This window comes from Enoplosus armatus, chromosome 18 (genome assembly GCF_043641665.1).
Source record: "Enoplosus armatus isolate fEnoArm2 chromosome 18, fEnoArm2.hap1, whole genome shotgun sequence".
Taxonomy (NCBI): domain Eukaryota; kingdom Metazoa; phylum Chordata; class Actinopteri; order Centrarchiformes; family Enoplosidae; genus Enoplosus; species Enoplosus armatus.
The window spans coordinates 2,879,958-2,942,272 of NC_092197.1; the positions used below are offsets into that span (position 1 = coordinate 2,879,958).

At 43.2% G+C, this 62,315-nt stretch overlaps 3 protein-coding genes across 7 annotated transcripts; 1 reads left to right on the forward strand and 2 right to left on the reverse strand.

Moving 5' to 3' along the window:
• Window positions 1-1,075: 1,075 nt before the first annotated feature.
• Window positions 1,076-4,968, reverse strand: LOC139301165 (beta-1,3-galactosyl-O-glycosyl-glycoprotein beta-1,6-N-acetylglucosaminyltransferase 4-like). 2 transcript variants are annotated; one of them, XM_070924480.1, is made up of 3 exons: window positions 4,810-4,968; window positions 4,635-4,697; window positions 1,076-3,554 (listed from the first exon to the last, which is right to left on the reverse strand). In XM_070924480.1, the coding sequence occupies exon 3, from the start codon at window positions 3,551-3,553 to the stop codon at window positions 2,249-2,251; it is 1,305 nt and encodes a 434-aa protein (XP_070780581.1). In that variant the 5' UTR covers window position 3,554; window positions 4,635-4,697; window positions 4,810-4,968; the 3' UTR covers window positions 1,076-2,248. The 2 variants fall into 2 exon arrangements, with proteins under 2 accessions (XP_070780581.1, XP_070780580.1); XM_070924479.1 differs by having other exon boundaries at window positions 4,629-4,697.
• Window positions 4,969-7,856: 2,888 nt separating this feature from the next.
• LOC139300876 (3-hydroxy-3-methylglutaryl-coenzyme A reductase-like) lies at window positions 7,857-15,036 on the forward strand. Of its 2 annotated transcripts, none has more exons than XM_070924041.1 (20): window positions 7,857-7,961; window positions 8,439-8,642; window positions 8,749-8,860; window positions 9,005-9,092; window positions 9,786-9,870; window positions 9,994-10,099; window positions 10,183-10,289; window positions 10,387-10,506; window positions 10,655-10,788; window positions 10,885-11,171; window positions 11,283-11,437; window positions 11,554-11,748; window positions 11,882-12,049; window positions 12,127-12,284; window positions 12,394-12,499; window positions 12,595-12,765; window positions 12,870-13,010; window positions 13,160-13,318; window positions 13,713-13,867; window positions 13,964-15,036. In XM_070924041.1, exons 2-20 carry the CDS (start codon window positions 8,481-8,483, stop codon window positions 14,010-14,012), a joined length of 2,658 nt encoding a protein of 885 aa, XP_070780142.1. In that variant the 5' UTR covers window positions 7,857-7,961; window positions 8,439-8,480; the 3' UTR covers window positions 14,013-15,036. The 2 variants fall into 2 exon arrangements, with proteins under 2 accessions (XP_070780142.1, XP_070780143.1); XM_070924042.1 differs by having other exon boundaries at window positions 11,882-12,040.
• Window positions 15,037-15,117: 81 nt separating this feature from the next.
• Window positions 15,118-35,051, reverse strand: LOC139301112 (ceramide transfer protein-like). Of its 3 annotated transcripts, XM_070924410.1 has the most exons (19): window positions 34,382-35,051; window positions 32,717-32,851; window positions 25,008-25,124; window positions 24,782-24,847; window positions 22,189-22,296; window positions 21,916-22,054; window positions 20,803-20,886; window positions 20,319-20,476; window positions 19,935-20,027; window positions 19,756-19,842; window positions 19,553-19,645; window positions 19,287-19,358; window positions 18,353-18,448; window positions 17,989-18,121; window positions 17,825-17,895; window positions 17,606-17,734; window positions 17,373-17,502; window positions 17,079-17,215; window positions 15,118-16,966 (listed from the first exon to the last, which is right to left on the reverse strand). In XM_070924410.1, the coding sequence occupies exons 1-18, from the start codon at window positions 34,490-34,492 to the stop codon at window positions 17,088-17,090; spliced, it is 1,950 nt and encodes a 649-aa protein (XP_070780511.1). In that variant the 5' UTR covers window positions 34,493-35,051; the 3' UTR covers window positions 15,118-16,966; window positions 17,079-17,087. The 3 variants fall into 3 exon arrangements, with proteins under 3 accessions (XP_070780511.1, XP_070780513.1, XP_070780514.1); XM_070924412.1 differs by lacking the exon at window positions 24,782-24,847; XM_070924413.1 differs by lacking the exon at window positions 19,287-19,358.
• Window positions 35,052-62,315: the final 27,264 nt, after the last annotated feature.

Here is a 62,315-nt window from a genome sequence, read left to right on the forward strand (position 1 = left end):
AGCGTTCTCATGCCAGGTCATCCAGCTCACTCACACAAACTGGACCTTCCTCTAAATTAATAATTTACTGTAACCTAACAACCCCTCCATAAGAGCAGCGCCCCGTGTTCATTAACTACTGTGTAAACTAAAGACAAAGTTATGACAGACATTATGTGACAGGGAGGTGTCAACAAACACCCGAGTGTAAGCTAATAGTTACAGGTTGGGTAGATTTTCTCCTAATAGGGGACATGAACTGGCACCATCCATCATTCCTGAGGAGAATGAACTGCATGTATACTCAACAGTCACGTTTGACGTCTGTATTTTGTTTAGGACTTGAAATGGTCCTCATCCTCTCAACCTATTGATCATGTGTTCCTCTCAAGTGATGAAACAATGAATGTCGTGCAGTGAATGTTGTTCAGCACCAACCATCAGCCCTTTTCCTTTCTTTAATCAAAGGGGTTAGACGTCAAACGTTTAACCACATTTCCATTTCCCAGCATTGTTGTTGTTTTGTCCTCGATGTCAACAGTTTAATAATGCAGAGAGGGGCATTAAAAAGTTATAACTCTTCTTCTACTCTCCCTCACCATTGTTGAGTATTTCCAGCGAACGTCCTGCTTTCCTGCTAACATGCCAAATAACTGGTCACCACACAGTCACCACAATGACGCACTGAAATCAAGAAGAAAGTTGCTTCGAGAATAAATGATTAACGCTGTACCTTCATTTCCTTCCATGCACATCTTGTGCACTGACACACCTGCAGACATGCTCATGCAGAAAATGTAGGCTGTTTGTTTATCTGTCAACCAAACAGATGAGAAGACATGAGATCAATGGGGACGACGAAATGTTAGGTTACGTTATCAGTTTCAAGATCCCCATTCTTGGCGCTGATAATCTGGTGAACACAGAAATACTTGCTACCTGCATTTACCACCAGTGCATCTTTACATCTGCACAATGCAACTTATTTTAGCTTATAGTCGGTTCTGTTCTGTTCAGTATTTTCACATTCATCTGCCTTAAGTCTGTGTTGAAGACGTGGAGCCAATCATGGTCCAGTATGCAACTTACACAAGTTTTCAGTGAAGGAGACGTTTTGTGTCCAGTATTTTATTCACAGATTCTCAATGAGGAAGACGGAGTAGATGTCATTTTTGTGGAAAACCATATAAGATATATATGTCTGTGGGGTTCTGTAAGCTCCATAAAGCAGCTATTTTAGTACCGTCGATACAATTACAGGAAACAGTTTCTCTAAAATATCTTTCCCCCAAGAGATTTTTATACTTCCTGATGTCAAAATAAATATCACAATATGTCATTATGTAAAAAGACTGTGACAACCTGTGATTCACAAGTTATTTACAGGCAGAAATAATCCAGTTTGAATTTATGGTATGTATGCTTTGCTTTGTTGAGGCCATAGATGAACAACAGTTGTCCCCCCCCCCCCCCACCTATTTCTGAAATCAACAAAGCCTAAAACATACTTTGTGTACTGGGGAGTACTACATCATACCAAATCAAACAATACATTCATCTGTTTACTTTACGTTTGATGCAAATACACAGACATAGTCACGATTTATTAAATGTTCAGACGATTCAGGATTTTGAGGCCACGTCTGATGTCTCCTAATGAAAATCACAGAAGAACTGGAAATGTATGAGCGGGTCGGGGCACGTTATATCTTCTAATTTACCTGTCGAATATAAAACATGTCCTTATTAGCGCTATTTCTTCTGCAGAAAGTTGTGTAGATGAAAAGAGTTGCTGCGAGCTGTCTGGGTCGTCCTCAGTGGAAGAGACATTGTTTCTGTGAGCACCACATATTAAATTCCATTCACCTCCATTGAATGTTGGTGTGGGGACGTCTAATAGACAAACATTTCAAAACCTGGTCAAATAAAGCAAAAAATATGCAGCGGAGATAAGTGAGAATGGGTTTTATAGTAATGTGAGCGACAGGTATTTAGCCTCTGAAACTGACTGTCAATATTACATTTTGTTGTAGGGCTGCAAATAATTAATATTTTCACTATCCATGAATTGTTTGGTTTATAAAACAGCAGAAAAACTTCCCTCATTGATTGTTTAAAACCCAAGATGATGACATCAAATGTTTCATTCGACCAACAGCCCAAAATCCAAAGAGAATCAATTTCCTATGAAGTAAGCAACAGATTCTGTCTTTGAGGAAAAAACAGATTCATTTTCTGTTGATCGGCTAAATGCTGCTGCAGCTTCTGGTTAACCCTTTTGACAATTATAAGATGCCGCTGATTGGAATGACATTTGTTTTTCCTCCAGCTTCTCCTCGAGGCACTGGATGAGAATGGGGTCCACTTTGGGATCGAACTTGTTGGCGAACCAGTGGCCGTAGTTGAGCAACCAACGCATTTCCGCTGCACCGAAAATACAAACGCTGCGAATGTGCTCCCCCGAGCAGGGCGGGTACAGGTTCTCCTCCAGGTATTGCCACTTCACCAGCCTGGTCTTACTCATCAGGTCCGTGATGTCGGGCTGGGATCTGGGCACCGCCCCGGGAACCCCTGACAGTCGCACAAGTGTGGCCCAGAAGTGTTCATCTGGGGAGTAGGTGTCCTCTGACCAGGCCAGAAAATCTTTCACCACCGCCGAGGAGTCCACGTGCACGACAAAGTCCCGAGACAAGACAAAGTAGGCATTGCCGGAGAACATCTCGATGCCGTGTGGCGGCGGAGTCTTCATCTGCTCTGTTTTCACGGGCAGCTTTTGATATTCAAAGCTGGCGTCTCTCAGCTCGTGGTGAAACGTGAACCTCTGCTTCTTATGCTCAGAGGGTCGGCTCGTCTCCAGCATGTTCGCGCCGTTCAGCTTCTTAAGTTCGGACACCAGCTCGATGTTGGACCTGAGGGGGAAATCTTGGCCGCAGAGGTTGATGACATACTTCCACTTGACTTCTGACCCCAAAAGATCAGACAGACAGTTGAGATCGGCTTTCAGTCGGCTGATGCTCGCATAGAAGACGAACTCTCGCTTGGAGGCGATGAAGACGTTGGGCAAACAGCGGGCCAAACCCTCCATGGCTGAGGTGAACTCAGCTGAAGACTTCTGATCATAGTGGATGCAGTAGACATTACTGGGTGAGTACAGCGCCTTGATAAGTCTCTCTACCATCCATGCAGATTTATGCACAACCAGTGAGTAAGCAAGTGGAAAGTCTTTCTCCTCCTCTGAGACACACACGTCATCGTAACCTCTGGACTCGATGAATAACGGGCAGTTTGAGGTGAGGTTGACCAGACTTTCATCCTTGTCCTCCACAACTTGTTTCCTTCTGATGATCAACGATTTCCCCACCTCCACCGGGTCCATGTCATATATAGCCGAACAGTTAATGTTGTACTTGTGAAATGTCTGGGTGTCGTCTAAAACTCCTGGGGGAGGTAAAGATCCAGCGATGTAGCTGTACTTCACACTGACCAACAGCAGGACACACAGAGTCAGCAGCGACAGGAGTGAAGGGATGAACTGCTTTCTTCTTAGTCTCAGTAACAGACATCTTGTATTCATTCTGCGGTGAGAGGAAACAGAAACCAAAACTGTGGGTTTCAACAAACATCACGGTTCAACCCAGTGAGTGAGAAACTGACACGAGAACTTAAAACCAGATGTGTGGATTAGATGACAGCTCCAAAACCTACAGCGTGTTTCTTACTAATTTACAGTGTAATTATTCACCAGTACGTACCCATGCGCGCATGTAGGTACAAGAGACGTGAAGTTAGGGAATAAGGGGGGTCAAATTTGACCTACTGAGCAACAATCTGGGGGTCGCAGTTTGAACGTAGTAGTTCAACGTTGTTATTCTTTTAACCCAAACCATGATCTTTTCCTCAACCTAACCAAGAAGTTTTGTTGCCTCACACGCTCAACCTTTGTAGACCTGATTACAGTACTTCCTTTCTGGCAGAAGGGCTTCCTGAAGGTAAAGTCTTTGCTCCAGGAAGGTCTTTGTACTTTGTGTTTCATACACACACTCCTCATCCCCCACACAGACATCGCAAACATGCCGACCGGCTGACAGACACACACCCTGTTGTGTTGCTTACTACATTCACTAATTGTTTATTGTTTATGTTTGGTCTCGCCCTTTTGGGCCTTGTTGCGACATAATCTTAACTACCAGGCGGCCGTTCTTACATGAGCGTGACCATCCTCGAGGGCTACTTCCTGTAGAAGCCTCATCATAAGAATACCTTTCTACTTCCTGTACTCTATAACAACAATGAGCAGCACTCAGTGTAATAACAGAATCAATAGACACAAACCTGTGCTGCCTGTAGGCTTCTGAAGTCCCCTGTAAGTATCATAGACACATTCAGGCAGCAGGACTACAGTATGTTCCTGACAAACCTCTTTTCCTTGGACTTCTGTCTGTTTTAATCTTGTCACCGCACGTTCCTCTCCAGTGTTTGTGTCATTTAAAAATAAAAAACCCAGCAGATTTATAAAATGCATGATCCCATGTTCCTCCAGACTTCCAATGATTACACTGCAAATTGGGAAGAATAACTCTGTGCGTTGCGGGCTGTAATCTAATGTGTCACCCATTAATACACAGCTACTGTATAATTATTAAACGCACATGCACCTTGCTCCATAGGCGGGTACCGGTCTGCCGAACGCCTCGCAAACCGTCTCACCAAGTCACGGCCTTGAAGTTGTAAAAAGGAGGATACATTCAGATTTCAAACAAGAGTTTCTGAGCTTAGAGGCTCAGACATTAAACCTGTACGATAATTACGTTTCCTGGAGCAAACACTCACCGATGTTGGGAGAAAAAGGAAGAGTGGACATGTGTCTTCCGTGCCATTCCACTTTTTACGCACGACTGGCGCGACGTCTGCGGACAACTTGAACCAGCTCTCCCTTAATCGCATTCCTAGATTTAATTTGCCACATGGTTATGCAAAGCATGAAGAGGGTCATGAAGTCCAGCACGCTGTGTGTTGTCCCTCTCAGTCCCGGTGAGGACAGAACAGCGCTGCGCTCCGAGAAATTACCCAGAAAGAAGGAGGGGCTCAGGGAGGCGACTATCTGCACTAATTACAGATAAAGCAAACCTGTTGTTTGGCTTGTCATATGAAACCACAGCTGTTTATCAAAGACTACCATCACATGTAGCACATCGTATAAGAGTGAATAAAGAGCGTGGATTACAGATATCCCTGAATAGATATCCCTGCAGCTGACTAGAGGGAAATGAATGCAAACCTCGTGGCTGGAGTCATCTGAAGTCACTAAAAGAAGAGAGAGAGAGAAATGCAGAGGTTCAATGAAACCGTGGCACTCAGGAGAAACTCAAGGTTTGCACAGAAATTCAATTCAGCCTGTTAAGACTCAAAGGATGAAGACTTTCAGGAAAGAAGTCAGCAAAACATGTTCATATATTGTGCTTAAATCCTTTTCATCTAGTAGGGAAGAGGAAACATCCACACCCACCCAATCATTGTTAGTGCTTAAAATAACAAAGATCTGTGAGAGAGATTAAAAGAAACTAGAAGCTTTTGAAAAGACGCTGTAAACCGAAAGTTAAAGCAACAAGTTTTACTACTTCAAGAGTATTTAAAAACCAGCGCACTGTTGTTTACAGCCACGTGTTGCCAGCAGAGCACAGAAACATTAATAGTGTCTGTGAATGATTTCCATGCAGCCTCTCACATGAAGTTGTCACACCAACAGAAACAGAAAAGATGCAAATTCAGGCTGTTGTTTCTTGTTCTAAGTTCCTGTTTTCTTCATAATAAATTAAAGTGACAGCAGCTGCCACATGCTGTCACTGAGCCCTGAGTTATGTCCCCACCAAACACATTTAATGTGGACAAATAAATTAACCACACAATGCACATTTGCACATAGATTAATCTAATATTGTATTAACCCATAAATAACGTGGCAGCTATTTGCTGAGCATCACTACAGTTATTCTTAAATGCTCCTCATAGTTTCTGGTTCTCTTTCACTTATGTTAATCTGCTCAGGAAAATACTGCTCCATTACAGACTTAATATGACGATTAATCAGTTAATCAACCGCCCACCCATCATTGCAGTACTTTGCACTGATGATGACATAAACATCCGTCACTTGTATATGAATAAACATAAAATAAAAACATATCAAAATAAAGAAAAGCTTATAAAATTGCCTTCACCTCTTTTTTTTTTTTTCAATCTTTACTGAGAAAATATTCAAACGTTTAAACAATGCAGACACGTACTCAACATAATGGCATACAAAGAATTAAATAATGATAATAAACAGAATTGGGATACATAAACTTCATGATATAAAATTATGATAATAGATAAACAAAAAAACATGAATCTTCATGGTGTCATTTTAGTGGTTACAAGTTTGAGTCTTAATGTATTCACATTAAAATCCAGTGAAACAGAATCAGAAATACTTTATTGATCCCCGGGGGGAAATGGTACAGTACCGGTGCTCCCATTCAAGAGTAGAAAGCAGCATAAATTTAGAGCTAAAAGTATGTACAAAATATAAAAATAAGAAATAGAAAATAAAAATATACAGTATTTAAGTGAAAAATAAAAGTAAAAAAATATATACAATAACAATGTATATGTATGTGTATATGTGTGTATTGCACTGTTGTGTATGACTATATATAAACATTTAAAGAATAAATAATGAGTTAGTATATGGCAGGTGAAGTAGGTCCAGATTTCCAGTCTGACCCTCAGAGGGAGGAGTCGAACAGTCTGATGGAAGGATTTCCTGTGTCGCTCCGTTGGACATTTGAGAGGAACGAGTCTCCCACTGAAGCTGCTCTCGTGTCCGACCAGTACGTCATGGAGAGGATGTGAGACGTTGTCCAAGATGACCCGCAGCTTGGACAGCGTCCTCCTCTCTGACACCACCGTCAGAGAGTCCAGCTCCACCCCCAACAACGTCACAGGCCTTGCGGATCAGTTTGTTGAGTCTGTTGGAGTCCAGTTTATTGTCTATGTGAACTCCCAGGTACTTGTAGTCCTCTACAATGTCCACACTGACCCCCTGGATGGAAACAGGGGTCATCGGCACCTTGGTCCTCCTCAGATCAACAGTCAGCTCCTTTGTCTTTGTCACGTTGAGCTGCAGGTGGTTCTGCTCGCACCATGTGACAAAGTAGTCCACAGCAGCCCTGTACTCCTCTTCATCACCTTCACTGATACATCACAACTATTGCTGAGTCATTAGAAACCTTCTGAAGATGGCAGGTCTCAGTGCAGCAGCTGAAGTCCGTGGTGTAGACGGGGACAGTCCCCTGCGGGGGCCCCGGTGTTGCTGACCACTCTGTCTGAGACACAGTGTTGTGATACTGCGGTCTGCCAGTCAGTCACCTCACCAACATCCCTGAAGTGTCTCATACGCCTCCTCCGCCCACCTCCTCACTGTCCTCCTGGTTGCAGGCTGGCTCTTCACCAGAGGCACATAACAGGGGTTGAGGTGCACTAGGTTGTGGTCTGACCTACCCAGAGGGGGGAGGGGAATAATAACAGGAGCGACTATAACATACTGCATGCACGGTCGGCGCATGCGCTCTTAAGCACAGAAACTGAGGGTAACTTTTGTTATTTTGCATTTATGTGTGTGTGTGAGGTTTACCGTAAAGAGTCAGTGAGTTTATATTTAATTTAATGTTCAAAATAACATTTTCACACTCACATGCGATGTTATGATGAAGTTTACGCAATAAATTATCTTTAATTTGAGTCCTTCACCTCTGCCTCACCCCCCCCCCCCACGTGACGTCTTTTTAAGTGACGTTGACATGACGTCGTGATTTCCGCATCGCCATGTTACTGTCGTTACATCAGGATGCAGCAGCTAGCTAGCTAGCTAAGCGGTTTGTGGAAGGGACAATATCACTATGGAAAGCACTCTCTGACCACGGAGGAGCTTACATTTGGAAGTACGTGGATTTAATATGTTTTATTAAACTGAAATATAAACGTGTTCCAACGGGGAGGGACGAAATGACCTTGGTGTTAGTAAGTTAGACCGGGTGTGACAGCTAATGTGGCTAAAGCTAACAAACGCTAACTAATGCTAACCGACGTCAACGGTAACTGTCAGTATAACGTTACAGTCGTGCGCTACGAGTCCTAGCTATCGTCTTAAACGCAGACATCAGCCTTTGTAAATGCTACAGAGAAGAGTTTGAACTAAAAGGCTATCTTTTAGGAGAATTAGCCATCAAGAAGAAGCTAACTGTTAGCTGTGTTGAGGTCTTCAGAGCTGTCAGATAAACATGCAGACAGCCGTGAGGCTTTAGTTTGCCATTAACACATAATCCACAGCAGCTTCTACCTCACAGTCTTGCCAGTCAGCCGGATCACATCGTGTCGTGTTGATTGTGAATGGTGGGGGTGATGCTTTGTTAATACAGGCGAGGCTGCGACCTTCGGTAGCAGGAAGGCATCCTGAGACCATGTTGGCTCGTCTGTTCAGGCTCCATGGCCTGCTGGTGGCCTCTCACCCGTGGGAGGTAATAGTGGGCACCCTGGCTCTCAACGTCTGCCTCATGTCTATGAACAGCCTGGCCGCCAGCAGCCAGATGTGCAGCTGGAACGACTGCCCCAAAGTCGAGGAGGTGAGGCTGGTGTGGGTGTGGCAGGTCATCCTCAAATGTAAGCAAAGGGAAATGTAGTGTTAACAAGAAGGCGTGTGTGTGTGTGTGTGTGCATGTTTCCTTACAGAAAGTCCACAGCAGTGACATAATCATCCTGACAGTCACTCGCTGCATGGCCATCGTTTACATCTATTTCCAGTTCAAGAATCTGAGACAACTGGGATCCAAATATATACTGGGTCAGTATGAAAGGATGTTGTGGAACGAAGTCGTAGCTGGTTCAGCATTGACCTGCTTCATATATCACCCAGCTTTACAATGACGGTGCCACACACGGTAAATATTTAAACTGTCAACATTCTTGTTGTTTACTGTTCCGACAGGTATCGCAGGGTTGTTCACGGTGTTTTCCAGCTTTGTTTTCAGTACAGTGGTCATCCACTTCTTTGGGAAAGAGCTGACGGGTCTTAAGTAAGTGTCCCACATGCACAAACATATACTTATTGTTCAGCAGACAAATCATGGACTAATACAAATAATTCACCAGGTTATAATAGCCGTTGGAGGTTGAGGTTGCTATTGCTAGACTGTCCTGTCACCTCACCTCAGTCACCAGAGTGTGTATTCAATACATAAACAAAATTAGGGCTGCAACTACTAACAATTATTCTGCTGATCATTTTCACGATTCATCGTTAAGTCATGTTCAGTCATGATGTTTTCAGATTGCGTCTTTCATCCGACCAACAGTCCAAAACCCAAAGACTCCTCATGTACTATCAGAAATGACAAAGACAAGCAGCAAATACTTCCGTTTAAGAAGCGGGAACCAGCAAATGTTTGACATTTTTGCTTGTGAAATGACTGAAACGAAATTACTTTTCTTTCGATCGACTTAACGATTAATCGACTGATCGTTGCAGCTTTAAACAAAATCATTAAACTGTTAAAATAACTTGCATTCAAGTCAGTGGTTATTGCACATACATCAGTATGAATATCAAAGAGACATGATGAGACACAATATGCCAAAATAAGAGCAACCCTTTCAGATGAATCACGAGTAATTTGGTTCAACAATGATAGTGAAAACATCACTAGAAGGATCTTAAAGAAGTGTCCCTGGAACATTCCCTGATTGACATTGGTCTGTTTTCCCTGCAGTGAAGCGCTGCCGTTCTTTCTCCTGCTCATAGACCTGTCCAAAGCTTGTGCTCTGGCCAAATTCGCCCTCAGCTCAAACTCTCAGGTAATACCACACACCTTGTTGTTGGAGTATGTGTGAACTGCAACTGAAATAAGATCTGGTTCCTATGAAGAATGCAGTGGAGGTGTCACTGACTGGTGCTGTGGCCATGTGTCTTTTGTACAGGAGGAGGTGAGGGATAACATCTCCCAGGGCATGGCCATCCTGGGCCCCACCTTCACCCTGGATGCTCTGGTTGAGTGTCTGGTCATTGGTGTTGGCACCATGTCAGGTAAGGAACGGTGACGGCGATGTTTTGTGTATTGAAGTATGGAGTGGGGAATTAAATCAGCACTGTTTTCTATTGTTTTCCAGGTGTTCCTCAGTTAGAGATCATGTGTTGTTTTGGCTGCATGTCTGTCCTGGCCAATTACTTTGTCTTCATGACCTTCTTCCCTGCGTGTGTCTCCCTGGTCCTGGAGGTGAGGATGATGTGGAACATTTGGGAGAATTACAGTCTTGACAGGATGTGGAAATGACTTCCTCTAATCTCATCTCACGGTGAATGTCTGTGCTTAGCTGTCCAGGGAGAGCCGCGAGGGCCGTCCCATCTGGCAGCTGAGCCACTTTGCCCGTGTGCTGGCTGAGGAAGAGGACAACAAGCCCAATCCTGTGACCCAGAGGGTTAAAATCATCATGGTGAGAAACTCAGCTCTGTTACCACAGATTGGAAAACCTGCTAATAAGTTCATTAGTCAGCTGTGTACCACTGTTTTAATAAAAAATAAGCATGATGAAACCTGTAAACAGTCTAACTGGGATATTTATGTCATGGTGTCGTCCTCAGTCTTTGGGTCTGGCCCTGGTTCATGCTCACACTCGACTAGCAGCTGAGCACCCAGGTCCGAATCGCACCGTGGAGGGGCCCATAGCTAAGAGACTGGAATCTGATGGAACCATGTTGCCTCTGAAGCGCACCAGGTAAAATCAGAAGATACTGTAGCTCGTTCCATGTTATTGACTCTGTGCAGTAATCCGCCGATGCATGACTTCGTCTCTCTTCACCTCCTTCGCCAGTATGGACCTGGAACAGGTGATAACCCTCGGTCTTGCCCTGCTCCTGGCCGTGAAGTACGTCTTCTTTGAACAAACAGAGACGGAGTCTTCCCTGTCCCTCAAGAGTCCCATTATCAGCTCTGCTCCGACTCAGAAGCCCAGGGGGGCAGGGGACAGCTGCAGGAGGGACTTTCCAGCCCCAAAACCCCAGAAGATCATGAACGGTACCTTAGCAACCAACCCCACCCCCCCAGCTGTCTCAGACTCTCAACTTTCCCCTGAGGTCTACACGGCGTTCAGAGAGAAGGGTGAGACTTATGATCGGTCCTGCCAGCGTTGTGATGTACTCACTGAAGCTCTGGTGTAACTGTGTAACTGCTTAACGTGTGTTTTTCTCTCTCCTGGTTCCTCCACAACAGAAGCCGCTCAGCCGCCAGCAGCCTCAGTGGAGAACGACTCCTGTGTTTCAGGTTTTTGGGGGTTGGTTGCTCCGACTCCTTGTGTTCCTCACAGTGGCTGTGATTCAGAGCCCCGGAGCCTGCAGGAGTGTGTGGCCATCCTCTCAGACCCTCAGGTGAGCTGCCTGAGCAGATGGGGGAATCTTCTGTGGGTGCAGAGCAGAAGATATCTTCAGTTCTGTATTCGTCTGAAGGTTTAAGAAATCGCCGGTGTGCTCTTGTTGCTTTCCAGAGGGGCGCCCGTTTTCTTACAGATAAAGAGGTGATGAACCTGGTAACCTCCCGAAACATCCTGAACTATAAACTGGAAGCTGTCCTCGACACTCCAGAGAGGGGCGTGGCCATCAGGAGGGAAATGCTATCACCCAAACTGCCTGTTCACTCTGCCTTGGCTTGTCTGCCTTATAAAGACTACGACTATTCGAAGGTATCGGCCACATGCGGATCTGTTAAATGTGTCGTCCTGTTTATTGCTAAATATTCTAACTTCCACCTTTTGATGGTGTCTGTCGTTGAATCTACAAGCAGTCTACAAGTAGTCTTGTGCTCCTTCCCTGTAGGTGATGGGCACCTGCTGTGAGAATGTCATTGGCTACATGCCGGTGCCAGTAGGAGTGGCTGGTCCTCTTCTGTTGGATGAGAAGCAGTTTTACATTCCCATGGCGACCACCGAGGGCTGCCTGGTAGCCAGCACTAACAGAGGATGCAGGGCACTTTCTGTAAGTGAGGTGTGTGTGTGTGTGCGTGTGCGTGTGTGCGTGCGTGCGTGTGTGTGTGCGCTGACTCTATTGTCTTTCCTGTCCAGCTGAGCGGGGGTTGCCACAGCAGGATCCTAGCTGACAGCATGACCAGGGGTCCTGTGGTGAGGCTGCCCTCGGCGTGCCGGGCCGCGGAGGTCAAAGTCTGGCTCGAGACCTCGGACGGATTCAGCCTGATCAAAGAGGCTTTCGACCAGACCAGCAGGTCAGTAGAAACACTGTGACAGAAAACACGAACAGAATGACGGAAGGTGTGTCCGCTTCCTTTGGTCACATCTACAAAACGGACTTAAATGAACGTTTGATCTTGGTAGGTTTGCTCGTCTGGAGAAGCTGTTGGTGGGCTTAGCTGGGAGGAACTTGTACATTCGCTTCCAGTCTCAGACGGGAGACGCCATGGGCATGAACATGCTCTCCAAGGTACGACCTAATATCGTGTAGCAGTCGATGCAGTTTGAATGAAACTTCTGCTCCGGCCTCCAGTCAGCGTGTCTGTGTGTGCCGGGTTTCTCCAGGGGACCGAGAAGGCTCTTCATAGACTCCAGCAGCAGTATCCAGACACAGAGGTGCTGTCGGTCAGCGGCAACTATTGCACTGACAAGAAGTCTGCTGCCATAAACTGGATCATGGGCCGGGGAAAGTCTGCTGTGTGCGAGGCCACCATCCCTGCCCACGTGGTCAGAGAGGTAAAGAAAACTAACACCAGACTCTTCTGCTCAGTAGCTAAAACCAGTCAAAGGGATCAAATCAGTTTATTTCTTACTGAAACAGACCACTAATGTACCTGTAGGTGCTGAAAAGCAGTACGGCTGCTCTGGTGGAGCTGAACGTCAACAAGAACCTGGTGGGCTCGGCCATGGCCGGCAGTATCGGGGGCTTTAATGCTCACGCTGCCAACATTGTGGCAGCCATCTACATCGCCTGTGGACAGGTACTGACCCGCTCAACGTGTTTAAGCCTTTAATTACTTCAATTTATTAAGTAGGACGGTCGGTCGACAACACAGAATCTGAACATAAGATCTTAATCTTTCTGTGTGACACATATCGCTTCATCAGCACACCTGCTGTATTGTTTCAGGACCCGGCTCAGACGGTGGGGAGCTCTAACTGTATCACTCAGATGGAGCCTGCTGGTCCACAAGGAGACGACCTGTACATCAGCTGCACTATGCCCTCCATAGAGCTGGGCACTGTGGGAGGAGGCACCAACCTGGCTCCACAGCAGGCCTGTCTGCAGGTAATGTTTCCTGTTTTATTTTCGGGTTTTAAGTCTCTAAAAGGTTAATTTCATGTTCACAAAAAATATGAAAGTTTGTTCAAGTGAAACTAAAACAAGTTTTGAAATGAAGGATTTATTTAACAAAGTCAAAGGCAAATCTCTAGAGAGCTTTAAAGTTGGAATTTACAAATAAAATGTGCACTAAGTGAACATACATTCACAAAAAAAACTTTGCATATATAAATGTATGTGTATCAGTAATTTGCATGTGGCAGTAAGACGGGGGAGGGGAGGCGGGGGAGGGGAGGCGGGTGATGACCCTGCGATGAGTCTGAGGAGCTTTTTAAGACGGAAAGAAACAAACTCGTAACCCAGACTGTCAGAAAATATCTGTATCCGTCTGCGTCCTCAGATGCTTGGTGTCCAAGGTACCAGCTCCAGCCAGCCAGGCGAGAACGCCCGTCAGCTGGCCCGTGTGGTTTGTGGCACCGTACTGGCAGGGGAGCTCTCCCTGATGGCTGCTCTAGCCGCCGGACACCTCGTCAAGAGCCACATGGCCCACAACAGGTCGGATGTTTTCCTCGTGTTCTCTGTGGTTTGTAAACGTTACAGTTTTCCTCGCGGTTGCTGACTTTGTTCCGTTTTTTTTTTTTTGGCTCCTAGATCTAAAACAAATCTGTCGGAAACACCTTCGTCAAAGACGGCCGCGTGACGTGAAATGTTGACGGTCCGTCCTCAGAGTCAGCCGGACTCTGCGAGCGCTCCGGCTAACAGAAGGAAACTTCACTGTGAGAAGTGACGTGATTCTGAAGGGAGTGCTGCGAGTTGTCGACATTTAACCACGTTAAAGACTAGGCGGCTAATAACCAGAGCCAACACATGCTTTGTGTGTCGCCCGACTGATCGCATGAAGACTTTTTTGGTTGAGATGTTATGTTGCGGTTACTTATTTGTGCCATTTGTCTGCAACTGAGCTTTGCAGTAGTGTTCCTTCATTGTTGCTGGCACTGATCTTTCAGACAACTGTGAATTATTGATGGGGTTTGGATTGGTAAAATCCACCACGCCGCACAAAGTCTTGAACGAGTATCCCGTGCCTCTTCAGAGTCGTAAGGCCAAAAGCACATTAATGCTTGTATGGTTTTCCATCTAAACTGCATGACGAGAGATCTTCAGACGGCTGTAACATCTGATTTTCTCTGAGAAGTTGATCTTTGCACTTGCCAAAAGCTTGCTCGAGACTCAAGTTTAAAATGCCAACTTTCTGCCTGAATGTATGAATGGATGTTGTACTAAATAAGTGTTGGAGGATATCACTTGCACAAGCCTTCCTGAATGAAGGTGCTACTGTATACTGTGTATACTGTAGAAGGACTGGCTGCTGGTTCCAGGAAGGGAAAGCACCTGCCGACAGAGGCACTTGTTTGGACACCAACTAGACAAATGATTACAGGCAGGTTGCTCCTGTGCGTTCAAGTGTTGTGCTAACAGGAAAATCAAAGCCATATTAACTAATTTAATAAACTTTTAAGGTACAGTATTTAATGTGCGGAACGATGGGAGGATTTATCGGCACGGTGGGTTTGAGGCATCACTGACTACAGACACTGCAGGTTCTTGTTTTGAAGCTCAGAAGTGGCCTTTACATACATACAGTATGTCGTGGAGAAGTTGCTCTAGATAGATTATTTAATTTGAAGCTATTCATTTCAAAAGATTGTTTTCTTTAGAAAATAAAAAACACTACGTTTCCTCTTCATGATGTCTCATTTTGTCTTTTTCTGTAACATGAACAAATGGCTCCAAACGTGGACAACTGGAGGATAAACTCATTTATTTCACTTTTAAAACAGAGCAGAAGAAGTGCGACGCTTGTCACAGTACATTTGTAAGTTGATCCCACTGCGAACAAATTATTTACAAAAATGTATTTCTAATTACATTCAGTTTTAACAGCGTGCTAAATAACCAAACTTGTTTTAGAAACGTCTGCTTCAGATGACGGAGCTTCAGCCCGGCTTCTTTCCGCTCAGCTGAGAGGCTGATTATCGTCTGGCTTCGCTCTCGCACACATCGCTCTGCTAGAAGCTCGAAAATCAAAGGCTCAAGAGTGAAGACTGATAAAATACCTACAAATCTATCATCATTGCTTTGACTCCCAACATTTTGTGCTGTCCACAGGCGGAAATGGTACTAAAAATGGATTCAGTGTATGCTTCAAAAACTTCCTCTTTGAAAGGGTTTTGGTAAGAGAACAAATAAAACATCTAATAAGGAACTAAGTACGTCATTCCGATAAAAATCAATTAAGTACTTAAACGGAGTCGATTCATTCTAATCTCTGGAGTTTGCAGCAACATTTAGACAAGTTACACAATACAGAAACCTACTTTGACTGTTAACAGACGGTTTCTGTACTTTCACTGCCGGGACGTAGCACGTGTAACAAATACCAGGCACACTGACCGGAGGGTTGATGCTGCTGAAGTCAAACTGAAATGAATCTTAAGTCTTCATAATACTAGAAGTTGTAAAAATATCCAGCTAGCCCTCAGTGGGAGCCCTGGCTCATTCATTGAGTTATAGAATATATTGCAGGACACATTTTAAATGGACAATAAGGGGAGTTCAGCCATGAGGCACTTCACTAGTGATTTCATAGGTGCACTAAAAGCACCCGTTATCGCATCTGAAACTATGTCTTCTCGTAACACTAAGGCATTTGGGCTCGACTCAGTCACAAAAACTATTTTCAGACCTTCGGAGAAATTGTAGTGACACTATTTACAATTCATTAAACATTCAAAAGATGTGCTGTGATGCCACGACATTGTACAATGACACAAATATAAAGCCGAGCAAATAATGTACACGAACTCTGTTTTGTACATTAAATATATGACACACTCCTCTCATCGAGTCCCTCCGTCAGCACCAACGACAGGTGTTTTCATGAGAGGGACGGAGTCAGAAAGGTCAAGTCTGATATCATAGGGGTCATGAGTTGATGACAGCCCTCTGGACTTAATACAAATCAATCAATCGATGATGTTTTACTAGCAAAAGGAACTATAAATGGCAAGAATAAAATATTTCAGTCTATTAGCAAAGATCTGTTTGTTTCTTTTTTTACAAACCTCTTATAGAACATACATACATTTATATATTAATATATCTGTAAGAAAAGAGACGCGACCCGGCATGTTGGCTACTCTCACAAGTCAGTCTTCTACACGAACACGAACGACGGCATCAACTGTGGAGCTGCTGCAAGAGCTTTGACGGGGAGGGAAGGTAGACTGGGCCCTCTGCCGGGTGCATTCATCTCCGAAGACGAATTTAAAAAAACTCTTACTGGCATTTATATTGACACTCGAAATTATCTCCTTTTGAATAATTTAGTATTTTATCAATTAAATCACGATGAAGGAAGAAAAACAAGTGATAAAATGATTTCACCCCCAGGTTTCAGTTAACTCAAGAATGCTGTTTGAATGCGGCCACCAGAGGGCGCCAATACGATCCTTCCTCCCCAACTGGAACTAACTTGTAACTAAGAATTTAGCAGGGGAAGAACTGGTCTGGTGACGGCAGCAGAGCAGCGGTCAGTCTGTAGAAAGTGGTTCCTGGAAGCCTCCGGTGCAGTTCTGTCCTCGTGTCTCAACACTGGAAAGATGGAGAAGCATCATATTGTTATTTTTCAGGGTCAGCGCCGAATAAAGATTCAGAGGCGAAACAGATGAGAACATTAAACCGGATCAGTAAACTGCAGCCTTACCTGTGCGCCTCAGAATAAGATGGGTTTGCCGGCAGTTTTTTCCTGGACGTAGGAGGTGAAGCGCTTGAGGAACTTGGGGTATTCCCTCTTAGCCACGGCCCTGAGCACGGAGGCCGGAGCCCAGCCTCCTGGATTCACTACGGACGGACAGGAAACCAACTTTACTGAGCAAGAAGGTTCGAGTTAACAAGCACATCATAACTCGTCGATACACACTTCAGTTGAGTGACTGAGTCCTGCAGATACCCTGATCATTAATATCAACTGAAGCCACTGGAAAAGATGGACACACACCATTGGCGACGTAGGTGATTTTGCACAGGATGTTGTCTCTGCTGATCTCTTTGTCTCCCTCTGGTGGGCTGACCAGGGTCTGACAGATCATGCCGATGTTGATTTTGGCACGGACACACTTGCTGGTCGGCTGTGGCAGCGACAGGACAGAGAATCGAGAAAAGCGGCGGCGCGGTTATCATTCAGAATCTCAATAAATTCCTCGATGCGTCTGATCGGACTTGATGACTCACCTGTGCGTCGTCGTGATCCACAGAGAAATTGCAGACCAGCCAGGTGTCTGGGTCGTTCTCGTTGTTGGCCAAGATCTTCCTCATGGCAGACAGGTACAGCACGTCCCTCTGAGACGCCGGCCACACCCGCTGCAACACAGATTCATCAGATCTCAAAGGGCAGCTCCAAACGCTGTCGATGAAGTGAGGAGACCTTGTTCATGATCTGGTGGCTCTTACCTTGTGCGTCTGGTAAACGATTGTTGCGTTGTCTGACAAAGTCTCCACGACATTGAAGTTTTCAATAGTGGCTAAAGGAAGCAGAGAACATGGGAGAATTACAACGAGGCTGTCTCCATCATAAGAAATGGTTTTAAAACCAGGTTTAGAGTTAAAACACCTACTCTCCCAGTCGTTGCGGTAGGCGGTGTCCCAAAAGTAGTGGCAGACCTCGTGACCAGTGACCCCCTTTACTGAATGGGTGGCCTTCAGCGGGTCCAAAACAATCCCATTTTCTTCCACCTCTCTCCTGTACACCTGCACACACACGACAAAATGAAGTGAAATCATGTTATAATCACATTTTCTAATGTGTATACTGGGGTTTAAGAAAACACAGTGGTCCAATCGTATTCCAGACACATTTGGTTTTAAGGACAAATTTAATTTACGGTGTGACTCAGCAAAAGTATGACATAGAAATGTGCTCTACGATGTGATTTACAGGTACAGAAATCTGAATGACATCTTCAAAAGTCCTCCTTGTACCTTCATTTCTCCCTCCTCTACAACCAGCTGCCAGTTGGCGTCTCCACCAACATCCTGCAGGGAGTAGGTCATGTGACTATGCACCATCTCCTCCACCTATAAAACACAAGGCCGGGGACAGACAGGAGGTGAGATTGATTATGTGACGACAACTTGAAACGGTCCTCAGATGTCAGCATGGCATAATGGAGTCAATGTGTGCAGAGACAACAGCTGAAACTCCTTATTAAGCAGCCTTATTAGCTGCACCTAATGAACTGCCTGTACAGTCAGTACTCTGCATGTCCTCTGAGGACACCAGAGTTCATTTTAACAACAAAACTATGGGAAAATATATTACTGACAAGCTTTTTCACAACAAAGACAAGACGAGAAACTAAATAAAAAATAACCCTTGAAAAGAAAAACTATGACAACAGGTATTAAAACTTTTATCAACAAATAAAAACTAAATGATATTGTGATGGATATGGATAAATATATCTCTTCTTCAGCAGTTGATCAGCTGCTTGGCCTATTAAACTTCATGCATCTACAATCCCACTGAATCCAGACAAGCGACAACAAAGCAGCTGGAACAAACCACGAAAACATGCAGCTGCTCGGTTCAAACAGCCAGAATTTGGGAATGACAAGTGAATTGACTGAAGAGAGCAAGCCTGTTGTACTACTGCTGAACAGGCTGAACTGTGTGGTTGACATATTACAGTCTGGTATTGACATTATTATTGTTATTATTTCACACACACACAGATACAAATGCAGTGCATGCTTCATGCTGCTACGGCGAGTTAAAGGGTCTTCCAGCGTATTCATGGGGAAGCTTACGCAGTTACTGAGGGTTCAACAGCCATGCAGACATGGTTTTTAGTCCAGACAGGTGAAACACAGAGGGGGGGTGGGGGTGACTGGCTAAGCCTTGGCAGTCAGTTACCTCAGCGCTGAATCTGTGGACATCGTGAGGAGGGGCCATGACTATCAGAGGAGGGGAGGACTGACTATGAGGCTACAGTGAAGATGAGAACCGAGGGGATGAAGGACAGAACATGGAGGAGAGGAAGACACAAAGTTACACAAAAAGGATGTGGGATGTAAAAATGAGAGCCATAAGGAGCTGCAGGGAAAAGGAGGTGGAACAGGTGGAATGATGAAAGTAGTTTGTGGGTGGGGACAGTTTTAGGAAGTAAAGCGTTGGACAACCTTGTCAGAGTATCTGTGTGTGCCGGCGCTGGAGTACACGTCTCCAGGGGGGACTGGGCTGGATCTCTGGATCCTTGTCTTCTCAGTTTGAGACTGGACACAAACAAACACAGAATCTAAATCAAGTTTCTCATTGCTTTGATGTAACATCACCCGAGTTATCGTTCTTTTTATATAAATACAGTATCGGATCTTTTGCTTACCTGTTCTTCTATTTTGTCCTGTCTGTCGAGAGCAGCTTCAACTGCATCGAAGAATTCATCCTCATTGATGAGGCTGTTTGGACCCTCCTGTCAATGAAGAGGGGCGGGAACGTTACTTTAAAGACTCTCACATCCCAAAATTCATGTTGCATTACGGATGAATTCTACAGGTACTTCACCTCATAATCTGGACCTCCAAAGTGAGACTTCTTCTTCAACTCATTGAGCGCTGATTTATAGCCTTCCTCTATTCTTCGCCTCTTCTCCATCTCCTACACACACACACACACACACACACACACACACACACACACACACACACACACACACACACACACACACACACACACACACACACACACACACACACACACACACACACACACACACACACACACACATCCAGAATCATTAAACAAAAGGAGGAGGAAAGATATGTATGATGACCTGGAATCTACAATAACTTTCTCTCCTGCAGTCACCGTCGCCTGACATTAAAATATGTGTAACACAGGCTTTCTTTCAGGCAGGTAGATGAGACATTAGATCTAAATGTCACTCACCTTATCCAGTCTCTTTTGCCAGCTGTCCTCTCTCTTCACCATGAGGTCGATGCAGTGGGACAGAGTGGCCAAGATCCCAGCTGTGGTCGCCTTGAACGTGATGGCCTCGCCCTTAAAGTCTATGCCATTGATTCCCTTGGGACTCAAGGACAGGAACACTGCACAGGAGAGGAGCATGACATTCTCAGTCACCTTCTCTCTATGACCGTGGGGTCCCACATGAACACTTTTTTTGCCAAAGTTATTTAAGTTATTAAGGTGATGCCAGTTGTTGCGTTGTTTGTCATGTTGCCAGGCAGCTGTAGATCAACTCTGATCAAACCACATCAACCCAGATAAGCTTTTGGGTGTTAAACTCTTAATAATATCTAGTGATGTTTTTCCCAAACTTTAAATTTGACTGTTGCCCTTTTAGCGATGGATATTTCAGGGAATAGAAAAATACTTTGACAACAAGTTTTCAGGAGAATTCTGCATTACTCACATTTTTCTTTGCTGCCGTTGTTGTTATGCAGAAACTCTCCGTCTGTCCGGGTGCTGGGGAAGTCATCTTCATCATCCTCCACGACTGGAAAAAAAGAAAGAGGAAAGTTTCAGAGAGGAAAGGAAAGCACAAATCATCCAGGGCTCCAGGGCAAGGCAGCGCCTTGTGGCCCGTTCACAACTTAAGCTCCAGCACAGCTCACCATCAGACTGACAGAACTCTGCTGTGCTGGACAACGTGACAATGGTCTGGTTTCATCGTTAGAATAGACAGTGGGAGAGAGAGAACGGGAGAGAGAGGGAGGTGAGGAGAACAAAAGCAGGGCTTCATTCACTGTGGTCATCCACAGGCGCCCGGTGCAGGCTGCCATGAGCAAATGTTCAGCCAGCCAAGATGGGGTGAGGGTGAGGGGGCTTGTAGAATAACTGCTCTCTGAGTCACACACACACACACACACACACACAAACTCATTTCATACAAGATTCAGTAAATGTTTCTTCTAAACCCAAAATGTTTTCATGATCTATAAATGGAGGATTCTTACAGACATAGGCTGAAGACAAGTCAGCCATTTACATTTGTAGTAAATTCTCATTTTTAATTAAATTCAACTTCTTTGAACATACTTTGGTGTCACACTGCATCATTCTATCATGTCCACACATGGCTGGACCTAATGCAACAGCTATGTCACAAAATAAACGAATCAACTACTTCGATTCGTTATCGATTAATCTATTGGTTATTTTCTAGATTCATCACTTAATTGTTATGCCTACAAAATGCCTCATAGTAGTGAAAAAGACTCATTATAATTAAATGCAGTTTACTCTCATATATGACAAAGTAAAGCACCAAATCCTAATGCTAGAGAAGCTGGAACCAGTAAATGTTTGGCATTCTTACTTATCAAAACGGTTAATCAATTTTCAATCAAGCGACTAATCGGTTAATCAACTAATTGTCCAAAATAAATCTGGATCTGCTATCAGAAAGAGGTATTTTCACAATTAAATAATGTTCACAAACTCCACCCAATCCGTCCAAAAACCTGATCCTACAGAGTAACGAAGGGACTGGTTACTAGGAGTGTTGGTTGTCTGTGGGTCTTACTTTTGTCCCTCTGCAGCTCATCCTTGGACACGGCGTCTGCACAGCCATCAAAGTATTTCTGAAGCGTGTCCACCTGCCTGCACAAGATATCTCTGAAGGTCTCCATCTCTGCCAGCTTCTCTCTCAGGCTGTGGCCCTTCTAAAGAAACAATAAAGCAACAGAGTGGTTAGGCCTTTGTTTATATTTCCTGTGCTGACAAAATTAACAGCTTTTGTGAAGTGTGCCTACAAATGGCTTCCCTAGCCATAGTACTCATTTACTAGAAAACTCACCTTGAAGGAGGATGTGGAAGTGGCAGAGTAGCCGCTGGTAGCTGATGTGAGAGACAGCATGGAGCCATGTCTCCGCAGACTGGACTCTGAGCCATATCCAGAATCGGCCTATGAAGAAACACACAGGTGTGGGGGAAAAACAGAGGAAACAAGTTAGGGATGGTGTCACAAAGCAGCCTAACTTAATAAAATACATTAGAATTATTCATTTAAACCAAAGATTTGCATGCATGAGAAAAAGAGTCACAGCCACAATTCAGCAGTGACAAACCCAGTGACACAAAACAAAAGCTCAACTACAACTAATCCTTCACTTAAACTGATCTTTCTGAGTTATCTCTCTTCCAGCTGTCCATCTGATCTGAAGCGTCCTCATCCGGCATCTTCAGCTTTAATATTTAATATTAATATTCAAACCATCATTTCACGTCATGCATGTTTCACACATATATCCATGTGTCTACTCTGGTGTTTTAAATGTCACATCAATGTTTAATAAAAAAAAAGTAGTAGTAGAAGTACTGCACACAGTGAGTAGATGTAAATTATGAATTACCATTAAAAAAAAAAAGGTGTTACATAAAAATATGCACACAATTAGAAAATACAAAAACAGCTTTCAAGAAGGCCTTCACAATAGTATTTCGACATTTTGACAGGATACAGTGAACTCGACAGCAGCACAACATGACCCAGATTCAGTGACCATGGCAACACAACTGAAACACCAACTGACTTCCTGTAAACCTGACTGGTCCCCCTTTCCTCTTACATAACAGCCCGGCCCTCAAAATAGATGGCGGGTGACAGGAGAGAGGAAAAGGTTCATCGACAGACAGATGAGTTTCCCCTTTAAGAGACACTTCCAATTTCAGCCACCAGGGGGCATGAAATGTGCATGCACGTGACTGGCATTTGACAGAGCCAGAGTTAACTGTCGGTCAACGACCAGAAGTAACTCCCGCTCGTGTTCACATGGATCTCAGTCACTGCTGCCTGCCCTTTAGCCAACATACTGCTACCCCACTGACTTAACCGGCACAGATAGCACTATCTAACTGTTGGCATGAGGGCTGCTTAATCTGTTTGGTGACAGAAAAAAAACCCTAAACCGGCACAGTTTTTGTTGCAGCTATGTCATTCAATACAAAATAGAACAGGAGTAAAAGTAACATCCATCAGCAACAATCTCACCTGTACAGTAATACCTACTCACATGTTCTCAAGGGGCATGCAGCTCAGTAAACACAGAGTAACTGTGTGAGTGTTAGTGTGTGTATGTGTGTGTGATTAAAGCACACACTACTGACTTTGGACAATAGGAGACACAAAGCCTGGTGCTGATAAATAAAAAATAAAGCGGAGAAAAAGGCTTCAAGTAACAAAGCTGTTTTTTTTAGTGATAAAAAGATGACTTACATTACTGGAATTTATGTCATGTGGCTTTCAACAAGCACAGCTTACTTTGACAGAGATAGTATCCTAGAAACAAGTGTTGTTTTCATATTGAGATGTTTCACTGTCTCAAACTATAACTTTGGTGTTAGCTGTAGTGTGTTGTGTTGTGTTTCCCTGGAGACGCTGGGCTGCAGAGTGCTGTGAGTAATGTGGGTTAGAAAAGGAAGCAGGGCCTTCTAGCAAGAAGAGCTTTCGGCGGTGACTCATTGTGGGTGGGAACGTGGCCTGGTGCGAGTGTATGTATATACACAGGACTGACTCCCTCCTGCTCTGTCTGAGTCACAGTGGCTCCCTGATGAGTGAGTGAAGAGGGAAGAGGAGGGGGGTTTCCCAAACTAAGGACCACGAGTGAGGTGTGGCCACTGACTTCTCCTCATCTATGTCAGACAGGCTCAAAGCTGTGGCTCCACTCTGGATTACTGTATGTCTTCCTAAGATTATGACTTTTAACATACAAATCAGTATTAAATAAACAAACTTTTTGCTTTTGTTGTGCACTCTGTGGCTGAATAATAAAGCCATAAACACTTGATTTCCACAGGTCACATGGGATTCTTTCTTCATCTACATATTTGATGGTTCATTCCTGTGTATATATGAACATAAACATTTTGTAGGTCTTCTTTGCCTCCATTGTCTTGTACTCAACAGTAGGAATTGTAACCTGCTTCCTTTGTCCTTCACTCTGATTGAATACAATGGGAGCTTCTTTTGCTCTCCCTGCATTACAAGCCTTTTCACAAAGCACTTAAAGGCTGAACTTGTATTTTCAAGTGTAAAGTCACACTGTACTGACATTTCAGGCAAACAACAAAGCACGAAAGCCAACTCGACTCTCTCTCCCAGGACATGTTAACCTTTTCAGGGTCAAAGTCTTGCAACCCTTTTCATAGTCACCTCTGTGTTAAGGTCTGTGTATTAAAAGTAATTATCCTAACCTTGAGCCAACTGTTAGTCCAAGGTTAAGATAACTTTCAACTAAGCACGGCCCTCTTTTAAAATTTCATGTGCCGATAAATAAACACTGGCGCACAGGTTAACACAAACACACACTTGCTATTATAGTGTGCTGTGCCAAAGACAAGTGAAGCACTCAGGAAGTCCTAGACTCCTACAGACTTGCCAACAAACGCACCAGTGGTGGAGGGATGATTATTGTTCCCTGGACTCCTCCCTTCTCTCTCCTCCCCTCTCTGACACTCTGATAGAAACACACACACATGCACACAATAAACACACACATTCACAATATCCAACCTTGTATTAGATGATACATATTGGTTGCAAATGTGACAAGGATTTGGTTTCTTTTGATACCTGCAGGTTATTGTCTGCTGTGTTCAAGAGTGTGCATGACTTACCCTGTGCAGCTCAATGGAGTCAATCCACTGGTGTCTGTGCTCTGGGTCTTGGGCTCTTAGGTACCACACACTGTCATTTACGCTTATGTCCAGCCGGCACTCATCAAACTCATGAGGCTAAAAGAAAAAAGGACACAAAGGAAGTAAGGTTAGTCCGTGTGCATTGACAGCAAATACACTGCTGTTGCCGCTTTAAATATCAGTCATTATTATCAAATCTCGACATCAGAATGGAGCCAAGAGAGCATCAGATACTGGAGGATTCTATGAAATGAGGCCAGTTATGGGAACCCCAGCTGGCTTGAGCTCTGTATTAAAGCTGTCACACATTTCTTAGCTTGCCGTCATGTTCTTTTCATAGCAAGAGGAAACACAAATCCCTTTCCCACTCAGGAAGAGCAGAGGGAGGCATATGTGAGGTAGCCTGCCATGTCAATAGCTATTAACATGGCACTGAAATAGCGTGTGTCCTGTGGGTTACAGGATGAGCAACAAGCTGTTCCTGTGATGGCTTTAATAACTGGAAACATGGCAATCCACCACAGTCACAGTGAGTTGGATTTCTTCTATGTGTGTCTATACGTCTCACAGAGATAGAAGACAAAGAAGAGTGCACCACAGGAACAACAGCCTCCATTTTCAGACATCGTCCCATAGGAGGAGAAGTGGCAGATAACTGGCCTTTTAAGGCAACTTGCAGGATGGAGCATATTCCTAATAGCCCTCCAGTGTACCGTCAGCGCTGTAAAACTGCTGCGCCGGCATGGTCAGCAACCAGGGACTGTATGTATGTGTGTGTGTGTGTGTGTGTGTGTGGCTGGGGGTGAAGGGAGTGGTGGTGACAGCAATAGTATGTACCTTTTTAGTATTTACCAAATGCATCAGGCCTTCTGAAAGGACACCTCTCAATGTCTGCTCAATTAAAGAACAGGCTGATATATGAGTGAGAGTCTGGCTTTTTCCAAGCGTAGTAAAGTAAAGTAGTAGCTTGAGAAGCACTAAGAACTGGAAAAGACTGAAGGAGCAGAAATGCTGGAGACTGGCAACACTAAACTGTAAGCAAAAGAGAAACCACATCAGAGTAGAGGCCTCTACATTCCTATGTTGGCCACAATACTATAAGCACATCTGGGATCCGTGTTTTAGCATATTTGTAATGCACAATAAGGGCAGTCATTGACTATGGAGGGCCAAGAGTCTGCAATGTTACAAGAACCACTACAACCACTCATCAGCACTTTCAGTCAGAGAGAAATAATTAGTGACTGAAATTAACAACTTCAGGGTTTGTTTAATCAATGCATGTATTGATTCTTTGGGTTAGTGAATCAATACGGTATTGTGAGTTGAAGTATTATAATTACACTTTGATTATTCCCGCCTACCAATACTATTTACTCTATGCAAGATTAACACTAAATAAAAATGTTTTACATTCACTGAGACAAGATGTAATAAAACATGCACATATGATCATTAGCAATAGCAAGCTTGCAATCTAATATCTCCCAGTGAATGCAAGTGCCCAGAGACAGCCAGAGTCCAAACCATTACTGAAGATTGTATTATTTCAGTGAGTTGGCAGAGTAATAAATGGCCCACTGTGGTGTCTTTAAAGGCGGTTTCATTGGAGGAGTCTGACTTGGCTGTGCAGCCTGACACCTGGACGGCACCGAGGCCAAGACCAGATGCTCAGTGTCAATAATGCACAACATGAGGCTGAATGCTGAAAGCTTTTCTCATTTAAAAGTTACCAGCAGCACGAGCATGAGATAGAGCAGAGATACAGCGGAGACCGATAAGAAGAGGAAGCGCAAGCAAGGAAGGAAACAAGGGTGATGCATCTTTAACCCTCCATCTGTTATATGGAAGACAAAAGATCACAACAACTTAACAGCCTCCTTCTCTCTTAAACCCAGGATCACACTGGCCGTTTGGTTGGTGGCTGGGATTTTAGAGTCATTTGGTTGCTAGGAAAGTGAGAAAATGGATTCCTCTGGATCGCCTTTGGGCTATGGGGTCATGGGTATACTGACTGGTGAGCAGGGTTGAGGAATGAAAGCCTGCACTGGGTCTGAGAAGGTTACTGGGATCCAAGGCTACAGTAAACAATAATCCATCACAGGAGGTCATCTTAGCAACCTTGAACTTTACAAGATGATGATATATATATATATATATATATATATATATATATATATATATGCTGACGATAATCCCAGCCTGGGCCCTATGTGAAAGGCAAGCGGACAAAAAAAAACCCTTTATGGAGTGTTTAGTTTGTGTGTCTGTCTATGTGTTCATGTTGATGAAACTCAGGGTAACCTAAGTCAATGTGAAGAGACAGAGAATTCCTGTTGCCCAGTGCATGCTAGAATACCTTCCAGACTCCTGTGACCATGCACAGGACAGGCGGGTATAAAGAAATCGATGGATGGGTATTTTAGAAATGGTTGCAGCAAAGCACTTTAGATCCCAGGATAAATCAGTATTTTGATTATCCTGGTGGGTTAAAAGGCCAAAAATCAAATAAGGAACAAATCAAAGAGGCAGTTATCGTGCCTTGAAAGCTGTGTTCCCACAACTCTCCAGGACAAAAAGTAGACTGTGACCAGGGGGAGATGCATTTTGTTGAGGTACACTGTGGTGTCCAACGAAATGACCACTGCACAATCAACTCCTGCAGATGATACAAATGTAAGTCTTGTCCACTGAGACATCAGAGGACACAACAGCAAGGAGCCTCTACCAGCAACTATTTTTGATGTCAAATGTCAGCCTTTTTGTGGAGCCCAGCAGTAGACCAACCGTCTTTGATTCGACAGACTCATATCTGTGTGTCTTGTTTGTTTTGGATAGTTTTTTTTACTGTTTAGTCTTTTAAGGGAGCACTGCTAAAGATATCAAATGTTTTTCTTTCCTGTAACGCAGTGTAGCGAGTAATATGAGTGCCAAAATCAAAATGATGAGACAAAACAGCTTTATTCTGTCTCTATTCTCTTCAAACATAAACTTCCTCCTCAGCTTCAAAAAGACTCCCCGTCTGTCCTCTCCCTTCCAACCCGTTCTGAGCTGGTGTACGTGTTTGCAGTCACAGTTTCCAGAACTGAATGAATGGGAGCTCCCCTTAAAAAAGCTTGTGATTTTCAGTACCTAAAAAAAAAAAAATGTGTGGGACTGAAATCAATGCAAACACTGAGAAACCCCACAAAGCTGCACCAGACTTAACTGAATTTTATTACTCATTTGTGCAAGTTTAAACATCATAATTATGCCCTCTGCAGAGGAGATTGAGACAAATATAGTGCATTTGTACCAAGACCTGGTGCCAGGAACATCTTTGTGTAGACTCTGGACACCAAAACAGGATCCCTATGGCCCCTTCGGAGGAAACACTGACTCACCAAGTGCTCAGAGTGAAAGACAGGGAAAGGAAAGGCAGTAAGGCATTCTGTCACTGAAATACACACACACACACCAACAGACTTGGGCATGTGGTTCTCGACCCTTCTGATGACCCCCACTGTAGAGGAAGTCGCATACTATGAGGAAGAGTCTAATTTCCTGTTACCGTTGCAATTTCCACAAAGCCTGACATCAGTTGCAATAGTCTATTCAGCCTCCACTTGACCTTTTCTTTTCTCTCTCTCTCTTTCCTTATCTCTTTAACCACATGGAGTGGCTCGCTGTGACAGATATGAAGAAGAAAAAGCCAAATTATTGCACCCAGAGCCACTGCTTTTAAGAACTCAAAACAATCCAGCCCCAAACCACTACAGATCCAGTCTGCGCTACTCACAAATTCCAGTGAGAAGGAATTACAAGTAGGCCAGTGTGCTCTTATTAACTGACCATGAATCTAAAAATGGCCTTTGTAGGTACAGTTGCAAAAGCAGTTTTGAAGGCTTATTTGCAACAACAGACAACCTTACAATCATTAGCACCCACAACTTGGAATAGCATGACAACAGTCCGTGACCAGGTCACTACTAACATTGATGGTTTTCCTTGTTCACCATCGATTTATCTGCTAAATGTTTACCGATATTCAAGTCAGAATTCTTGTAGTATCTAGTGTCGATTCTCCACAATTTTGCCTTTGTCAGATGTGAAACAGAGGAACAAGAAGGGCATCGTTCTCATGTGGTCGATAGCAGGCCTCAAGAGAGGAATCTAAATCTGGAGCTAATGCATGCTGGGGGGGGGGGGGGGGTATACAGTAATGCTACAGGGAAGTCCTTTGTAATTCCTACAAGACTTGTCTATGAGCTTTTCCCCACCTCACTTTCCTCAAAATGCATAACAGGCAGCTTCACTAATGACAATTGTTAACTGTAGTCAACCAAACACTAGGAGCCGTTCTGTTATGTACTTGTTAGATGTGAAATTGTGACATTGTTCTGTACATCATGCATGACCCTGTACCTCGTGGTGAGCCACTGAATGTACAGAACAAAGTTTCTATGTAATCCAGTCACAGACAATGTTGACTTACTGGGTAACCTATCTACTTAATTGGTAATTTACTATTCAAACCTGGCAAATACTAATGCTATGTGTCTGTGACATTAGTTCTCTGTGCACAGTGTCATCAAGTTCCTAGTAATGAAGGTGCCTGTGAACACATAAATAGGGTGCTTATGACCTACCTATTCAACTGCGTAGACAGGTGGTGGACACAATGAAATGAACAGTGTATACTGCAATCCAACCCAGCAGCTCTGAAATGAATACTCCCTTCTAGCTGAGACCGTGTCAAACAGATGTTGTTTCCAGTCTGCTGAAATTTGAGGCAGTACTTTATAGTGGAGGTATATTTGATTGCATTATATCGTAAGCTGTTCTTGTGTACTAACAATGCTCTTGTTGGGTATGACTGAAACCACCCACTGAATTTCAGGACACACCGTAAGAAACTTAACACAGGAGAGAAGATGGACCACCAGCAACTAGCTGCAGGATTCGCATTCAGTTCACCCAAATCACAGGTTATTAGAGGAAATGTAATGAGGAACTCACACATTATCTTACAGGCTTACCAAAGTTTCTCAACTTTAGTGTCTCAACTGAAATCTATGAATGACTCATAGACCAACTTAGACTTCCCTCTGAACTTAATACATATATGAGCATTTGCAGCTTCTCTAATGGGAGAATTTAATGCTCTTCTTAAATACCTTTGGGATTTGGACTGCCGATCGGTCAAAACACGACATTTGAAGATGAATAAAAACACACACCTGGACATATCACAAGTCTTATGTCTGAGAACATACTGTGCCATGGTGCATCTGTGTCAGAGAGTTAGTGCGAGAGCTATGAGGGAAAACGACAAAAGGGAGAAATGAAAGAGAGAAATACGGTGAAAAAGAAAAAATATTTCTGTTCAAAAAAGGTAATAACTGTCCACCACCAGCTATAACTCTGTATTATTTACACCCCCGACTTCGGAGGGATATTTCCATTGGAATGAAAAATGACTACAGTAGAGCACCACAAGGAGGTTAATATTTACATAGGCTGGGAATGGATGAAGCTGAACAAATATGGCTAATAGCAAAGCCAGCTTTATGCTGCCTGGGAACAGTGACTTATTCATTTCCCTTGTTACTGTTTGGACAGAGAAACAGACGGAGCGTCAGTCAATGACTGACCAGGGTTCCCACATGATGAAAGGTGAAACAGCGTGAACATCTAACATTAAACACTGTTGACACATTTTGGATTTATTTTCTCTTTGCTTCACAGAGTGTGACAGCTCTTGAATCTTTGAGACAGGATATTATTAAAAGTCTGATAGGTATGGGAGTCTCGGCTTCAAATTACTGTATGCTATCACAGCGACAAACTGTTTGGAGCTGCATTTCTTGGTCTATCATATACAGTGACACAGCATTACTAGTCTCATGACGAAGTTTCCAGTAAAGTCTTACCACATAGCATGCTGTTTTGAAACTAGAACAGCCGCCTGACCGGCCAGTTACCCTAAAGCATAACTTGGGATGTAATCAGGAGTTCTTTGTACCTGCAGTTGAAGAACAAGTTTGAGAAACACCAGGGTAAAGTTCCTCATCTGATTAGAATGGTCAATAGTGAGTCAAGCCTTAGGCCTCCACATGGATCCAGGAAAGAGCAAAGTCTTCCTTTCATGAATTCAATAGAAACATATGGTGGATGCCTGACATCTGAATCACATCTAGTGCATCATATGCCAAGCTTCTCAAAACTATGTGAGGGGCTCAGGGACAAAGAGAGGGAGGTGGGTTGAATGACCATGGAAGCAGAAACAGAAACTGAAATAAATCTATCTTTGCTCTTTAGATTCATTCTTAATGTATGCGCTCCTATTGTCATCAGCTTATCCCATTCATTTGAATGGCATATTACAGTGTTAGAAAAACATGGCTTTGTGTTAATAAAATGGAAACTGAAAGACTTTGGGCCAGCTAAAGTTGAAGCAGCTTTTTATATTACAAGGTTAAGACAGTGAGTTGAGACACTTTGATGGGAAACACTGAAACAGTGTTTTTTTGCTCCCGCTGAAAGCTCTTCTGAGCTCCTGTGGGATTTCATAGTTTGATGAAATGCCAATCGTACAAGTGGAGTCGTTTCCACAAGCAAGCCAAACCAAATGCAATGTGCCACACACAACTAAAACTTACTTTCTATGAGAAGCAAATTACTTATTTGCAGCACATGTTGTTATTGCTTGAGATTTGAACAAAGCATGCAATGTGGGAAAAAGCATGTCCAAAGGTGAAATTCAGTGGATTTCATACAGTGATGTATTTACAAGGCAAGAATCTTTGGGGCCAAAACAGACAAAGTTGATTGCACAATTCAACTTTCTGATCACAATTAACAACAAAAACAGCATGAGCATCATTTAGGCAGATATAAATGTGTCAATGGCTACACAGACTATAAAAACAGATTGAAACAGTGAGTTCATCAGCTGATGCCAGCAGTTATTCTGTAATTGATTTGTTGCCCTGATGTAATTGTATTTGCCCAACTTGCTGACCTGATGATTAAAAAGGTTTACAACGTCAACTCTGAACAGCAAAATAATTGAGTCAGACTATGTTGATTAGCTCCTATTACAGCTAGTCAATCAATATAAAGAGAAGGTCAAGACTCCACAAACATGCATCCTTCTTCATTCATTCAATGTTCTGCACCATTTGTTGTGGTGAAAATATACCCACCGAGGTTATAATGGGCAACAAAATAAAACCAAAATGCCTGAACACCACACCGCCTGGCTGCATGGCTTTCTTTTAAATGGAAGGTCTAACTACAGCAATACAAACAGTCCACAGAAAATCTGCTGAAGCTGTAGGTGAAGGGACACACAAGGGTAGTTTGTGGTTATTTGCAATTTAAATAAACAGAGTATCCTCTCAGGTCTTGAATAGCAGTGGATGTGAGCCACACATCGGTAAGTTTTACTGTTTGATGGCTTAAATAGAGTGATGGCTCCTCTCTCTTAGCAGATGTAGCCCTCTTACACAAACAGCAGCTCTCATTCTTAAAAGACACTTTGAAAGGGCCAATATTGCACAAACGAAAGTCTGCATTCAAGAACACAGAACTTACGTCAAATATGTTCTCATGCTTACAGTTAAGAGATTGTGGCATATTGAAGCACAGTTAACAGAAAGGAAGAAGGGGGGTGCTTTACAGTAAAGAATCTCAATAGTACTCACAGTAATAACAGCTTTGCTAAGGCAGAGGGAACCCCGACAGCCATACTCGGTCTCATCCTGAGACTTGTAGTAGCTCAGTGTGTTGTTTTTCAGGACCACCCAACGGTCCTGCCATCCATGGATGTAATTTGTCCACTGAAAAATAAAGCACTTTTATTAATATCTTTGTATGTGGAGGGACAGGAAAAATAAAAACACCTACAATATAATGTGATATGATATCTTCACCACCTTACTTCAAATGTTTAGTTGTCGCTGAGGCTGCTACTTTGGTTCTTTGTAAGTTTATTCAAATGCTATGTTTATAGGCTGCACTTTGTTGTGGTGTTGTTGTTGTTTTGAAAGGTGTCAATCTCATATTACCGACCTTATTTACATACAGAAAAAAACATTAAACACCTTACAATATAATTCAGTCAACAAAACCACAAACATCACTGAGTTGAATCAACAACAAGGACAAAGTCTTCATTAAAGGACTGTTGGATTGGATTGTTAAATTGGAGAGTAGTTTCCATTTTTCTAGTAACTCAGTGTATATTGCAAACATAAAACCGCATGTGCCTAACTTGAGATGTTTGCACAACCTGAGTTGAGACACATGTGGGATTTCATGTGAGGTGCAGACTCAATAATCCTCACAAGACCTATGACGTGTATAGGGCTTAGTATGATTGAACAGCTGAGCTTTTCTGAATGCAGATCTTCTTAATCTCAAAATATGCTTGGTTAGCGGGTCAGCATGCAATCTGTTTAGAGACAACCAGCGTACAGTGAGATTAATACCACATTGGCTTCCCGGCAGCTTAACTAATTAAAACTGTGGTCAACTTGCCCAAAAACAGTCTTGCACAAGCGAGCAGGAGCATATGGCCAAATAGGTTACTTTGTCTAGCAGTAGACTTAACTGTCTGTTTACCAAAGAAAAACAGAACAACAACAGCTTACAGTGTTGTTATTTACACAGTGCACTCAGTGTAAACAAGCACAGTTTACTTGTACCAGTTTTCCTGCACCTCACATACTGTTGTCAAAGCAATATTTACAGTAACACTGGACATTTGCCAATTACACTAACAGCATTTGCTGTATCCACATTGTTATCACAGTAGACTTGGCATTACCTATTTCAGTAGTCAATTAATCACAAGATCAAGGCAAAGACATGCTACCCTTTTTGAAAGGGAAACGCTAATGTCTGCACAATGTACACTAGCAAAAATAATAGCTGCCCCACTCAATTACACTGGTAGCAGCATTGCCAAGGCAAAGTACAAGTGTAAAATTAATATACAGGTATTACAATATCACTTGTATAAACCTGGAATGAGTGCAGTAAATTCAAAAACTATTTTAGAGGGATCTATGAGCTAATGTAGCTAGCTGTACATTACACACCCCGCTTTATAATTTCAATAACGCTGTGGGCTTTTGCTTTTGCTTCAGTGGTGATTACCAGTCTTACATTGCTGAACAGCAATGTGGAAGTGTTCAAAGATCCCCGCCACCCTCCCCCTAACATAGACATACCATGATTTGTCACACATTACCAGATTGCCTCATTTCACCCTGATGTGTCGACAGGAGCCTCCCTGGCAGTTATGCCTTCAGCACTTGGCAGCGACACTGACCCGACGTGTTCAGTTTAGGTAAAACGTGACTTACCTTGCTGAGGACTCCGCTCAAGTCGACGATACCAACAAGGGGTCCAGACTCCTCTTTAGGCTCTATATCTTCCTCGGAACCGGAGGAGTTCCAGCTCTGGTTGTCTGACATTTCCTCAACGGTTCTTTGGCTAACGCTTTACGAGCTGAGTATAAAAACAATATAAACTTGGCATATGACACTCGGGTGAGTTAGGTTAAAGCTGACGGTATTAGCGGAGCTGTCTGGCAAAGGCAAACGCGGAGCAACAATTCACTGAATCATGTTGTGTTATTATCGACTGGCTAATCGCTCTGAGTGCACGACGAGTTAACCAAAATAGCCGAGCGCTTTAGCGGATCGATAGCTAGCTCCCACCGCGTACGTTAACCTTCGTTAGCTAAAGAGGTTGACGCATTTTGTGGTCAGATCGTCCAGGTGAACGTTAGCTAAGCCTGCTACGTTACTGACTGTAACGTTAGCTGTCAACTCTGCTCTCGCCAGGCGTACGTTGAGTCCTAGGAGCGGCAGAAAAGGATGAAACGCAGAAACAAAAACAAAAAAACGCGCTCAGGCAGGCTTCGGCAGTCACGGATACTCCGTCGCTGACATTCAGAGAAACGCGGCGGCAGTAGTTCTCCTCTGTGGACTGCTGACAGCTCTGCAGCGCAACGCCATGTTCAACTGACGTCTCGAGCTTCTTCTCGGCGGGTGAGCGCGTGTTCCAACTTGTGTGGTGCGCAGGGGCGCTGGCCCGGGTGACGTCACCAAATCCACTCCTAATTTGGAACGAGGCCCCGCCTCCTGTTTCTACTACTGTTTAAATAGACCCAACGAGCGTGATACTCCAGATTACTGAAGGTGCAGCTATTCACCGGATTTAGCTTTTACACACTGGAAGGGAATCCCTGAACTCGACTGAGTTATCTTTACAATGATTTTACTTTTACAAACAATAAGTTATACGTTCAGAATCAGAATCAGAATCAGAAATACTTACTTTACTATCAGTGGGCCCAGGGGCAAAAAGAATTACTAGTAAGTTTTATCATTGATTTTGTTGATTTCTTTAAAGCACTTCATGGTTTAGCTCTCAGTTGTATTTCTGAATTGCTGAGTGCAGCTCAGCTCTACTGGCTCTTCCTAAGTCTGGGTCCAAGACTAACCAGGCTTCTGCAGTCAGTGCCCTCAGTTTAGCCCTCAACCTGTGGATCTGAGGCTGCAAAATCAGTGACATCTTTTTAATTACCTCTCAAAACGTATCTTATCTACTTATCTGTTTTATTATTATTTTTTATATGAACAGCATTATATATATTTTGTTATTTTAATTATCTGATTCATTGCAGCCCTGAAATGTTTTAATCCTGGTTCAACCATGTAAAGCACTTTTTGTAACTTTTTGTTTTGAAAAATGCCGTATAAATACATTTTATTATTGACCCCTTGTTTGTGGTATTTTTTTTTAACAAACCATACAGACAATCTGTCATGAGTTTAATCTGCTTCATCAAGATAGCGTCTGTGTGGTTTGATCACATTTTACTGACAATGTTGACAACATAAGCAGAAAACCCCCACAAGTGCCATCACATGTTGATTCATATGTTGCTAAACTCTGATTGGTACATGGAAGTGCGTGACATCACTCCATCCTCCAGCTCACTGCAAATCAGTGAGAGAAAGACAAGAAACACAAATACAGAAATCTCTTGAAATAACTGAAACTGAAAGAAAGTTTTGTCCTCAGATGGGAACCCATTTCTACTAGAAAGAAGATGATTGAGAGAAAAAGGTTTTCAGGGCCTTTAAAAGCCGTGTGTTCAGGACAAAAACACCTACAATTATGAACACATTTCACCTATAAGATTTAATCTGAAGAAAGAGTAACTGTACCGAACTGTAAGTGATTTTGAGATCGTCTTTACGCTGTATTGTTGGTGAATTAAATCATGGTGAAATTAAACGCCTCCTCTTTATAATGAGGGCCTCTAGGGCCCCAGCAGCAGTCCTTTTATCGTCAGACAGGGTTTAAACTAATGTGTAATAGTTTTATGTTTCCATGATTTTGTGAGATAAACTTAGGGATAGGTTTAACTCATCATAATACTAAGTGACATACCACAGTCATTCATGAAGAATCTTCCCTCTCTCCCCTGACCTAAACCTGCACCAGGCCTGTGCTTATATTAACCATGAGTCATGTGATAATCCTAGTGCGATTTAGCACATACACACACACACACACACACACACACACACACACCCCTTGTCTCCTGATATTCAAACACCAGTGTTTCAGTGAGTTACAGGAGAGGAGCAGGGCTTTTAGCCGTGTCATGGGTTTGTTGAGTCTGATGCAGTTCCATGAAATCATGAGACCTGGAAACGGAGAAACCACAAGACTTCTATTAGCTGCACAATCCAACTATTCTCTTCCATTAAAAGGAAAAGCCGGAGTGGCAGGAAGCCGAGATTTCATACATAGCTCAGCTAACAGGTTTTTAAAAGCTGTAGCCACGGCAATATAGTGAATTTACTAATCCAAACTATACTTGATCATTTCCTTCCTCAAAGCATTGAGTCCCGATGTGATAAACACACTGTGCAAGAGAGGGAAGGAAAGTGTAGTATAAAAGTGGGTAATAAATACAAGATGAGGCCCTGATCTCTCAGACTTTACAAGTTAAATCAGCTCTGATTTAGCCCTGCAGCCAATCCCTTCGTTTCACATTAAGTCCCTGAGAATCCTGACAGTCACTCAGCAACATGGTGGTACTGCCTGGGGACAGGCGTGTACATGACCTGTTGCTCGACTGGATAGGATTTAAGCAGTTGATTTAATCATGGCGACATACAAATTGTCCCTGACTTAGTGGATCTGTGATTCATTTAGAGGCCAGGAGTCAAGGACCATGACTCAGGCAGGGCTGATCAAGCGGTAATGTGATTAAATCACATCCTCTTTCGAGCCGCATATTCCTCATGGGTCAGCAGCTCCAAGTGGGTAAAAGGGAAGGAAGCAGCTGGCCCATTGATGGATTATTTCACTTCATATTGGTGTTATACGCTTCCTTATGGATAGGAATATAACTGCACAATAGTGCAAGTTTTTGTTTAAAAACTGCCAGCCACTCTGATTTGTAATTTTATTACAGCAGTTAATTTAAGTCTCAGATTAGTGAGTTTTTTTTCAAAAGATATTTATTAATAACTGCAAATTTTACACCAGCTGCATGTGGGCGTGACTGCCGGGAAGCAGAGTCAGGGAAGACAGTATTGCAAGACACCTCAGTAAAGGCTGGACCTGTCTCGTAAGCTTGCTGTGCCCTCTGCTGGTGGCCGGTGCTGTTAGAAACATACTGTTCACTGTACAGAAATAAAGCTGTGTGTGTGTGTGTGTGTGTGTGTGTGGTTTTATCTCATCAACATGCAACAGCTGTGACACTAATCCTGACACCATGACAACCCTTACTAGACGACTTGGAAAGAGTTGCCAGGAAACTGGGTGTTAAACTGTTTACAGGCTGCAGAGATCATGTGCACATGTCTGGCTTTACTCGAGGGCACCAAATGTTACCCAGTTTGACAACAATGCATCTCATAAACCTCCTGCGTCTCCTACATGTACACTGTATTATTATTATTATTATTATTTTTGGGTGTAGTTAAAGTTGAATAACAAAAATAAGAAATAAAACATGAAAATAAAATAGGCCAATGTTTTGTAGCTTTACCTTTAGTTTACAGACCTGTCTGAGGGTCTAAGCTCAGCATTTAGTTACAGTAAACAAGTGTCAATTTTGTCTGCAGTATATTTTTTATAGTTATAATGACAATAACAACTTTATTCAAAGCACCTTTAAAAAAAAGTAAGTTACACAATGATTAATAGCGGCCTCTGTTGGCCGAGGCCAGTACATACAGTATGAACCTTTATCCTGCTGCAATAAAATATAAATTCCCAGCATGTTTAAGTGTCCAGCAGACTGTCAGCTGCTTCATACCAGCGGCGTCTTACACCTCCTGAAAGCTTGAGGTTTATCTCTTACTTGGTATACACTGTCTGCGCTGCTGCTCTGATATCAAGCTGGTCGGTTCTGTCGTAAAATGTCTTTGCGGTCATAAAAGTACTTATATGGACTGAGTATGATGTTTCAAGTAAGCGCACGACTGTCCATGGAGCACTGTGAGGTAAGAATAAAGGCTGTATAAAGAAATGAGCAGTGTCAATGGTTTTGGCTGAGATACAAGAAAACTTCACTGTGGACTCGTGCATTATGGATGCTGTCTAGCCAGTTTTTTTGTCCTCACTGTTCTCTTGTCTAGAAATATGGGAAGTATTTGCTTTGAATGTTGCTTTTCCCCCCTAAAAGGGTCGTTTGGGGGTTTGTTTTTCTTTACCAGCACCGATGGTAGTGGATGGTTTGATGATGGTGGGAGGGTTAGGACTTTCTGTACACTGCACAGATTGTAAAGCCCCTTGAGGCAAAGAATATTGACAAGAATAGAGTTTTATTTTAGCCTCGCTGTACTTGTCTGATTAATCAAAGGCAAAATACTGTAGTTATCAAGTGTTTAAGCTCTTAATGCTGAAATTCTTGCATGATATGACACCTTGATCAGTGGTTCTTCCTTTCCATCTCATTAAAACGTGATTTCACATATTAACATAGTTTTTCACTCACAGCGACAAATCAATGCTTAACGAGACCTTGCTTCTGATTTTGTGATTTTTCATGAACTATGAATTAATACGTCACATTTTTCATATGTTTTAGATATATAGTATTTTTTATAATTGTTATCTTCCATCATTCTGCATATACAAGAAAACTGACTTAAAATAGGAATTAAAAGAACAGATTTCCTTTGTGTTATCATTGATACTAAAGGTGTGATATGGACTGATTTGTTCCACCTTCACAGAACACATTTGTTGTATTTTAACACAAAAGAATGAAGTACCAAAATGGATTCCTTGTAGTATCCCTGAATACTGCACGTTCAGCACTATGTTCATATACAGTCAGTGTGATTTAATCACGTCCACACTCATAACTCCGAGGTTAATACGTGTCTGTGTGTCTGACTCTAATACAGTATGTCAGTGTCTGTGTTTGCAGTGATCCGGCCCATGTGGCTGCATAAATGTTGTCAGTATAAATGTCAGTGGATGGATGATTTGTCAATGTGAAGACATGAACTTTAAAAAGGTTAATTTGATTAAACCTGCATATATTAATGTTGTTAAACTACTCTAATTGTATCAGAGTGATTGCAACACTGCGCGTGCTCACCGACATTGTCCATATTATCTATTTCAGCCCTCAGACGCTCAGGGTCAACTCTCTCTGAGCTTAATACCACTATCATTGTTCAGGCTTCTCAAAGCTCAGCTGAACAGAGTCCTTGGAGTACACGCGGTGTATCAAGGACTCTATGAAGTAACACAGAGCCGATGATACCTTACTGTACGTTTTCAGACAGATAACCAATAGTCCCTTAGATTTCCTTTCGTGACCACTTCAGAGGGAAAGAGGTCTGCAGACATCCCACGTCTTGTGCACTGATGAGTTGAAGAAATGTCAGATTATACTGTAAATACAACAGTGGTTTGGCTCTGTGGGTAACTTCGTACTCTACTAGAATAAGCCCACATCACAGGGAGGAAACAGGGAGCTCCTCTGTATCCAGTATGACCAGCAGAAGGCAGTGTGGTATTTTGGTTAAGTAGACTAAATGATCCCTTTTCACCTGTTCGACATGTTGAGGACGTGCAGCAGCAGAAACAACAACACCAATAAATAAAACTTTCTTGTTAAGTCTATAAGATTTAGTGTAAGAAGATGTAAAAGATGGTTATCCTACAACTTCCCCCTGTACTGAACAGCTGTATGACATGTTTGAGACGTCATAACCTCTACTTGAAACATTACAATGAGCTAGAACGTTAACATTTTTCTTATATTTAGCATTTCATCAATATTTTACAGTTTATCAGCCTTCAGTAAGCTTTAGTTAGCCACATGTTTAAATAAAATAAAGTATATGCTATATCTGTTGAAATACAGGGATTTAACTAATAACTCTGCTAACTCTGTTCATTTAGCCACAAAACAAAAGCAATTTAAACAGCTTTAATTCAGTTCATTCAATAAAACTCTGTGGCAACTTATTCCATCATCCGAGGCGACTGCAGCCATCGACTCTGAAAATGTACGTTTGTATATGCCAGTAATTCAAATTCGATGTCAAGAAGAAATACCTAAAGGGAGTCCTGTAATGCGTAGCTGTTGTTGTTAATGGTGATGACTTCACTGTGCGACACTGCAGAGCCACACATTCACACCTGCAGTCCCCCATTAAAGTACTTTGTCATGCTACACTTGCTAAGCTATTTCCATAATTGATTTAACAGAATCAAACTTGTCTCGTGAAAGAGGAGACACTGAGCCACTGAACTGTGTGAAGCTTCATGATGACGAATCCCTTTCATGGCTGCCATAATAAGCCTGGAACGTGTCCCAGTCTTAAAACCGGAGCATGATGACTCAATGCAAGATTGAGACGCTTATTTACCTCCTGTCATTTACCACGTCCACGTGCTGCCTGCTGTGTTACAGTAATTTACAGTTAAATGGAGTCAAAGTGCAGAATTAGAGTGAATTATGTCCAAATATTTTGACACCCTGGAAACAGATATACAGTATATAAAGAGAAAATAATATCTGTAATTAGCATGTAACACTAAATATGCATGAGAGGACTTTTGTCCTCAATAAATAAAATCTAAATGGAGTTAAATCCCTGATTATTCAGTCTTACAGAGCAAATTAAGTTTTGACCACTGGATAGCACTCTCATATCTGTCTGTACATTTATGAAGCTGAAGCCAGCAGAAGATTAGCTTAGCTTAGCATAACGACTGGCTCGGTCCAAAGGTGAAAAAACATCCTCCAGCACCAGCGTCTCTGAATCGCACTAATTAACATGTTATATCTTGTTTGATCGAGTTATATGCTACATTTTTTGGTAAGCTAAGCTAATTGTCTCGTGGCTCAAATCAGTCACATGCTGCATTGTGGGATGAAGATGTTGAGGGTCCTTATGTTTGGCAGCGCAGCTCTTTAAGGACCCAGAGTTCTGCTTATAGGTAAATAACTTATTTTATAATATGAATAAATATATACGCAGCAACACCAGTCATCCTTAAATTAAGATGGTTCTTCGGCAGGTTGACTGTGCCAGCTTGCCTTCCCAAAGACAGTGTTGGCATTTCTCTCCTCACCACGATAAACAGCCCTCTGCAGGCACCAACATCCACCACAGTGAAGGCGTAGTGGGCGTCCTCCACAGCCAACATCACAACGGAAGCGAGAGCCAGTCCAGGTCCAGGAGGCAGAGACAGAACCAGGTTTGGATTAGACTGTAAAGGCAGAACAGCTCAAACGGAGTTCCTCAGCAGCGGCGCTCAAGTCCTAACACATTGTTTTAGTATTGAATTGTTATCAAATGTTGTCAAATGTGTGGATGACATTCATACTGAGGCTTGTAGCGGTCCATTTGAAGGTACTCGACAGACACAACATCACATCCAGCCGATGTTTTGTGTCAAGAGAACTGAGTGAATGATAATTTGGAATTCCTGGAGATTTAAGTTTTGTCCCTTTGACTAAAGTTAGAAATGACTTATGACCTACATACACATTACTAATGGTTAAGAGTGAAGTACATCTGTAGATGATCTGTCCAAGTAGAAGCAGAGCAGTGCAGCGACTGTATATGTGTCTTCATTTAAAATAAGTGTGTCCTAAAATGCATTTAATAGTATTAACAATAAAGTTCACAGCACTACAGCAAAATCAGCAACTACAAAGTGCTGATAATACAAATGGTGAAATGGGTTTCCACTGCATATCAAGCGCTGTTATGCTGAAAATATAATACAATAAATACTATGTTTTGCAATCAGGGAACTGATGTGTGAACTGAATATCTTCTAGTATACTGTATGTCTGGGTGAAGTAGTGGGTACAGGGAGGGAGGAAAAATATATGTAAATGTTTCACAGTATGCCTGTGTGTGTGTGTGTGTGTGTGTGTGTGTGTGTGTGTGTGTTTTAAAGACAACAGAGCAGAACTCCGGCGAGCTGCAGCCTGAAATACAGCTCATTTGTCAGTGACACAGGAACGCTTTGACCTTCCCAAGACAGGCAGGCTTTGCCAGCTCAGCGGTTTCTCTTTCTAGCCGAATTATAGTCGTCATCCGCATGAACGCCCCCCCCCCACACCTCTCGTACCCGCCGGAGAACAGCACAGCACACAACGAGCACGAGCTGTGACAAAGCAGGAGGTCTGAAGACTCGTACTTTCTGCGTATATATCGCTGGAAAATAATCTTAAAGCAGGCAGAAGTGGTTCAAACTGCTCACTTAAACTCCCCAAAACTGGACAGTCGCACAGGCCAAAGCATGGACATCTAGAAGAGAGGGAGTCGGGCCACCTTCTGTCCTCAGATCAGCTTCAACTGTCCTGAACTGTGAGAAGCCAAGACAGTGGACCATTTTTAATGACTAGAAAAGGGCGGTTAGAAGACGGCGGCTTATTTCTATTTATTAGATGATTTGCTGATGATTTGCTAAACTCAAACTAACAAAACATACCAATAATAGCATAATGATGTTTAATGAGAAGACACGGAGAGCTGTCCTGCCTCTGAAGACACTCTTGACTTTCTTTGACAGTGTGAATAGAGGACGACAGCTGTGTAAAATGCGTGAACTTCCAGTCTCTCTGTGATTATACAGAACTATGAATAAACAACCAGCAGGCTACACTGCTGCACTGTCCTCAGACACGATGCTCCTCCATGGATTCTTTATTTTTACCCTGCCAACAAAACTACAGAGCGAAGTGCTATGATTTCACTCTGCTCACTGATGAACACTGTAATCACTGCTGCCGATCTAATTACTCATTAACGGCACATATACCAAAAAAACTGTCACTGTCAATAATGATAAAACAAACAAACTGAACTATGCAACCAAGAAGAAATACACCCAGACACTTTCACATTTAAGCATAAAACATTTTCACCTGTCATAGCGAGGAAAGCACAGTCGCTAACATTAACGATGGATCTGCTCCACTCAAGTGTCCTGATACGTCGTGCCAGTGAGGCAATAACAACAACTGGCCCTGGAACAGTCACTCAAATGTAATGCGGCCACTGTTAATGTTATTAATTAAACATCTGTTGAGGACACCTTGTGAGAGAGGCCCACTGGGACAGCCCCCAGTCTCTCTCTATCTCTCTCCAGTTAGATCTAACCTAACAGTTAAATCTTTCTTTCCGATTAAACATCTATAATTTTACACGGCCTCGTATTTGAAATAGACTGTGAAAATGTTTGTAGTTAAGCTCAGGTAGGATATTTACCCATCTACGTATTTCAGGAAGCCGTGCGAGTGCGAATATCAGACCGAACTAGATTCATTACACTGTTCATTACAAGTGTGTAAAAAGGTCTATTAACTAATAATAGCATAGTTGTTATGCTGGTAGGCAGATTTACCTTTTTACAGAGGCTAGCAGTTTCCCCCTGCTTACAGTCTTTATGCTAAGCTAAGCTAACCATCTCCTGCCTGACTTGTAGCTAATAATGTTTAACTTTCTGATAATGTAAAGTGAATTTTAGTTGGAGGTTAAAGGTCACATGCACGTGGGTCTGTATACTGCCTAAATTAAATGGAGCTGCTGCGGACATGAGCCAGGCTAGACTTACTGTACATTTTCTTGTTCTTACACCGTCGCTGTCTCTGTGGGAACTTGTGGGAAAACTGTCTGGAATGTATTAAAACAATGATCTTAGTTTTGACTCCTCTCATTAATGCCTCTGTGTCCAAAGCGCCTCTCAACCGTCAGAGGACTGCTGGCAGTTTGTAAGAGGAGAGGACGTCTTCTGAATTTATGTCTGCGTTTACAGATCTGTAGAAAACACAGAAAAATAAAATAAGAGACCCATAGCGTCCGTTTCTCAGCGATGCATGTACAGCGTACGTTTGTATGAGTGCATATGTGCATGTCTCTGACTGTGTTCACTCAGTATAGCCGTGGAGAGACTATAAGACATGCTGCACAGGCTTTTCTTCAGTCTGCAGAAAGACCTTTTCAGTTCTAATCTTAATTAAATTACACAGAGGACCAAGACAAATAGCCTGTGGGGCAGAAGCTGACACTTTCATGACATTGTGCTGGATTGTTACCAGAATGGTCATAAATCCAGTTACTGTTTATAACCTGGTTTTGGGACAAGTGTGTACTAATTTCCTCCAGTATGTGTCGAAATCTGTGTCTGCCACGGTGCTACAATGTCCACTTGTCCTTCTCTGGGAAATTAGCCACTCCACTCTGAAACACAGATAATCGCTGCTGGTGGCATTACTTTGACTTTTTAGCAATGTTTCATTTGCCTAATTGTTGCTGTGAATTACTTGTTTTTGTACTTTCCTTCCATTATGTTTGTATTTTTAAACATATGGTAAAATTGAAAGTAGTCATGAATTAGATTAAGTGCATTAGACAATGACTAAATGTTTGAAAATATAAAACATTACATTTTTTTTACATCTTAAAATAAAATACATTTTTATTGCTGTGTTTTTTCATTTTCAGATGTCTCTAGTTAAGTTATTAGCCGACTTATTAATTATGTTTAAAATTATGCATATTTGTGAATATTGTTGTTAAAACGGCATTAATGAAACTTTTTTGAGCACATGGGGGCAGGATTGACATATTACTTTAAAAGTAAAAGTAACAGGGCTTTTTTCGCTTAAAACTGCTTCCTGCTGCATCTGAAAAACGAGGTAGATGAGTGGCGAGACGAAAACAGTTAAAATACAGTTTGTAAAACCAAAACAATTAGCTGAAAGACGCTAAAACACTCAGAAGAGCTGCGAGGAACTGAATTGCGTGATTCTCTGTGGGTTCGTCACTACAAGCGACGCCATAATTAATTAATTAATAATAATATTAATTAATGAAAAAAGCCTTAATTTGGTTGGTAACCTCGCAAGCAAGCTTTATCCATTAAATGTGTGCTGCATTGTTAGCTTGCTACTTGCTAAATAATTGTCTGGAACCTGAATCCAGCTGATCGAGCACCATTTCAGAGTGCGAGGTAGATAGACGAAACGTTTAAGTTGTGTGTGGGTTGAGATGTGAAAATGGTTGAGTGGATAATGGCTCACAAAGCTGCTGAACAGGTTATTTTATTGTGGTGATCCGACTGTGTTAATTTAGACATTTTGTTTTCGAGCCTAGCATTTCTAGCACCTACTGGGTATAATTGGAAGGATCAAAAGTACTATATATATATATAGAGAGAGAGAGACCTGTTGAGGTGCTGCTTTAGTGTCTTTTCTCTCATACTCTGCAGTAATTTGAGGTCTGCTATATTGTGTTAGGCCAGCAATGACTGCAGTGGGCCTGGAAGCACATTATCTCCACACTAACTACAGCAAAAGTAGTCCTGATGGATACGCCAGACCGGTGTCCTCTCCTCCTCCTGCCTCGCACAAACTAATGGCTGCTTGTTACGGAAGTAATGAAGAGAGGGATTCATTTATGGCTTTAACCTGTCAGCTCAATCCAGATGAAAGTGCTGAGCCAAGGATACACTGCAGCAGCCAGATTCACCGCCCGAGGAATCCCCAGCTGTGAGTCATACGATGGTTTATTGTTGTGTGAGACAAGCTGGTGTGGGAGGGGAAGCCGCCTTGCAGGAATCTCTGATTCTCTTCGCTGCTCATCCGCCTCGCTTTTTTTTTTGTAAAGAGGGATCCTCTGTGTAATGGAAATCAGATCTGATCAATGTCAGTGAAGACAGGATGACAGAAAACAAAGACAGCTCACAATATTTCCATCTCATGCATCTTCCACACGCACGACTGTTCATTTCTGAGACTCGTACAAGCTCTTTCTAACCGTACGCCCTGATTTTTCTTCCCTGCAAGTGCAACAACAACTGGCTCCCTCTGCGGCTCTCGGCAGAAAGGTTCATGCCGACATTCACATTTATTAGACCGTGTTGCCACATAATCACACAACAGGTTTCGTCTCTGTCGTCTCAATCAATGCAGTTGTCAAAATAATAATGTATACAGTATATTCCCATTCGTTCCCGCTTATTGCTAAAACTGTGACATCGTTGAGTGGAAATTGTTCCCTGAGGACTGCGTTTAGTAAAGGAAGTACATACATTTCTTTAAAATTTCAAAAAAACAGGAATCTTATCTTGAATTTAAAGACAATTTAAAAAAAGACGTGGGATGATGTTGCCTCAGCTGTTCAAAATACAGCCTTCTTGGGGTATATTGTCCATGGACTAGTGGACCATGTAGAAATGTAGCCCAGCTGCTACTTGTGCACATAGATCACGTATCCATTGCATTTCTGGCCTGATCACACCCTTCAGCATTTAAGGACACCCCCAGCTCGCTGCCTTTTTGGGGAACTTTCCAACTACCTCTGTGACCTCTGCCAACGCTTTCTTTTAGAAGAAATAACAGCCTCCTGAGAACAGGACGAAATACAAAAAAGGAGCAGGGAACACTGAGCGACGAGCCGAGCAACACTTATCATGATTTGAGAATCACCGCAGAGATGTGGCCCACTTCCTGTTGTGTGTGGACGTCTTCGCTGCCAACGTTGTCGCTGCCATATGGTCTGCAATAAATGAAAGGAGTGTTCCTGACAGACCTGCAGGAATGTTAAGGCTCTGATGCACATTAGAGCATAGTCTGCAGAGGACACGATGGCTGTCTTGATCACAATGAAATGGCATTGCATCCCTCACCTGCTGGTGAGTCAACCAGTGTTGGATGCTGCCAATGGATATGTTGGAAAGAAAAAACAGTCTGATGTTACATGTTTCTTAGGACTAACTAGCTCTACAGTGTAAAAAAACCCCAATGCCATTTCTTTATGTCCTTGTCTTCTGCATGGATGTACTGGGACCTGGGACTTGTTCGCTTTAGCCTCACTCTTTTAGCTCAATATAATGTATGTAGCCATTACAGTAAGTGCATATTTAAGACATCTTTAACAGCGTTACAGAGTTAGCTTGATACATTAAAAAGTCAGAAGGAGACGGCATACAGTGAGTTGCATACAAAACAACTCATAAAGCTTGTTTTAGGTCAAATCTGCAAGCGACCGTCGTCGTTTCTGCCGGCAAAATCAACCGTCACTGGCTCTAATTGAGAAACTTGCTTTTGTCTACCTCTGTCTGAACTCAAGGAACCACTGGTTCCAAAAATGGCTTGGTATATTCAGTGGTAAACCTGTCACTGTTATCATTGTGAACTGCATTATCACCTTCACAAGGCTTCATTTCTCCAGAGACAACGAGGATTGCTGGATGATTCCAGCCATCATATTGACTGTATACTGACACGGTCTTCTTCAAAGATGACTCTGCTGTTTTGACATCTACCTCTTGCTGAGCCTCAATGACGGTAGTAAAATATCTTCCACGCTCGCCAGGAAATTGGCCAGTGATGCGAGCGGAATAGATTGCTTTTTCGCCTCTTGTTCCTCTAAGCCGGTGCCGTACGACATCGTCAGACCGTGAGGTTGTAGAAGACGGGCTGAGTGGCAGCGTAATAGGATTAGCCTTGTCATATACAGTTATTCCTGGAAGAGCTCTGCACTGTAACACTGGCCCCTACGCATCGATTCAATTACATATATGCACGAAAATCACACACCTGCTTGTCTGTCCTTTTATAGTGAAATATTCACACACCACCACTATCACCTCTTTTAAAAGGTAGTGGCTGGCAGGAAAATGTAAGTAATGGATTGATAAGTGCTTTCCCTCTCCACTTGCTTCCTCGCCTGATTATATATATAGCTCTGTTTTCTGCCCCCACTTTGTTTAGCACCCTATCATTGATCAATATGTGTAGTCTCTTCTTTGACCCTCACCCTGGGTTGTCTTGTGTCACCTCGTGTCACTCTCAGACAACAAATCAAACGTGGATCCCTGTGAGCAGTGGTCAATACTTCATGGAGCTGCTGTCACTCCATATCTCACCCTGAGGGCTGCAGCCTTCTTGACCGAGCTCTCCCGAATAATATCTAGCCGTAAAATTGATTCTATTCAGTTGTTGAACAGGCTATTCAATTATTATTGATGTTCAGTAATCGTATTAACTGAAGCTCTTGTGTTTGCAAAGTGAGTATGATCAGTATACATATTAAGGTGTAATATTGTGACAGATTTGTGGAAACAGTGTCTATACTTCAAGCCTCTACGTGGATTCCAATTTGTCTTAGAATATCAATAGTAAACCCCAGTAACACGCTTCATTTTTTCAGAAGGAGAGATGAACGAAATGCCGAACAAAAGATCGCAGAAGTTACAGAAGCTACTGGGCCGGAGCCGTGACGTCGGGGCTTTCTACAGTCTACGAACTTTGACACAAGAAGTCCACATGAAGTTGGTTATGTACTTTTTTTTTACAGCGTTCAACATTTCGGATGACTCTGAAAGTGAAAGCTAGCAAGCTAGGCTAACTAGCCTTCACTTAGCCTAGCCTTCAACAGAACGCCGAAGCTGGTAAGGTCAGTGCTCGCTAACGTCGGCGCTTATTCCCACTGAGACGTTACTATTTATTATTATTTCAGCACCTAGAAAGGAGAGGGATCTAGCTAGCGTTAGCGGCCTCTCTTTCATTGGTCCAGACTGTCAGAAGTCTTGTTCCTGTAACCTCAGCACTCAGAGTAATATATGGATCAACATAACATAACTCCTGTATGGAGGGCTGAAATCACCGATGGGACTAAGTGATGGCTAACACCATCAGGCCCCCAGCTGGTTAACTGAATTCAAAAGAGATAAAAATTCACACCCACTGGAGAAGACTAATGTAATGGGCACAAGCTCGTAGTTTGTAGTTTTTTTTCATGGGAACTGTGTTTTTTTTCCTGTTCTCACAAAGTATTCGTTGTTTAACTTGTTAAAACCACAAAGGTTTCACTGTAGTGGAGCCGGTTTGTCTTTGAAAATGGAAAGTAAACCCCAGGAACACACACAGAAATGCAGAATGAGAGACCGCATTGAGCCGCAGAAGCTGGTGAAACGGGGGGCTAGCCTGGACGTGACTTCTGCTATTCACACAGTTAGTATGAAAGTAAAATCAGATGTGTCTAGAAAGGGGAGACGGGGACGATGTGTTCTCTAAAAATGAAACAGGTTGTGTGGAAAAAGAAAGAAAGAAAGGTGGAACAAAGGTGGAAAACGTTACGTACAGTAAGACTGGAAGACTATGGAAGTACTTTCCTTGTTTCTAGCTCTCCTGCTGTCTTTTCACCCAACCTCTGGCTGACAAGGAGGGGGGAAAGCAATTAACATCACTGTCACTATCCATCTATTATCCTCCATCCTAATGGAAGATGACAAATTATGGAGTGCAATATAGGATGCCATGGCCCACCTCCTACACCCTTGTTTGTGTATGTGTGTGTAGGTGGGTGACAGAGGGAGAGAGATGGAGACAATGAGGTAAAGTAGTTTCCTCCAGTGGTTCAGAAACTAGGCCTGTGCAGTTTGTGTTACTGTATTTAAGGCGTCAGAAGAGGGCTGGAGAGCAACATTAGCTTTCACTTCAGCGGTCACATGACACAAAATGTCACCAGGATCCTGTACAGTAACTTACATTTACTGGGGACATGAGCTCGACAGGGAATAAATGTCAGAAATGACAGCTGGAGTGAGAGGTCTCCATGTGAGCTTCAGGACACACTTTGCTGCCGTTGAACCATTTGAAACACAAGTACTGTTAATACAAACTAACGGTTGGTTCACCCAAGTTATTGTGGATTATCCGGACCTCCATTGTGCGGTGGAAGCAGAAATCCCAGAGACATGTATATGTGGCATGCTAATGAGCTCCCAATAACAACCCTAACAAGTTGACCATGTTCACCATTTTAGTTTAGCGTGTTAGCATGACCAGAGGCCATGCAATAACCAAACTGCAGATAATTCTACTAAATCAAAAGTCAGAGGGTCACCAAAGTTATTGCAATTCCTCTTGAGGGGGATTTGAGCATGTGCACCAAATTTCATGGGAATCCATTCAGTAGTTGTTGGGTTATTTCAGTCTGGACCAAAGTGGTGGACAAACCAAACCGACCAAAATACTTTGGCAAATAAAACACAAACTATCTGCATAAACGTAGGACAGCAAACGCGCACATTTTTGTGTAATTTGGATTAAAAGAGAAAGGCAGTTTCTCATGTTCAGTTCAATATCTTCATATTGCGGGTCATTTTATGTTCAGCTCTCCAAACCTCTTGGTCACTCTCAGTCATCATTCTTCCATTTCTCATCATTTCTAAGTGTCAAAGGTACGGCTGCTAGTTCCTGTATGAAACTCTCCGTAAAACCACAACTTGTCGCTTCCACTTTTCTGTTTGTGTTTGGATTAAACAGCCAATATATAAAATGTTAATCAGCGAGCTTGAGAGGTGCTGGGGAGCCAGAGACGGGCTCGCCGTTTCCCCTTGTTTCCAGTTTTTATGCTAAGCTAAGCTAACCCTCCGCTGGCTCTAGCTTCATGCACAGACACGAGAGCGGTGTCACTTCTCATCCCGCTCTCAGCAAGAATGCGAATAAGGAAATTTCCAGAAGAAATCAACCTATACCTTCAGTATACCTTGAGTCTAAGGCACAGTCACGTCCTGCAGAACATGCAGTTTTGCTGAACCCATCACCAAGTAGCAGCCCCCCCCCCCCCCCCCCACTTCTGGTCACCACCAGTGGGTTATTTATCTCCACATACTGACATACGATCGGATGGTTCTGCACCTGAGGGGTAAACTGAGTCAGTGTTCATTTCTCTTGTAATAGAAAGGTCTACCTCTACTTTACCTTAGGCACACTGTGGTTCTTGGTGCGGACCACAAATGTTGTTTCTCATCTTAGGGACCATCAACCTCCAGGCCTTCAACACCCCCCCCCCCCCTCCCGCTCTACTCCCTCATCTCTTTCCCCATAGTTAACATTCACCATCTCTTTGCTGCCACATACAGAAGATATTGCACAAGCACTCCCCTTTCCTCAACTTTCATGAATTTGTCGGTCAATCCATCTCTCGTCTGCTCTCGGTGGAACGCCGACCGGTCCATAGATCAACTCAGCGGCCTGAGTGTGATTGCATGTTGCTTTGACGGATGCGCCCTGGCTATACTGCCGCCCACGCTTGCCTCATTGCGTTAAGTTTTACATGACACTAACTAATACACGCCCTTTGACAGCATCTATACACCCCCACATGCATACACACATGTCAGTTCAAAGCAGGTTTATATACAAGACAATCAAGGCAATGACCTAATTCAACAGGGGTGTCCAGCAGACAACACCCAAAAGGGGTGTAAACACTCAGATAGCCACAAGAGGCAAGTGAAGGGACTTAAACAAAGACCCAGGATTAGGAACTCTAATAAACTACAATCTAGTACAGAGAGCAGGAATACAAAAGTGCTGTATCATGCTTCACAAACATTACAAGAAAGATTTAAAAGTAAAACCATCATTAACGTTTCTGTTTGTAAATGTCAGGCCTCTGCTGTATGTATAACCCGACATCTGCATTGCTCTGTTCTGTGCTCAGAAATACAGACTTCACAGGGAAACACAGATGCAATGCTTACAATTAGCACACAAGCAGTTTGTTATTAAGAGTAGAACGCTTCAAAGATGGTATTTTTCCCTCCTTACTAATCTTTCATTTGTTCCTGTGATGGGAAAATAAAGTGAAAGAATAGAGGAAGCGTCATCACTGCGTAGTTTGGTCCTTTTGATGTTTCTTGTTAATAATGTATTTGTTAATTTCTGAGAGGAATGATAATGGTAAAATGTTGAAGTGAGATAAAAGGAATTTCTTATACTCACACAGTGACTGCCTGATTGCTTTGTGCTTGCAGATTTTCAACATGAAGTCACTTTGTGTGTCATAATCCATTAATCTTGTGATTGTAAACGTCTTGCACCAAAGCTTCAGGTAATAAACAGATCCAAAGAGTCAAATTAGTCGGCTTCAAGTCAGACGGTTACATAAAGAAGCAGAGGAACAAAAACTCTCGTGCCTCTAAATAACCGCTTGCGTCATCTTTTCTCCAAGGAGCACAACGACTTGACACTTTGGCATTTGCAGGTTTGTGGACAAAAGTATCTGCTCTCCGTGGGGTTTGGAGACGTGACACGTAAAAGATCAGAGGACGAAGGCAAATCAGGCTGTCGTCATGGAACTTTTTCAGGTTAGAGAAATATTCATTTCCACTGACTCATTGATCGTGTTCATTTTCTCCCCCCATTATTTTCAGTGCAGCGCAGGCGAGATAGAAAGCGTTCATTATGACGTCGCTCTACTTCGTTCACAGACACAGACATAAGAAGCGGCATATTAAGGTGTTATTGAGAACCACACCGAGGCTGCTTTTATAAAGACCACGGTGACACGACTGGAACATCAAGACACGCTTCAAGTAGAGACTCTGAGGGCTGCTTTTTATTAGCAAGAGGCTGCAAATTACGTTTCACACGTTTGAATAAATCCTGGTGGCATCAAATAATATGAAAAATAATAATACTTTTGCCTCTTAACTCCTCCTCTCTGTCTTTAAACGTTGCCTCCTGCCGTCTCCTCCTCTTCTGCAACCCTTCACCCCTGCCTGTTAAGAAATGTAATTAACCTTGCTTTAACCTGCCGGTCTCTTCCAGAGGCCATTTGTCTTGTTACTTAACACCTCTCAACAGTATCTCAACCCTCACAGGCTCTTTCATGTGGCTTTATGAGCGGGTGGAAACAGAAGCCAGAGACGAGTCAGGCTGAATTAGCAGTTGCATTCAGAGTGTTAAGATGAATGTTTTGTGAGTGAAATCTCATGGTGATATCAAATCAGCGTAGCTAACGCTTTTAGTAAAGTTTCGTCATGTTAATTCCTTCCTAGATCAGAGTTTGTCCATTAGTTTCAATGAATCAGTCAGTCTTGTTCCAAACTACTTACTCAGTGGTTTGGAAGTTATAGCAGAAAGACGTAATTACCCACCTCTCAAAATACATCTTTCAGAGGTGTGTGTGTGTGTGTGTGTGTGCAAAGTATGAGCACGAAGATGAGTGGAGTGTGTAATTACAGGGAAAACAAAGCAGCACATCCTGATGCATTCTAAAGCAGACCTTGCTAACAACCCCCTTTGTTTTTTACGCATGAAATTATGCGCCCACCAGGGCGTATAATTAGAAATCAATTAAACTCCATATCACACATCCAACTAAATTGCTCAAAACAATTTTGCAGTATATTATCTGAGTGTACTCCCCAAGGGCTGTAATATTGAGAGGTTTGGAGAAGATTGCCAAAATGTCAACAGGCCGTGGGGGCAGTTATGCGCATGCGTTAGCGTCATTTTCTGCACCGCGTTGGCGTCGCAGGTTTCTGATCTGTCATGCCCATAAAGCTCATTTCAACAGTGCCTATATGAAGGAGAGTTTTTAAAGTGGCACTGACCACGTTTACAGCAATATTCCTGATTAAAATGTTGGTTTGGTTTTGTGTGACAGTCAGATACACACAAAAGTTTTCATCCTCTTTTTATTAGTGAAACAGGTGATTTTAAACAGCTGAACAAGCATTACATTACAAAGACCCCAAAGACGTTGGATCCTACAGTTTCCATAATGCAAATTTGCCACATGCGATCATTTCTTCTTCGTGTTAATTTTGTTATGTTTCACTAATAAAACAAAGTGAATAAGCATGTGAGAGACTCACAAATTTATCTGAAACAATCATTTGTGAAACATGATGCTGTCGCCACCACTTGCGATCTGTGTGTAAGCAGCACCACAAATCACTTCGGTGAAATGGGCCCTTGTACCTCATGATTTATGTCCAATGCCAATGTTAAGTGCCAGCGCAGGAAGTGGTAGATAACAGTGTAGCACGTCTGACTTTCACGCAGGAGACCAGAGTTTGCATCCTGTCGCAGACCTGCAGTTCACATAACCACAAAATGTCCCTGACCTTCCTGAAGAGTTTCAGTTGTTGAAGCACAAATAATGGCAAACACAGAATATAATCTGGTTTTGTCAATATCGACAGGATTGTCTTTAGACAGCCCCGCTTGGTAAAACAGGCTTTCTGTTAAACACCTGATGTCCCCAATCCCTGATTACATCATCAGGGTTATTTTCTCCGACTTTAGCTCCATCCAGAGCGACAGAAGACAGCCTCAGCAGAGATACCATGTGGGGACTGCAAGAACTATGATTGGCTGCTTGTGTTTTCTCCTAAATGTTTCTGACGCTGGTGGAGTTTGTTAGGAGTGAAGACAACATTCAGGAAGCGAAAGAGAGACTCTCAGCAGTCGTCTCCTTTTCAGTAACAAAACATCTAACAAAGCAGCTACACTGCAGACCTTCTGCTCACTACGGTCGCACGGTGGTAGCCTCATATTCAGCAACGAGACCTGGCGAGATAATGTCCTAAGTTACCCGTGTGTAGCTCCAGTTTTATAAATCTATGTGTGTAGCTCACCGTCTGCATCGCACAGTAAATTAAAGGAAAACTCAGTTACTGTGGGAGATACAGCCTGGTCATATACAACACATGCGTCCAGCGCTGCAGAGGTGATCCAACGGGTGAAACTATAAATCTAGCGTCGACTATAAATCTAGTTTAAAACACCCAGGCCCTAAAGGGGGGCCTTCTAGACCTTCAGGGGAGACTTTGCTCACTGTGGGTTTCACAGCCTATTTACTCTTCTTTAATTGACCCTATTGTCAATCATCATTGCATCACTACGTACATTAAGTCCAGCCTCGCTGCTGGGGGAGACCCGGCTCGTGAACACGCTCCACTTTAACAATAACGCTTCGTTTTGCTGGACACAAACACACAGAACTCCTCTTTAAAATCTTTCCTCTCCGGCTGTTCTTTTTGTCGCCTGTACTGTTCCCACTCGCCCACTCACATCCTGCAGAGGAGCATATTTTTGATTGATCAAAGAGTATCGGTGATGGTTCATGGGAGAAAAAAAAAAAAGACAGAGATAGTAAGATAATAGACAGAGAGAGAGATCGTTATTCAAAGATTTATCATGTTTGCTTTCTGACGTGAAGAACAGAGCTCATGTTATGTTAATGCAGGAACAAATTAGTGCCAGTTGAGTACTTTTGTGTTGTGCATGTGCATGTGTGTGTGTGTGTGTGTGTGTGTGCCGGCATGTCCTGCTATGAATAATGTGTGTGTGTGTGTGTGTTTGGTTTTATTCATTTCAACCCTCAAATTAAACAACAGCTGCTGGATAGAAATGCAAATGTATCTGCATTTTTATTTGACTGAGTAAGAGGGACGTCCTCCTGGGCTTCCTTCCTCGCTCCTTGAGATTTCTCCTGTAATGGTTATTTCTGAGAGCGGAGGAGAGGAGTGCTCATTCACTGCAGCTCATAATGGCCCGTCTCTAGCAAAGCAGAATAGGATGGGCTTTTTGGGGATTGCTTACTCTCTCTGCCCAGACGTCCGCATTGAGCTCTTTTAGCCTCAAACTTTTTTTTTTGGGTGAGTCGTTTTGGCGCCGACTGGCATCCTTCAGCACAAATACAAAGAAATGCACACACACACACACACACACATATACACGTACAAAACATATATAGGTTTAACCATTAGCCCGTATAGGCTAAGTGTTAAGGAAATGTTATTATTATATGCAGTCATATATATTTGGACGAGAGGGTGGAGACATATGCACGTCTACTTATAGTGGCCGCCGTGGTAGCGACCCGTCAATCACAAGGTGGCCCTGCCCTAAAGCACGCCCTGCTTCATCGTCTATTTGACTCTAAATGGGACCATGATTTAATAAATAAACACATAGTGTATTGAAGAGGACTTAAAAACTAGTGATTGAGACCATAAACTCATGAGGAAAATGTTTACTGAGGTAACAAATCAAGTGAGAAGTCGGGTGATTTTCTCATAGACTTCTATACAATCTGCAACCAGTGGAGTCCCCCCCCCCCCCCCCCCCCCCGCTGGCCATTAGAAAGAATGCACGGAGATTGGTGCTTAGCAGCTTCTCAATAGTTTAGTCAAAGACCATCAGTTGCTTTAAAAGGGTGCTGCACTCATTTTTTATATTGCAGTCCCATAAAGTCGTAATAAGACGACGGACAGTTTATAAATATCTACCAAGAAGGTGTAAATCACCTCACTGCTGAGATTTGCTTCTAATTTTCATCATGGGGGCCATATTTTCACTTGTGTCTGACCTCGTGAACTTCAAAGAACCCCCAAAACCAGCAGGTGGACACTGAAAGCTAGACCTGGAACAATTAGTCGCTGGTCGACAGAAAAAAAGAATCGGCAAATAAGTGAATTTAATCACAGTCAATAGTCATTTAATTGGGCTTTTGGCAGTTTTGTTCTCCAGCGGCTTTAAGTTTGACGTTGCAGATCCAGGAACAGTCCGTCACCCCTCAGTAAACTTCTTCTTCCCAGGAGCCACATCTCAGTCTGCGATCCTGCATCACTGAGCCTCCGCCAGAGACTGTTGTTCTGTAATAGATGCTCACTGTTGTCCGTAGGATACAGGCCTATTGATTCCAGTCTGCCTATTACTCCTGCACCCCCCCTCCCTCCTCCTCTCTCTCTCTCTCCCTCCTCTCCTCCCCCTCCTCCCGCCATCACACTCACGCTTCCCACCTCCCCTCAGCCTCCCTCCTCTTCCTCGGACTGCAGTAGAGAAACCGCTGCATCGAACAAGACAAGAAAGAAGAAATCTCCGGCGCGATGCTCTCCGTCTCTGCTGCCGTGTAGAGAGGGACATCCGGGGGGAGCCAAGCCAGCCCGCTGCGATGCTTCTGGTCCTCTGTACGCTGTAAGTATTCATTTTCACAAATGTGCTGAACTAGAACTTCATCTCCCTCCGCGCTCCGCCACAGAGCACGAGCCTCTTCAGGCTCGTGCTCTGTGGCGGCAATACAATGATGAATAAGCCTGCTGTGCGCGTGATTGACGGAAAAGTTGGGGAACTTTCTAAGAGTTGTCCAGCGTTCACACACACACACACACACACACACACACACACACTACTGTTGATTCTAACACACGCACCGGATTCATTTGCAAAGTTGTTTGTTTTTTCATGAAATGCAGCAAAAAAAAAAAAGAGCTTGTGAACAAATGAACCAGAAATGTAGTGAGTGGTTGTGGTGATGGTGCTGCGGTTGGGGTGTCACCATCCTGACGTGCTCAGTGGTCGTGGAAAGATGAGTTGGTGCACACACGCACGGCGGAGGCAACCCCAGGCCCCCCCCCTCCCCCCGTCCGCCGAGCGCGCACATGCAGGCGGAGTGGATCTGCAGTGAGAGGGAACAGGTCCATCCATTACTCAGGGTTTAATGCGTGATGCAGTGCGGGGACAGTCGTCTCCCTGTGCTGCGCGCTGCGCCGCCGCCTCGCAGGGGAGGATTGATTCCCGGGCAGCAGGACAGCCACAAACCTAATTATGGGACGCGACTTGCGTCAAAAGGCTCCGCGGTGATTGATGCTCCTTCCTGTGCGTGGTCTGCGGGCTGCGCGGAGGAGCCGCTGTGTCGGCTGCAGTACAGTGAACGCTGCAAGTGGAAACAAAGAGGAGGAAAGTGACGGATGAGTTTTGCATAAAGCTGCTTCAGGAGGCTGAAAGGGAAGTTTGATTGGATCAAACATGGAGAAATTCTGACCAGGTGTTTGCTTCAAGGCAGCTCTCTGACTGAATAAAGGTTGAGCTTGAATAGATATTTGTCAAACACTCAAGTCAGTAAATGAATGTTTGCCTTCGGCCTGTAGACCTCAGTGTTTGCTTTAGCTCAGCAGATGACAATCCGGGCATCTATTCAGTCCATTTAAACCCTTTTCTATTGTGTGTTATCTCCGCTTCATCTATATTTCACTGGAACATAAACACAGAAGAGGGTTTGGCTCGCACGGACAGGGGTGGAGCAGCGGTTTAAAGAAGTGTGGGGGCTCTGGGAGTGGGTCTGCACCACATGTCATGATGAGGGCCAGGACAGAAAGACAGGATGCTGTCAGCCAATCACTAGCCTGGAAAGAGGAGAGTTGAGAGTGTCCCCCCAAGACTGTATGTTGCACGTTATCACTCCTCAACTGTCAAATAAATAGGATTCAGTTTTCAGTTCATACGAGCCAGCGGAGGAGAGGACGTTGAAAAGAAAAAACAAATCCTGTTCAGTGAAAATGTAAGAAGTCGGATGAGAGGATGAAAATGTGTGAACTTGAGCGAAAAAACAAGAGGAAACATTGCTAGCTAGCTTAAAGCTAACAGAGTTGGTCCATTGGCTGTTTCGACAGTCCAGCAGTCTAGCTGTTTCCTCCTGTTTACAGTCTTTATGCTAAGCTAATGGGCTTAATAGCTTATGACCTATACTGCAGCCAGCCACCAGGGGGGCGAGCTTGTCATATAGTGCATTTCAAATAGTTCCTTTAACTCATTTTTTTCAGTAAAATAAATATCAAAGACAAAGAACATACTTTTCCCTTGAAATTTATTATTGAGGTTCAAATAAAGAATAAACTTATATTGACAAAATCACACACACACGCATCCACACAGGGACCCCCCCACAGCAGCTGGCCAGGCTCCATCAGTCGGTAAACCCTCACAATCATCATTATATACAAGCAATCGCTCAGCTGTGTGTGTGTGTGTGTGTGTGTGTGTGTGTGTGTGCACATCAGGGGGATAACCCACATTAATGCTGTGTTGTTTGATAGTTCCCTCTGCAGCAGTGCATTTGTGAATCTATGAATTTATGTGTTTTTGCTCTTCATTTGTGTTCAGTGGATCTCAGAGCTCTGATGCTGCTGCTGTATAACGTAGTGCGTGTTCATTACTTTAATCTGAACCCCCACCCCCCCCCACACACACTCCACTACTCCCAATGCTACTTCAACAGTCCTCTTGAGGCTGCATGTTTAAAGTGCTCGATCATCAGCCGGTTTCCCCTTTTTGGGAAAGCAGAGCACGTTTCCAACGCCTAAAAAGTTCAATCTGATCGAGCTTTTCTTAAAATAAATCAACTTGTGTTTGAATACAAAGTTTCCAGACCTGGAGTCAGTTGTAAAAAGCCGTCACACTTTGACCTCTGCACCTCCATACTGTCAGTCTTCACCGATTTCTTATCTTCAAAGTTTTACTCTAGATCTCACAGAGGTCTGCAGTCGACTTGGGATGACAACATGTTTCCGCACGTTTCCCACTAATATAACTACAAACATGGCCGAGATTTACTTTTCTTCACTGTGCGAGCTGCGTATTACGTCCACTGCCCAGATGTACCGCATGGTTGACAGATTGGGGATTGTTTTGGCTGGTAAAACTTACAGAAGGGGCTTTGCTGAGAGATCTCAGCTTGGAAATATGAAACAATCCAGTTTGAGTTATAGATTCACGAGTTTGAAGGCTTGTCAGACACCAAAACACTGCACGATAAGTGAAAGGCTTGTGCCAACAGCCCTAAAGCTTTATTATTTGCACAGGAAGTCCTGCGTTTTTGTCTGTCAAAACCTAAACCTCACTTGCGTAGCATCTGCTGAGCTTGGCTTGTAGTTTTAATCACACGATGTGCATTAGCAAATGTTCACTGCAGCCATCTGTGGGCGCCGCAGAAAGCCCGTAGGGCTCCGCACACACACCGCTTGCATTTACATATTGTCAACCAGTATGTCGCATGCAGATACAGGATCTGTCTGACTTACATGTTAATAGTTCTGTTCTCCACTTCAAAAACACAGTGCAATGTCCTCCATTTCATCCTGCACAGTAAGTCTTGCAGGGTCCCAGAGTATGCAGCAGCAGAGTGCATGTGTGTGTGTGTGTGTGTGTGTGCATGCATCTACTGAATGTGTGTGAGGTTGCGTGAGTGATTAATGAACGTAGCTGGATGGCGTCAGCGGGCCATGACAGCACGACTGCCAGGAAATCATTTCTTCTCCCTCCGTGGACTGCTGATTCAGAGCTCGCAGGAATTTTTGCTGATTGCTGAAATCACATCGTAAGGGTGCTGTTATAATAACCCCAATCACAGCATCACAGCGGAAGGCGAGGGGAGTCGCCATCAAAAAGGAAATAAAAGCGGCCATAAATGATATGAGCTTGCCGAGGCCAAGGTTGCGGGCTTGTATATGTATCCCTCACATCAGCACTATATGTTGTGTGAAAACACCATATAGGTTGCTTCAGAAAGGGAAAAAAAAAGGGATCTGGACATTTGGACTTGACTTTTAAGAATTATCTCTGTAGCTCAAACTGCATGAAAAGACTTCTAAATGTCAGCATTAATGACCATTTGCATAAGGAGGAGAACGGTTAGCCTATCATGAATAAATGAAATGTCAACAGTAGGATATCTTTCATATTCTGCCATCACGACTTTGAAATTCTTGGCGCACGTGGATGAGAGAGATGAAAGGATGGAGAGAGAAGGAGGAGGAGGAGGAGGAGGAGGAGGTGAAGAGAGATTGACAGTCATAGAGGGGAGGCCACAGATCAGCACAGAGGAGCTGAGTTGAGACCAGGGATTATACACAGACCTGGCTGCCCGTTATGCACCATTATTCATTTTCCCTCCATTATAAAGAAGTTCTCTCTTGTGTTGCAGCGCAGCGAGTTGATTGGCCTTTTTGGCCATTTGGTGCAGAAACTCTCAGAGCATATCATGAGGTTTATCACAGAGTTCCACCTTTAGTCTCAGACGTCAGGCTCTCAAGCGGAGGAGCTGCGTCGCTGGGAAATGAGTTCGGGGGAAGTTTGCGAAGAGGACTGTGCTTAGGAACTCTGAAAACATGTCTATTCCTGTAGACTACTTTCAGCAGCATGAAGAGTACAGCAGCCACAGCTTGAAGTAGATAACCAGCATTGTTGTGTTTCTGCGTATGAGCTCCTCCATCTTATCCCGTCTTTGTTAAACCGTACGTTGCAACAAGTCTTTATACCTACATGATAGAATGCATAGTTTTATGTAGACTTTATGATCTGTACAGTGTTTTTCTTTAAACCTGCAATAACTGATGTTCTTTGGCCACGTGGGGGCAGCAAAAACACGACGTGTGAACACAGCATTGACATATCATCGCTTTCTAAGCTGCTAAATGCTCCACTGTGTTCACCAGCTGTAAAGCCGAGGAGAGCTGCAGATTCAGCTGATAATTCTCTGTAGGTTCATCACTCAGAGTGAGTACATGTCATTAGCAGAGAGCTAGCTTAGCATAAAGACCAGCAGCAGGGGGAAATAGCCAGCAAATCGCCGTACTTAACACACAGATGTGGGAGTGCTGTCGACCTTTTCGCCTAACTCTCGGGCAAGAAAGCAAACAAGCATATTTCCCAAATTCATTTAGACAAATACTGTTGTTTTTCTGGTTCAGACAGCATCATGTTTTGAGCGCTGGCTGCCCCTAAAAAAGAAAAAAAAAAGCTGAGAGGTGATAAAACCAAGTCATATAGGAACATTTGAACCTTCAAGCAGCATTCATCTGACTAAAATACCGACTTTAAAAACTCTACTTTTGCCTTCAAGCTTCAACTAAATTGACTCATTCTGTTGTGGGAAATGATGCAGTGTAAATACCCGTAATGACTTTTTATTCGTTCTCCTGAAGCCACAGGACGGTCAAAGTTAGTTAGAACACGTTTCCCACTTCATTTCATTGCTGCATTGCACCAAAAAATCTCTCGGGCTGCTTTACGTCGCCTCGGAGCCCCCGCGCTTATGTTCGAATGACAGATCCCAACTGATGTTTTATCTAATCCCGCAGAGCAAAGGTGAGCAGAAACACCATACATCAACCTGCCACGGACTATTTGGG

Coding starts and splice junctions, on each gene's coding strand:
- LOC139301165 (XM_070924480.1), bottom strand. CDS start 3,553: ATGAATACAAGATGTCTGTTACTGAGACTAAGAAGAAAGCAGTTCATC.
- LOC139300876 (XM_070924041.1), top strand. CDS start 8,481: ATGTTGGCTCGTCTGTTCAGGCTCCATGGCCTGCTGGTGGCCTCTCAC. Junction 12,500..12,594: donor GCATGAACATGCTCTCCAAG/GTACGACCTAAT, acceptor GGGTTTCTCCAG/GGGACCGAGAAGGCTCTTCA. Junction 12,766..12,869: donor CTGCCCACGTGGTCAGAGAG/GTAAAGAAAACT, acceptor ATGTACCTGTAG/GTGCTGAAAAGCAGTACGGC.
- LOC139301112 (XM_070924410.1), bottom strand. CDS start 34,492: ATGTCAGACAACCAGAGCTGGAACTCCTCCGGTTCCGAGGAAGATATA. Junction 24,848..25,007: donor ACTCCATTGAGCTGCACAGG/GTAAGTCATGCA, acceptor TGTTTCTATCAG/AGTGTCAGAGAGGGGAGGAG. Junction 17,735..17,824: donor TCGTTTACCAGACGCACAAG/GTAAGAGCCACC, acceptor TCTGTGTTGCAG/CGGGTGTGGCCGGCGTCTCA.